At 39.7% G+C, this 72,089-nt stretch overlaps 2 protein-coding genes across 2 annotated transcripts; both read left to right on the top strand.

The window, feature by feature from the left end:
• Nucleotides 1–39,700: 39,700 nt before the first annotated feature.
• On the top strand, nt 39,701–41,218 carry LOC308037827 (transcription factor SOX-17-like; the record flags this gene model as incomplete). Its single annotated transcript, XM_080339858.1, has 2 exons — nt 39,701–40,001; nt 40,287–41,218. 2 exons carry the CDS (start codon nt 39,701–39,703, stop codon nt 41,216–41,218), a joined length of 1,233 nt encoding a protein of 410 aa, XP_080195984.1.
• A 7,472-nt stretch (nt 41,219–48,690) lies between these two features.
• On the top strand, nt 48,691–50,662 carry LOC308037543 (transcription factor SOX-17-like; the record flags this gene model as incomplete). Its single annotated transcript, XM_080339383.1, has 2 exons — nt 48,691–48,991; nt 49,277–50,662. 2 exons carry the CDS (start codon nt 48,691–48,693, stop codon nt 50,191–50,193), a joined length of 1,218 nt encoding a protein of 405 aa, XP_080195509.1. The 3' UTR covers nt 50,194–50,662.
• Nucleotides 50,663–72,089: the final 21,427 nt, after the last annotated feature.

Below are 72,089 nucleotides of genomic sequence, written 5' to 3'. Positions count from 1 at the left end.
TTAAACCTTTTGACCGATATCAGTTTTTACTGGTTTAAGTGACTGTTCTTCAGTTGCCTAATTAAATAAAAGGACTTCCACAGGTCTTGTATAGCTCCATTGACAACCAAAAAAAAAAGTTTCTCTACAGTGGAGCTGTATGACAAGGAACTAGTTTCAGCAATCATTGATTCCAAAATTCTTACGCTGAAGCAAGAAACTCCTCATGGGAGTATATATTCACCAAGTACTATCCCATTTACTTCCACCATTTGACCTGCATCAATATAGAACTTTAGGGTAGGCAGTCTGTACTATTCAGTTTAGCCTGATTGAAATGGGAATAAGCTACAGTGATGAAAAGAAGAACAAATGAAAAAAACATATTTCTTTTCCTGTCAAAACAACAACAAAAAACCTAATGCATTTCTGCTGATAGCTGAAAGCTGCAGCATTAAAACAAAAACAAAACCAAATTGGATTAGGCCTTTATCATTCTAGTGAACATCATCTGATTGATTCATTGAGAGCCCGGCTGGCAGAAACTTGTGGTCATTAGACAAAACTGCCAAAACTTTACTAAAGCAAAGCCTAGAAAGTAAGGAAATTATTTTTGTTAAGTCTGACTAAACATTACAAACTATGGAGCTATTTGTTTAACTGATTTTTGTTGTTGTTTTGTTTTTTGGTTTGTTTGGGTTTTTTAGAGTAATGCTTGTGGTTTCACATAATATAAACTCTAAGTCCCATTGGCTTTCAGTGAGATTTGAATTCTTCAATGCCTAGGACATAGCTGAAAATCAAAGGCAGGTTATGAAGTAACCCAGATAGTTTTGAAAATAAGATCATCCAAGTTTCAAAAGTGAAATTCCAGTATGTTTCCTATTGTCAGTGTTGTCTGGGACTCAATAATTAGATTCTGACATCAGAGTACCAGCCACTGTCATAGCATCTGTAAAGCAATGCAATTATTAGTTGATCATGGAATCACCAAGAACCTTTTTCTTCATGTAACACAGGAAGGTAAAACATGGCTGTGTTGCTCTGTTTTTTGAGTGTGTGTTGCTCATGTTTGTGTGGTTGGTTTTTTGTTTTTTTTTTTTTAATATTGGAAAGAGCTTTGGATGACTTCAGGTTAACTATAAAAAAGAAAATATTGTATCACAAATTAAAAAAAGTGCTGTGCTCTCCTTACTGCTTTATAGTAAACAAGAAACTAAAGTGATATGAATGTCTTCATGCTGGCTGCTCCAAAGTGGAAAACCTTACAATTCCTTTTAGGAAGGGCTGTAGTTAAGATGTTTTACCAAATCGGCAGTAACTAAAAATTTGCTGCATTTTGTTTTTTAAATTGCTATTCTTTTAGCATTTGCCTCAGGACCAAAGGTATTCTAAGTCTTTAGAAAGTCTTTTAGAAGTTCTGCTTAATTTGAGAAGCTTTTTCTTGATCAATATGTAAGATGTTTCTAAGATCCTGGAATGTAACTTTAAGAAATTAAACCATCTACAAATCGTGAGCCAAATCCCTGCCTTACACAAAATGTACCAGTGATAAATGGAGGTCTTACTGACCTAATAAAATGCTACAGATTGATATTCCTTTTGTTGAGCAGCCTGTAATTTCATTAATTTTATTGACAGTAATTATAACAAGTTGAATTTATGGTAGCCATAAAGAAAAGTTAGTCAACCAGATGAAAATGTCAGCATGCTCACTTTGGTATGAGCAGGCTGAAGATTTTCTTTTTGGGAGGGGGGAGGTGGCTACTGCTCTGTTGTCTTCTTCCTGCTGTTGTGTTTGATAGTTTATAAAGGCCAGAGAATGGTGCTTTCACTGTCCCACTCACAGCTCTGTTAGTGAAATTGAAAATAGGTTCCTGTAGCCTTGTGACTTTGGACCTGTGGCATCATTTTTTTCACCAAATTGTTGAGAGAGTAGCTGATAGAACTATATGACACATCAAGCTATCTATTCAGCTGGGTTAAAAAGCTGAGAATGTAAGAATTAAACTTTGAGTGCAGATTGTCAGTTCTTCTTTCTGTAAGTATTAAGGTAAGAATGTAATGAAATCGTGCATTTTTTTAGCCAGGCAAGTTGCCGGTTCACTGATCTGTTGGAGACTTGCCTGTACTGAGAATACAAGACCAGGCCTGCTTATATTAAATATGTGCCAAATTTTCTGTATATACCAGTGCAAAAATAGCACGGCTTGCTACTGTTGGAGGATTTTATGAACAAGTAGGAATAATGCTACTGTAAGTGTCCTTGCTTAGACAGAGCAGCACCTCCTGCAAAGAATACCTGCGAATATGAAAGTAGGATATAGGAGCATGTGTCTGCTTCTTCACAATGAGCATTTTTTCTAAATAAATTTACGACTTTGCTTAGTGTAAACAGAGAGGGGAGTGTGTGTTCTCTAGGCTGAAATTAAGAAATTAGGGTTTGTTCCTCTTAACTAGAAATTAACTGGAGATAATAGATACCAAAAAAAAAAAAAAAATCATAAATGTTCTTGTAGAATCACAAAACCACAGAATGGTTGGGGTTGGAAGGGACCTTTGGAGATCATATAGACCAACCCCTCTGCTGAAGCAGGTACACCTAGAGCAGGTAGCACAGGATCATGTCAGAGTGGATTTTAAATATCTCCAGAGAAGATTGCATTTGTACTAGAGATGCTACTGCATAGTAAAATATTTTCAAATTTCCTCAGACCTCAGAGACAAAACTGTAATGGGCATGTCCTGAAAATAAGTAGGCAGATGCACGGAAGTTTGAAATTAACTCCAGCAGGTCGATGAAGTTAATAAAACTTTTTTTTTTTTTGTGAGAAGATTTAAAAATAAAATTTCTATAATAACAATACTTGTAAGAATAAAACATTTCCAATGTCATAGCTTAAATACAGAAAGAAGGACGGTTACCCGTTACAGATATGTCATGGAGCTGGTTGTGCTAATGCTCAGTTACACTCAGACATGAAAATAATTATGAGTGTATGATAGGATCGCAAATTTGGGGAAACTTGAAAATCACAGCATTGTTCAATGTTTTATCTCCAGTATAAAACAAGTCTTTCTTGCTAATTAGGTTGGATTAATTCAGTCATTTCTTCCATCTCTTTACTGGCAAGTCTTTTCGAATTTGATACAATCTAGCATATTCCACCAGTAAGATATTTGCTTTTCAGAAATACTTTTTAAGAGTTAACAGATACACCATAAAGATACATCAGCCATAAATGAAAATCCAAGGGGGAAATCACCAAAAAAGCACTCTTTCTTAAGATAGTAAAAGCTGTTATAAATCCCAGAGTCCTGGCTTCCATGCTGTTAGTGATTTTGAAGCCTCAGTTGAAATTGCCTGTCCCTGTACTTTTTCTGAATGGAACCTGTCTCTAAAGCTCCCTGATTAGCACCATGGAAGAAGGAGATACTGCTCTTACCTGCCTAATAGACAACAAAGTGAACCTGACAGTGGCTGAGCTTGTTTTTCTCTGCCCCATGCTCTTAGCTTGGAGGACTGTGTTCTAGAGGAAAAATTGGGCAAAACTATAGAAGTTATACTTGCGTATTTCTGAAAATACTTTAAATTTCTCTTTTAACTTCATGAACAGGAAAAAAAAACAAAACAGTGGTTTAAAGTCTCGTTACACTGACTCTTCTCCTCCAGCTTCACCTCTCCAGCTATGTATCCATTAGCAGTTCAGCTGAAACACAGCAGCCTTGCACCTTCCTTGCTGCAGCAGCACAGAGGGTTGCAACAAGGGAAGCAGTAGTACAGGCAAGTGCCAATTTAGGAACTACTGTTTTCTAAGCTTGGTATCATAAAATATTAACAAGACATTCCTAAAGCAGACTTCTTCCTTCTTCCTGACCTATTGTCACTGCTTCCATAGTTTAAAAAAAATAAATGAAATTAATAGTACTGTTATTAAGTAACAGATTATCTTTAATCAGGCAATTTAGTGCTACTATGTAGTTCATTTGGAAACGATGAAGCTACAAGGAGAGAAAATTTGGTTTGTACATGCATTTTAAAGTTTTCTGGGAATCCTGAGACGGCCATATTTATTCAAATATACAGCTGTTACTCCTAATCAAATGCTTATTATTAGCTGAATTTCAAAGCTTCCAGAAGATGAGCGTGTCAACAATCAGGTCCATTCTGCACAAGCCTATCCCTTGAACTCTAAAAAAACATCTTAGGAAGAAAGACTGATTGTTATAACTTGTTTCATAAAATCAAACAAAACATTTACCATAGCCAAAACATTAAATGTGCTGAACATGGTCTCCATGAGGCTTTTGTATCTGGAAAGTTCATTTCTAGGCATGAACTGCAGTAAGCTGTGACATGCTCATATGCTGTGTGAAATGAGCCTTAACTCATATGCATCTGCAATCTATTCGGTTTTTGTTGCCTAAGTGGTTACCTTCAGTGCAACTGAAAACAGACTTAAAGGATAGCATGCAGTTTATACCTCACAAGTTAACTAATGCATATAATTATAAATGTGAATATTGTGAAAAAAAAAAACAAAAACATAGTTACTCCTGGAATCTTGTACATTTAGTCTGTGAGAAGAGTAAATTGGCACTACCACATTGTAGATGCTGTTTAGACCATTAGAAAACTTGGAATAGTGCCTCTAAAAAGATTTCAGTTAATCCTGCATTACTTTATTTCCTTACATTGTAGTGCTGCAATGTCTATCAGCAAGTATGTGAGTCAGCCTCCCCCTCGCCTGATTTCATTATACAGATAAGGTATTTCAAAGCCAATCACTATTCAGTAGGAGGCAAGTGCATGTAGTATGGCTCCTATAGCTAGTTACATAAAGGATATAAAAATATATAGTGCACATAGAATGAAATTATCATATCTTAAAATTTGATATTGTTTATTTCAGTTTACACTGAACAAGGATATGGTCTGTATACAGGGTTGTCTTGAATCATAGCTATAATGCTGAAAAGCCAAAAATATATATCCTCTGACTATCTTTGCCTTGAGACATGCAAATATCTTTTTTCCTCCTCACCTAAACCATCATTCAAATTTGTATTCTTGCCAGTCTGTTCACTTAAAAAGAAAGTTTATTTCCCTTGTTTCACTTAACTTGTTATGCTTTCATGCTATTCTTTTGTTTTTTATTAAATAGGAAAATTTTCCGCTAAAAATATCATCCTCTTCAAAGGTGACAGGGGTGATTTTCTTTTACATATATACTTTAACAAATTTAGTTTGTCCTCTATAGTAGTGGATCATCACAATTGCTTCTTTCATTGTACTGTGAATTCCTTTTTTTCAGGTACAGACTTCCTGGGAAGCATGGTCACCCTGCAAGCCCCACTCCACGCTTTGGCATTCAGAATTCACCTGTTCCTAGAGCAGCATCATCTTCTCTGGGCCTGCTCAGTTCCAGGTATTTGTCACGGGAACTCAAAGATGACCGAGTACCATGCAGAACTGTATGTTTGCCCCTCTGCCATTGTACTACAAACCACCCCTTCTTCAGTTTCTTCCCCTCATCTCTTCTCTTATGTGAGGTCAAAAAGCAGGGAAAAGGCACTGTCTTGGTCTGAGACTCCAGAGTGGGTTTTGCCACTGGTTAGTCACCTCATGGCTATGCCTTTTCTTCAGTATCTTTCATCTTGTGCAGTGTAAGATTGCTAATACTTTGGTTCTATTTCTGATGAACAAGATGTTGAGTTTCAAACAATGATTTTCAAAAACAACCGCATTGTCAATATGCGCTGCACTATTAAGAGAAAAAAAATACCCTGTAGGTCACATATCTGAATGGGCAAAGAAACTGTAATTTTATTTTCCTGCTGGAATTTTCTTCTGGAGTTTTCTTCTTTGATCACATTCTTTGATCACATTGATCACAGTGAGCACACTGGAATTGGTCACACTTCGCAATTTCTCGGGCCCCAGCCCACTTTAAGATCTTCTTAATGTTACCATACTTATATAGTTTGGATGGAAATTTTCCTCTGAGTTTCTGGCTCATGGTGTTTTGTTTGTTTGTTTGTTGTTTGGTTTGGGTTATTTTGTTTGTGTTTAGTTTTGTTTGAGTCTTTTTGTTTGATGGTTTGGTTTTTAATTTAATCATAATATAATAAATCTTCTGGAAATGAGATTTGGAAAAACATGTTTTTAAGTCACGTTGTAGTGTTTTGATGTTTAATTGATACTAAATTGCAATAATCTAGCAGCTCTATTGTTTGACACAGGGACTTGAAGTTTCAGTTGTCTAGAGAGGCAGAGAATTACCATGGCTATATACCTCTTATACTTGTCATGAGAAAGAAATAAGAAATCTAAGATGCTTATAGTTTTCACTAAACTTTAAGTTAACACGTAGCCAGAATCTCTGCCGCTACTGAGTATGCCACAAAACACAGTAGCAGAGGTTAAGGAAGGCCTTCTCTGCAATTAGTCTTGAGCTATATAAGCTGGGCACAGAGAGTTCTCATACTTTTCTTTTCCTGGCATCCTGGAGAAAGGAAGGCAACTTAAAATTCAAAGAGTTGGAAAAAAATGCAATGGCTTAGGAAGAGGAAGACCATAATGTTGGGGAGGGAAAAAGGAGAGTTATGAAAAGAGGAAGACAATAAGAAACGTATGAAATAATTTAGGAGTTGAAAGGAGTTAGTAGAAATTGTATGCTGTGTAGGTGAAAAGTCCACAGAGAGATCAGAAAAGTCTTTAGTTGCTATAACACACCACTTCCCAGAGCCTGGAAAGAAATCCAGTGCTGTCCAGGTTCTGCAGTCTCCCCACATATGGAAGGTCAACCATTTTTCTCTTCATCCTGATTTCCTTGCTCCCATCATAACAATGCACAAGAGGGCTTAATAGCTTGGGCTTTATGCTGGTGTTGCTGAACCTGCTAGTGGGCAGATATGGAAGAAGCAGTAGTATTAGGAACAATATGGGAAAGAGACCACAACTGAAGTGTGTGGTGATGGGTGAGGAGGCAGTAGAAAGACCGAGGGGATTAAGGTGCAGAGAGGAGTGTTGACAGAAGGAGGCAACCCAGGGACACCTTGGGAACATGTAAATGAAGATACAGTTGTGACACTGGTGTCCAGATACAAGTAGTTTGGGAAATATTAAAAAAATAATAATTTGATAAACTGTCTTTTGTTTGTAATCACAACATATACTGAAGGTTTGGCTCTCTAGCTTTACTTTAATCCCATTCTGCCATGTGCTCTGCTGGGTTTTTTTGTTCCTAATGAGGTGTCATGTGATCTTTATTACTTGCAGATCTGAATATTGATTTCTGCTCTGTAGCATGTTACTTCCTGACAGTCTTGTAGTCACCAACCACTGCAAGACATTGATCAAAAAATTCCTTGCCAACCGCTTTGGTCTAAAATTATCACTCAAGCTATTACATCTGAACCCTGTAATGCTTTAACTGAGGCTCATATGGGTAAAAGGGCAGAGATGAAAGAATTCCAGCTATGAATTGTTCTGATGCTTCTTGAGCTCATGATAAACATTTATTTCTACACCTGCTCTCTTACCTGATTATGGCTTCTTTTTATGAAAGAATCTTGTTACTTTCACCGTTTCAGTTCTCATCTGTTGGAAAACTACCAGTTTTGTTGAGGATTTTTGTTTCCTTTCTGCATGTTTTGGCAAGCTGCTCTTAATAAATTCTGTAGGAGACAATAGAACAGAATCTGGATCTCACATTCTTTTGAATTCTATACAAATATCATTTGCATTGTCATCAGGGCTGTGCAATTCCTTGGAATAAAATGGCTTTTTGGAGTTGTTCCAGTAGAGATAAAAAATTTACCAAAAACTATGAAGGTTTCACCAAAGTTTCACAAACTTGGGCTGTCTTTGCATTTAGTCTGGGAAAGGCTGTCTTTTTTATCAAACTATGAAAATCTTCATTTTACATAAGCGGAGTGGGCAAGAAAAAGGACAATACTTTCTGACCTTCCTCTGATAGTTCAGTTTCCTTTAACTTTTTTTCAAATCAAGACTAATGTTTTTAAAAGATTGATGTTAAGTTATTTAGCAGCATGGATCCTTGGTGAAAAGTAGTATATGAGCAGATCAATATTAAACTGCAGCCCCAAGTGCTTTCTGCAGGACACTGCAGAAAAAAGAGGCATTTAATAGTGATAATGCATTAAGTCTTAGTTAAGGAATTCGCAAGACCTGGGCTTAAACTTTTTAATCTCAGATTAGTTAGACTGCTTCTTGACTCTACAGAACCCATATGTTACTTTAAGTTCTTGTACCGGGCTACTTCTCTCCAGCAAAGTATTTCTTACTGTTTAAGTCAGGTATAATTTACTGAAACACAAGTTATTCTGCATTTGTTTAGAATGAGTGGTTGAACTGTAACGCAGACCAGGAGCCTGAGCTCAGTTTAATAAAACATGGCCACTGTTGTTTAAATAGGATTCTTCCTGGACAGAAAAATAGATACACATGGTAAAATGCTATATTCAGACATTTCATTAAATTTGACTGCATTTTTATCTGCTCAGTACCTAAGCTTATAGTGCCCCTTGCTGCCTAATTTCTCAAGCTCCTACCACTAATAGTAGTATGTGTGCAATCCTCATGTTTGCCCTTGGATTGCAGGTTGAATTTTGGAGTTGGCATGTTTTTGAGATCAACAATTACATGGCTATATCTCACCTTCCACCATGTAGTTTCTATTGTGTCTGCATATAGTCACAAAAGGGACCAGGAAGAAGCACAGAGAGGAGGACGAATGAGATTCCTTTAGGGCCAGAGCACCTGCAAGGCTACACTATGGGCAGCCACCACTGCGGTCTCTGCTTTCACAATGCAGATTGAAGTGTGATAAGGTGTGTAGGTCACGGTCATGAGCTGGCTGTTGCAGGAAAGTTGATGTTCTCCGCTAGCAGCCACTGTTTGTTTTTCGCTGTTGACACAGAGCTGAGATGTTGTGTCTTGTTACCAGCTTTACACAGAAAGTGCCACTACCTTACTCTGTGCGTGCAAATATTTACTGGGTCTTTGGACAACCAGTTGGATCAGTCCGAAGGAGAAAATCAGAGAAGTGTAGCATCAGCAGGGTAACTGCAGGGTCATGTCTAGGTTGTTACCAGGTTTTCTATCTTGTCACTGAGTAGAAACAATAGGTGTGACAAGGAAGAGGTTAATGCTTTGGGAATTCATTTCTATGACAACTTTTAGAGGAATCAAAAGGATCCTCTCTACTAGCTTCTTTTTCTCAATTGCTCAAAAATAAGCATTGGCTTTTTTGTGTTAGTTGGTACATTCAAAAAAAATTATTTTAAATTTTACCTCTTGTATAATGAGTCACATTTTCATGCTGGTGCTGGTTTGACCGAGGACCATGAGATAATTTAATTGCTATTATATTCTTCTAGTATATATCTAAACCATTTAAATCAAATCAAGCTTTAAATAAGTTATTTTGTTTTCCTTTGAAACCTTTCCTTTTGAATGTTGTGTGACTTAAAATTTGATGCGATACAGAAGTATTCTTCTCACTTTATTGATTACAGAGCAGTTTGAAAATGAGAATCCCAGTGGTTCAAAATACAAAAGACAAGTAAAACCCCAATTTTTAAAACATTGAAATTAAAGCTAGTGACATTTATTTTTGAGATCTGTCTCAGAATGTGAACTTTCATTAAACTCAGCCATAACAGTTTTAATTTTATGACTTTTGATATTTCACAATATATGAATTATGCTTCTCATAGACGTGGTCTTACTCTACACAGCCCTTCTGTAAATCAAGGTTGAAGGTAATGCCTTAAACATTAGACCACCTTTTATAAAATAAATACAGGAAGGTAATTCACTTGTTGAAACACTTGTTGTCTTATGATAAATTTAAGCTATTTAAAAGTACTGCATACTATTTGATAAATTATTTAATGCTGATATAAGAACGGGAGTAAATTTATTTAATGCTGATATAGAAATCTATTCCTAGTCTTACACAAATTCCCATCAATTTTAATACGTATCTGATGTTTTTGAAAAGGCAAATATCGATATTCTCACTAATTAGCTGTACCCACTGTTGTTCCATTTACTGTCTTTTCAACAGAATGCTTAAGGAGATCCTTAAGCCCAGCATGATGAGCATTTATGTATATGTGTAAAGGTATGTTAGGCAGGCATGTGAAGGGTGCCCTTGGGGGAGCTGCCTGGACTGTGAAATGTTGCTTCTCTGGAAGAAAAGTGGCAGATGCTGGCTGTGCTGCTGTATTCTGTGTGTATGGTATCTATGTGTATGTATTCTATCTACTAATTGGTGGTTTTTTCACGTAGATTTTGTAAAGCAAAAGCTTTTATTCAACTTTGAACATCTTTGATTTAGCGTAACTGAAACATATAATTTAAAAATATACTCGGCACAATACTTGCACTGGGACTTGCAAGTTTTCTTCAGAGAATCCAACACCATCAGAGCAAATGGTGGGTGGGAACACACTGATGCCACATCCTTGAACTCCTTTGTGTGTTAAGAACAATGTCCCTTTAAACAGAACATATATCTTAAATAAACCTGGTCGAATTAAAGGGGATAAAAATTAAAAAAGATTGGAGAAATGAATCTTTTATCCTGTTTGATGGGTGGTGGTGACCATGATTTGCCACTATTTAAAAAGTGAGAAGAATGTAACGTGCATTTTGAGGTAGCAAAGTATGACTTTTCCCAACAATCCTGTCATCGGGTCATTTATTGCTTGTGACTTTAAATAGTTCCCTGAGAGCCCAGCGTGAATACCACTACCAGAGTGAAGTGGAAAAAAAAAAAAAAGAGGGGACTTGTAAAGAAGAAGTCATAAAGTCTGGAGCTCTCGCCAGATTTCCTCTGCAAGGTGAGGTGTGGCCCGGAGGACCAGCCGCCCTCCCTGCAGAGCCCAGGCCCGGGCTGGCCGGGGGCCAGGCAGCCAGACGCCAGGCCCTGGGCTCCCAGCGCTGGGAGAGGCCGCTCAGGCTGCTCATACAATGGGATTATCTCAGACCAACCACCGCTGCAGAAACTCTCGATGCTTCCTGTCCTCAGAGCAGCGGCAGCACAAACTGTCCGCTTTCCAGCCGCTCGCTGACACACTCACGAGCGCTTAGTCGCCAGGCTCGCTGTGTAAATGTCTAAAGCGACTTCTTTCCTGGGATTTACAGATGCTGCCTGCAGGAATGTATTGTATTTTTAGCGTCTTCTGTCATGATCGACAATGTCATGAGTCACATGGGGAAAAAGAATAAGCTTCTATTTCAGGTTCTATGACACCAGCAGAGTCTTATAGTAAAAAGAATACAAATTATTTAATAATCTAATATTTCTTTGCAATAAATGGCAATTTTAATTACACCTACAGGGAACAGGATATTCGAAATAAATTATTCTGTTCTTTAGCCTCATTTTAATTACAGTAAGACTGGAGAAGCTTTGAAGAACAATTCAATGTGAACTATCTCATAGGTAAGAAAGGTAGGAAACCTATTAGAAAAAAAAATGTTTATTTTACACAACATCTTTAAAAAAAAAAAAAGGAAAAATTCTGATTATTGTCTGTAATGCATGTTTCTGACCCCGTTTTGTCTCTTGCTCATGAGGTATGTTATGTGCCCATCAGTAGTGTGGAATAATATGGTCTCAATTTCTGTAAGATGTTAATGAAATATTAACAACAGACTTACGAACATTTAATAAAAATTCCCATTAATTTTAATGTAGAAAATAATTAGTTGTTTAGTATAGATGTACTTTAAAGACACAGTTGATTTAGAATATCTAATTTATGGTGTTGCGGTATGATTGGCCAGATTCTCAGCTTCATTTGAACTACATATGTGTATGGTAGAGTATCTTCCTGGTGGAGTAAGGGAATAAGATCTATTAAGCATAATTAAAAAGCTTAAATTTTTACTCTAATTTCTGTGCAGTAGCCTAATCTCATTGCAGGAAGAAGGAAATATCTTTTGTGCTTACTAGTTCTTAGTCTTAAATATTCCCTTACCTAAGTATGGGAATGTCCATTACGTTTAGTGAAGTGTAGAGGGAGAGGATAATTCAGGCCTTATGAAGTGCAAAATTTTTATTAAGATAGTAGCTGTAGTTTTGTTAAGATCTGTAATGACAATGCTGGGGCCTGTGCAACAGTGAGATGTTAAGAAGATATAAGCCACAAGTTTTAAAATGTTTGCTTTTTTTTCAGAAAAAAAAGTTCATTATAATCATAATTCATATCAGTCAAGCTGGTGCAATCATCATGATGTGACACAGTTTTGTCTACTTAGTTTGACTCAGATGGCATTATTTTGAGGAGGGCAGTTTTGTGTTAGCACAGAAATGTTTGTCAGATGAGACCAGCCAACTCAATTTGACATACCAAAGAAATTTTTCATGCAGATGTTTCTCTATAGCCTGCTTAAGGTCCACTAGATTTTTATAAAATATTCTTCTGTACTTTTCTTTACATTTTTTTAATATTAAATTAATAAATTGCTGATTTGTTTATATCTCAATATATTTTAATAGAATTTCAAGTGTAGGTTTTCTGATTATCAGGAAAACATCAAGTATTTATGATGTAGTTATTTGATCACTGTCTAAATCCATAGATCCCTCTACAGAAAGGAAGGCTGCAGTGCTTTTTCTATGATCCATAGGTATGACAACCCCTTCCAGTGCTGACACTTGTAAATAAAAATATAGGCTGCAGATGATGAAATCAGCTACATAAATGTAGAGTAAAACCAGTGCACACGGAGTTAAAGCAACACCTAGAAAACTGAGGTCCTGCTCATTCTAAATTGACAGTGAAGATCCTATGGTATCAGTTCAGTGTGAACTGCCCTACATTCCTTGCTCATCCCTTTTATGAATGGGTTTTCTACTAATTTCTCTACACAATAGTTTATTAGATGTCAATGAAATTTCTGAGATTTTAAAAAGATAAGTTGCCTTTAATTTTCTGCAATCCCATTGGCTGAATTGCTTAGAAATAATAAAGTATAGAAAAGTCATTTCTTAGCTGGTTACATCCTAGGTTTGCAACTGCCTTGATTTAGAAATGAAGACCCAAGTTTAATAACAAGTGTCTTCACATGCATTACTGATTTACTTAAAACTCATTCCTGCAGCTGGATCTGTACATGTAACCTTCCCATCTGTACAAACCTAACTGTACTTTCAGAATCATGTGCAGGCCAGTAGGATCAGTTCATTCTGCTTGCTTTAAGTTAATTTTACTAATAAAACGGAGAAAAAAACCCAACCATTTTCACACAAAAATTTTATCAGGAAGTTGTTTCACATGTTATTACTGGTGGAAGTGTAGTTTCTGCACTATTATTTCTCCATCAGACTACTTAGGCCTCCATTCTGAAGTGCCAATTTGAATGCTAATTTCTCTGTAAGTTTCATTACAAAATGGGAAGTGTTTATAACTACCTGGATATTGGATATAAGCAAATATTTTTCACAAAGCATTTGTTAATACAAAAGTTCCATGTATTTCTACTTGTTTTCTGTAAAGTGTCTGAAATAAAATTTGAAATCTGACTGGAAAACCATTCATAAAGTCACATCCATGGCTGCTTCCATCTCACCTGATGACACACAACATTTGTATGATTTGTATGTGAGTGTACTTAGCAGTGTTATAAATGCATAACCCCAAATCGTAGTTCTCTAGATATTTCTTGTCTTACTGACTGATTATACACATGACATTCTGTAAGGATAAATACATATATGATTGACATCCCTATTAGGAGGTATGTCAAAATCCAAACCATATTTACAAGGTCTATGGAGGAATACTTGTGTAGCATAAAAGGGAAGTGGTACTTATCATCTGGATAGTTGATCAATTTTGATTAGATTACAGAAACATTACTTAATTTCAGTAAGGATGACAAGTTTCCTTTTATTCCTGCTGCAGAGTCCATTTTAATATATGAATTATATTTGTAGCTACCTCACTTTCTTCTGCCTACATATGCCTTTTGTTATTTCTGAAGATAGCATATTTGTTCTTTTAAATGTACTGAAGCTTATTTCTGTGTTGCCAGTTTGGGACCTGCTTACCTGGAAGCTTTGATAGACTTAGCAGCTGTTGTTTGTGCTATCTGGTTGTACTGATACCTGTCTTAGGCTGTTTTAAACTGACTCTTGTCTGTCAACACAAGCTAGAGTTACATTTGGATTTTAGTGCAGATGTGTGTTTTGACTGTCTCTATCCCTCATATACAATATTTTCTAAGTATCAGTGCATTATTAGCTTTTGGTTTAAACATTTAGCAAGAAAAAAAGGGGAACCAGAAGAAGAATGGAAGAGGTGGAAGCATGGACTGCAGCCACCTATAAAGTTCCTTTTCTGTCTTGCTCACAGCAGCAGATAGCAAAAGAAACAGTAGGTGTTTGATTTTGGAAACCATCTCTTTTGGAATAGGTGACATATTGCAACCCTGCTGCATAGGCAGCACAAAGTTGTCCCTGTTTCAGACAGTGGCTTCTGTTGTAGCGGTATTTACAAGTTCCCCATTTCTACCTTCAATAGATTGAGGTCACATCATTCAGAAATGAGGATTTCTTTTACTTATACAAGTCCAAGTTCATTGTGGTTCCAAGCTGCTGTACAAATATTTTTAATTACTTTTATCTGCATAGCACACACTTTAATAACTATTCTAAAAGTGATCAGACTTTGTATCCCACCATCACATTGTCCTTGCTAAAACTGCATACAGCATCATGCTGTACATTTTCACAAGGACTTCCACAAGGACTTCAAGGCTGTGTTGAAATTGTTGCTAATTAGGATCATAAGTTCTGGTTTTAAAGGAAAAGCTTATGTTATGCTACTCGAGTTAGACATCTTCTCCTGGAATAGAATATTTTTCCAGGGTGGGAATAGTAATTTCTACCAACTTTGTGTGATTGTCAAAATCTTTAGAGACCTGAGTATTACTCACCTCTAAAGTCAAGTCAGGAAGGGAAGTGGTCAGACTCATGACATTACTATTTTCAGTCAGGTAAGATCTGAAATATTTTAAGAGAAAATTCCAGGATTTTTTTAAAAAAATTTTGAGTTAGATTCTTTTTTTCTTTTTAAGTATAATAGTAAAGCAAAAGAATGGTTATACATTTCTTGAGAGATTTTGTAATTACAGACAATTTAGGCTGTCGATTTCACGGATAGTTTGATATTAATTAGTGAGACCTCCTGCTCCGGTATTACCTTCCATATCGAGGCTAAGGTCAAGTGCAAAAGACAGTCTTCAGATGGTTCCTGCTGCTTAACTAGTGCCCGTATCACTAAGTTACTATAAAAACATCACTATAAATGATAAGAAAGAATGAGGGAATAAAAGGAAGAGGAAATGACTGAGATCTCAACTTTCTAAAAAGGTTCCAATTAAACAATTTTCTATGTGTGATGATGGAATACTTGAAACCACTTGAAAATCCCTACTCCAAATTTATCTCTAATGAAAATTTGAAGTCAGTAGTGCTTCACTGCATGAGAATTTGACCACTATCTTTGAAGAAACAAATCCTATAGCTCCACCCTTTCTACTTAAATGCCCCTTCTTAAAATACCCTTCTTGCATAATGTCTGCTTGCCATGAATAGATTTGCTTGCCAACTTAATAGTTGATCACCTAAATGTAGCACATAAGTTTAAAAATAAACTAATATAGCACTTGGACATCTACTATAATATTTAGTCATTCACTGTTAACTTCCCAGTAAACACATGTTGATTTTATGCCTTTCTTCTTTGCCTGTGCATGTAAATACAAAGTGTATGGCAAAATTATTCATAGGTAAATACTCATGGATACTTAGATAGTAAGTTTTTGGGGCCAGCAATCTTGCTTTCATACAGTACAGCATTATGAAGCACTGAATTGAAATTAATTGAAATTATTTGAAGGAATGGTAAAAAGTTGTTTAAAAAATTGCCCAAAAACTTTAACTACAGATTTATTTTTTTTTTCCTCACAGGTTCTGGAATTTTTATTTGCTTGTTGAAGCCTCAGAGTTTTCTTCATAACATCCCAAATGAGAGTGAAGGAGCAGCTTGAAATCCCAGGCATCTCAAGAGATTCAGCTAAATGTGATACAATGTGTGTATCAACTGTCCTACGCCCATGCGGAAGACAGAATTGAGGTCCTTTAGTGAAGGAACAGAGAACTGTCTTACCTGTCTAATGCTGATCAGATAACATTAAAGCAAGGCTAGCTGGGTTATATTGCTGAAATTCAGCATGCCGGGAATTATTCGTGTTCAAGGTAGGTATGTAGTTTTGGATATCTGAAGGTCTGGGAGAAGCTGTGGATGTCACATCCCTGGAAGTGTTCAAGGCCAGGTTGTATGAGGCTTTGAGCAACCTGGTCTAGTCTGCCCATAGTAGGGGAATTGGACTAGAAGATCACTCTATGATTCTATGACAGATATGACATACATGATGTACATAAACTTCCTAGTATTTCCTAAATATGACTCCAAGCTGTTAGATCCATGGTCTAGATGGTTGACAAACATGTTATTTAGCCAGCTACTAAGTGAAAATTAATATATTTCACTCTGAATGCATTCTATCATTTTAAAAATAACCTTACATTGTAATTGTTAAGCACAGATTTTGAGCTATTAAATTTAGATTTTGTCTGTCTAGGTCTGTAAACATGTAGAAGCTCAAGCTACTAGCTGTTGTGACTGCCAGTTGATACAGTTGTGTCCATATTATAGTGACTGCTATTTTTAAAGTGATTGCTTTAGATACTCTTTGCTTTGTGACTGAAAACATGTAACACAAATCACAGAAAGTCAAAAGATAACTCAAAGCATGACTACATATTTAGATAGAAAAATATGTATTTGGGACTATGATGTATAAGACTATTTTTGAATCAGTATCAGTAAGTGTTTCACTTCGGTAGTAATTTTAATGGAAGTAAACTACAAATGTTTACATTAAAATACAGTCTGTTGGGTACCTTAAGAGTTTTAAAAGAACAAAGCCTTATTAACATGTTCAAATGCAACTTTAAATTAATAACAGCATTTGTATGTTTAACCAGATACATTTTCAAGTTTGTTGTGTAGGTTGTAGCAGAAACCCAAAAGCCCATGTTTGGATAATATCTATTATGTAATTGGTATCATAGACTTTATTTTTTAAAATCTATAAAATAATCAGAACTTCAAAAGAATGAATGTAAAACAGAACAACCTGGTAGAATTAAATGTATTAATCTTTTTTAGAGACGTAGATGGGAAAGTAACATTTATACAGTAATGGGCAATGTCTCTTATTTCATGTACTATATTATTCACACTTAAAATCCGGAGGGAAAACAACATTTTAATAAAGGTTTTGCTATTAATAGTAAGTTATCTCTTCTTACATTTCAGCTTTAAATAAGAATGTAGTAATAGGAAGTAATGAAAAATCTAACCAGCCTCTTTGAAGAGTATGTAGAATTGAGGTGATGATGAGGCTCAGACAGATAAGAGAATTTAGCACAAGAGCAAGACAGAGGTGGACAAATGCCAACATAAATAAAACAGTAACATTATACAGAGATAATATATCATTTTTTTTTTTTTTTCATAGACCTACACTTATTCACCTTGGGATACTCCCAATTATTTTTAGGGACCTTACTCATTTCCTAGATGACAGATTAGAGATGTTACATTGTCAAATCCTTCTGATTAGTGAAAGAAAGTTATGGAAAACCCCTGTGTCCTTCTGCTTTCTTTTATTTCCTAAAATATAACTGTAATGTTTCCAGACTTCTAGTCTAAGGCCAAGAATTGTCCAGCATTTGGAATTGGATTAAATATGTTTGTCCATCAGAGCAGTCATCACTAAAGCATTAAAGATCCTGCAGTAAGATATAATTTGGAAAAGATTGTGCAGATACTGTTTGTCATTCTCAGTAAGCAAGGTGAAGCTTTCAGCTTTAAACCAGAAATTGCAACAGTCAATCTCAAGCAAAATAATATCATCACTAAGAACATGCTACTGTAACTGCACTTTTATCTTTCAAATCTAAGTTGTTTGCAACTTAGATTAAAGGGTGGAGTTTCACTTTGTAGTCAGATTACATCATCTGCACCTCGATTTCTTCACTGGAGTTAAGTGAAGTTTAACAAAGGAGTTGAAATCTCTTTGTAATTGGAAAGCAGATTTCTGTAAAAATATGAATAAGAATCCAAAAGTGAAGTATTTTATCTTATTGAACAGATATTCAGTTTGATACAATGATTTTGGAAGGACAATAGTGCTAATTAAGGAATGTCTACTGAAAACTTCGATATGTTCTTGAAGCAAAATCTCAGTCTGAATATAAAGTTTGCAGCTTAGACTTTTCATATGGAAACTCAGATGCCTGCAGCATAGAACTATCTGGCTTATTTTCAGTAGCATTCATACAAGGAACTTCATCAGCTTTTCAGAAGGATTTTTCTCTATGTCCAAAGGCAGCCTTCAGCACAGCTGTCCTGCATAGGACAGATGCTGTTACTTTATGTGGTTTGTAAAGTGCTAGGCATTTTACAGAACCGTACAGAGCTGGCAGTCTCACTCACTTGACATGCAACAAAAAAAGAAAGCGGTAAACAAAAGATGTTACAGGGAAGGAAAGACAGAGGATATGATTATAAGCTGCAGTAATGCCGGAAAGCTTGATCTTGGCACTGGAGTAATCAAAATGCAAATCAAAACTCATATCTTCATGAAGATAAACTTATTTTTAAATTAAAAACATCTTAAGGGTTATTTCAAGTCATAGTGAGTGTTCAGGTTTTTTTAGATAAAAATCCTCATTTTGACTTTTTTAATTGATTACTCTCCTATATGCAAAATGGCAGTTAAAAAAAAAAATCAAAAAGCTGCTTCACAAATGGAAGTTACATATGTTCTTTGTGAAAGAACAGTCTGTTAAGGGGAATGATGAACAAAAACATGTCATACAAGCAGGTAAAAGGAGCTACTTCTATTTCATCACTCCAGTAGCCTGCTGTAACCTATCACATATGAAGCAGATGTTACAAGAGCTTTCTGCTCAGGAGTCACCTTGCCATTGTGAGGGTAGTTTTTAATTCCTGGTGGAATTTCTTGTAAGGGCTCTTCCCTAAGGAAGACTTTAGTTTCCTCCTGTGAAGAAATAGGTAAAACAGAAGTTTGCCCACTCACTATTCAAAACAAACAAACAAACAATCTTACCTGCATAAAAAATGATGCAGATAAAAGATATTAACATTTTATTTTTTTAATGTTTACAGATGGCCTTTCTTTCATATGAGACAGTGAAAACTGACAAATTAGTTTGTATTTTTTTGTTCCATGTTCCTGTCAAGATATTGAATACTGTCAGAATGCTGCAGGCACTGCAGAGAAATGATGTGTTTTTACTTAATCAGAAAGAGTTTGCCTTGGTTTTGTGAAAACTCACATTAAAGCATGGGCATTTTAGACTAGACATGTGGTCTGTTAAAGGTTAAGAAAAATACAGTTCCTAAAAGTATTATTTTTCCCTTTTATGGATGAGCACCAGGCTTTAAGACATCAGTGTAAATAGAGTTTCCTGTTCCAGGGAAGTTTGGCTACTGCAGAAGCCCAAAGGTCCTTTGGGAAAAGCTTAATAGGAACTATGAGTTGAATGTGACCTGAGGCTCCAGGAACCAAAGAGCCAGAACTGAGGGAAACACATTTCACAGCCCTTTTGTGCAATCTGAAGTCCCATAAGCACTTCTGGGAAAGTAAACCCTTCATCATACACACAGTATTTATTGCTAAAGGAGAAGTCATGCTAACGACTTTCAGAAATCATTCTGTTGTCTGTAGATCGGTGACTTCTTTCTTCAAAGATTGTTGTAACTTTAAAAAAATCTGCAGATTTGCAGAAATGCTGAGCAGGAATAGGAATGCTAAACACTTCTCCCTGGCTGGTAGGCATCATGTGGGATCCAGTCCAAAATGCAGTTTTGCATTCAACATATTTAGGAATTTTCTGAAGAAAACATACTTGAATTACTGTATGAATTCTGTTTCATTAGCAATGTTAATTTATCAGAACTGTGCATTTATTTATCCAGAAATCAGTGTTGATTCTTTTCTCCTTTGTTCACCTTCTCTCATTCGCAGCTGGGCAAAATTTGTGCATGTGAAGAGGAAGGAGGAAAGCAAACTGGGTGGGTGATGTGACTTACTGTGATGCAGAGCAATCACCACACACTTATGTCCATGAGGTTGTTTATGTGAATATCACTTGACTGTATTTTTTTCTTAATCTGACCAAGCTTTAACTCGACCTCTGCCACAGATTTTCCAACGTGACATGAAGAGAATCATCTAATCTTTAGCTCTATTCTGCATGATTTTAAAAGGAGTAATAACAGTGGTGTTGTGTTGTGTTGTGTTGTGTTGTGTTGTGTTGTGTTGTATTTTGACTGGATGTATTTTGCTAAAGAAAGACATTACGCCCTCTCTCTGAAAGTATTGCTGTAATGCAAATAATTAAAGAGCAACATTTAATTTTTTATTTAATTTGCTTTCATATTTCAAGTTGCTTTTCACTTAACATTATCAAAAATGACAATTGAAAAAATAATTTTAAAAAAATGTTGTTGAAAACTCAAAAGAAGAATATTTGGAAAAAAAATAAAGCAGATAAGTTACATTAATTGTAGAGATTGGAATGAAATGATGCATTCCTCCTTTTCTTCATAACTGTTCTCTCTTTATGTTGCAAGAAATTGTCCACTGGAAGTCAGGAAAATAGCTTTCATAACCAGAAATTAATTGTTAGATTACCTGAATTGATAATGCTGTAATCAAACAAGTAACCATTTTAATGACTTAAACTTTTAAAAGTAATGTTCTCTCTCATTCTCCAAATTTTGCGTATGCTGGGCAGTCTGTCTCTCTGTCTATACAGGTTATTAGTGTGAAGCAAAATGTTGGGCGTGTGCTTTCTAAAGACCTCTGTAAATCAACAAAGCTATACATAGCACAGTCTGATGTAGTTACCAGCTGATATTTCTGCAAAGACACTCCAGATGAGAGAGGAAATTCCAAACTTCCTTATTATTCCAACATGCTGAGCTTGCTAGTCAATAAAAGTTTTCCAAGTTTTATTTAATATATTGGTGGCATTTAGCTGATTCCAGCAGCATGTATCCTTTTTTTTCCTACTTTTCATAAGCTATGAACTTCTTGTTAGTGTTGCATTTCTGAAACACCCAATTTATATTATATGAGGTATAGCAACCAAGCTGCTTCCATTTCAGTATCCCTACTACATCCCCTTTTGACTAACCAGTAGTAAAAAGCAGTATTACAATGAATAGTTTCACAGAGACTGTGCTACTTTTATGTATGGAATTTGGAAAGCTCAGTTTCCAGGATCTTGCTTTATAAAAAAAATACTGCTTGTAGAAGAGGGAATTGAGTCTAAATATCGCACAGCTTCGGATTTCTCTTTTCAAGCTTTGGTACCTTCCATGTCATCATGAGTCAGTCAGCTTCTGCAAACCTGGACAATGCAAGCTGAAGAATAATGAAAAGCAAACAAAAAAACCAAACCAACCAACCAACCAAACAAACAAGCACAAACAAAAAAACCCACACCAGATTGATAGGAAAGATGTGGTTAGTAAACAAACATATTTCACACCATAGAGGAAAAACTGTGGTGTTGGAATAAAAGTGAATAAAACAAAAGCAAAATCAGAATATTCATGTTAGTGACTAGAATGGACGTATGTTTAAATATATGCCCATTGGCTAGAATGGGCATGTATTTAAACAAAACCAGAAATGCATCACCCTATTTCTAATATACAAGAAGAATAGAATTGTGGAAAAATGCTGAATAGTCCACATAGACATGATCAGGATGCCATAGGAAAGCGTCAGCCAAAGAGCAATTAATAGATAATGAAACAGACACCCAAAGAGATGTACCTAGTGAAAGGCTGTCCCTTACCTGGAAAGAAGATGTTTATTCTGATTTTGGCATTTGGGTCCCATTTCTGCCCTCTAGAGTGCAATTTTCAGCTCTGTGCTGGGGCAGTTGTTTGGTTTCTTTTCCTGCTTGGTAGATGTGTCTTAATTTTCAAAAGTAACTTGCTTTATTTAGTGCACAAAGATGTTAGCCTCACATTGAAGTCAAATTAAGAAGTTGAGATGATAGAGTTAGGATGTATGAGAAGACATGGAATGGTATTGACATAATTTTTCTTCCAAAAGCGCAGAGGCAGTTTAATTTTTCAAATATGAAAACATCCTAGAATTGTTGTGATCTTAAAAATTAAAGGTTCTGAGAGCTAGCTGTTAGATTATTTTTCCTAACTTATCATGAGGATCTATATATGACAGTTCATTTTAATTTCCTTTTATTCCTTCTCAGATTTACAAGCAAAACATTCCTTTTCAATTTTGTAAGGCAGGTGAGCAGTTAGTACCTTCATAGCATGTTCTGCTGTTATTGATATAGGTGCTCCAAAATAAACAGCCAGTTTCTGAAGTTGGAAGTTTTTCGGGATTCTTTGTATGCATTGCAATCCCGGATAAAGGCATGTTTGGATAAATCTGCTTATCTTTTACACAGATACTCTGGTTGGAATTGCTGTACAACATTGCTGCCAAGTATTTCTCAAACAAGAGTGTACATATATTGTTCATAAAGTTTTTGGATTAAAATTCAGGGATCTCTCTCCGAAAGAGTCTTGGAACGAGTTTTTTATCAGAAAATCATACCAAACAATAAAGCTTGTCAAACTTCAGGGCAGCTTTCGAACATGGGGGTCCAATTTAGAGGTTGTTTTTCATAACAATATATGAGTTAGAGTATAGTATTTATTGAAGCTGGGCTGAAAGATTTCTGCAAAGAGTCTTGTCAAGTTTCATCTTCCTTCGGAAAATATATGCTGTTTGCACAACTGTACAAATTCCACTACTTAAAAGGAATTTTCAAGGAACTTCTCCTCTATTAACACCCATGAGAAAATAAACCCTGTTTCATTTTCACACTAAGTCTGTCACCAAATATTCTACATTGTCCTTGGTCATAAATACAGCTTCTCCAGGGAAAGAGTGTCTGAGTTTGACAGATTACAGAATAAAACTCTCTATCTGTACCTCCTCCAGGCCACCATGTTACTCCAAGTCCTACAGCTTGAGAGAAATCAGTTTTAAGAACTGTTACTGTCTATTTATCTCCTACATTTCATAATGTGGGATACTGATCCCCCCTCACTCCTTCTAAAGACGCAGTATGTGTTTCCTTATTCCGATACTGATAGAAAATACACAAAATTCCAGAAATGTACTGTTTCAATGTCAATTCCATGTCTATGTTTTGAAAATAACTGTTGTGCATTTTACATATTCTTCCCAGGTAAACTCATTGCTGACTTGATTCCAAACACATGAGGGCAATGGGATGAAATACAATTACAAACATAAAGTCATAGGATTCTGATGAAGTCACATTTATATGTGAGATTTGGCATGTCTCTTTAACAAGTGGAAAAAGCAGTGGTTGATGCTGTGGATGTGCATGCCTAAGCTAACAATGAGTTATTAAAACTGTGACCGATACCAGAACTTTTTTAAAAAAACTACTCTATTCACTAGTTCTTAAGATCATTCTTGGTGTTTCCTAGGAGAGAAAAAAAAACCACAAATTGTTGTTTATTTTTTTAGGAGAACAAAAAATTCTCTAGAAATTTCAATACAGCAAATCACATTGGTACCATTTCTAAATAGTCAACAACATCCTGAATACCAATATGTTCTTCCTTTGTATTTATGCTTATGCATCCATCTTCTGAAAAATGTATAACTTTTGCTAATTTACAGTTACATCTTCATAGTCCACTTTTTTTCTTTTCCTTTTCTAATTATGGGAAGCATGAGAAAGCCGACCTTTCCTTTCCTCACCCTCTTCATTGTACATCAGAAGCCAGTATTCTTGGCTGCTGGAGTTCAGACAATGTCAAAGTGGAGGGAAAAAAATAAAAACAATAACTGGGGCTGTCTGCCCATCCTTCCACTGTGTGAACAGGGAGGGTTTGAGACTTAGCATTTTTCATAGGATAGGATTGCAGAAAGATTTAACAAACCGAAAAATAGTAGTGAGAAACCTCAGTAAAGGGAATGACTTTGTGGGGAGGCTTTTAGAAATACATCTCAGTTATAGATTACTGTACATGCCATTAAAGAAATCTGCCATTACTGTACATACCAATTAAAGAAATCTACTTTTAAGAAAAGTATAGATATGAATGCAAACCAGGTTTTAGCTACTAATACTTAGATTCACAAGCACAGTTTTATTAAAAGACTGGCCGATAGATTTTCTCATGAACTGAGTTTCTGCAATGTAATTTACTTTGTTAGGTAAAGTTCTATATTTAATGTCTGTTGCTGTTCATCTTGGAAGAACAGATGCAGTACTTGAGTAGAAAACTGGTATATATTTCCCAAAATTGTTAATAAAATGAAAAACAGTTTTACTATTATTCTGCCATTTGATGACAATTGGGATATTTTTGGGGGGAAGGTGTGTCTATGACTCAATATGATTGCATTTTTTCATTACTTTGCTGGGAATTTTTTTTAAATGTTTCAGAATGTGTGTTTAAAATGGTAGTTATACATTAAGGTATAAAGTAACTTCAAAGATAGCTTTAAGAAAGAGATACAGGTTTAAATTTTCTTTATCTTTGCCACAAAGTTTATTTGTTGATTCTGAATGAATTAAATTGATAAATGCAGTGCTCAGGTAGCACCCTGTGACATTTTAACCTGGGTTCAAAGCTTCTCTTGTAGTGCAGCTCCCTCAGAGAACCTTTGATGTTCTTACATTCATTCACCCATCATTTGCTATTGTCTTAAGTATTTACCTTCTGGAGTTTATTTAGGAAAGGTATTCTAGGACATAGCAGAATATCTTAAAACAGAACCATGGTAGGGTAGAGATGCTTTCACAGATATTAATCACCTGACATCTGTCATGTACTTAGATATAAATTGCAAGGTCAATATTAAATGTATATGATTCTGGATTATTAAAAGGTAAGGAAGAATCTGTATGCTGCCTTGAAAGATATCTCTGTCATTGTCTTTTTGTGATGGTTTTCAGACTTGAGCATTTATTTTAATTTTTTTATCTCCAACATTTCTGTTAGAAAAAAAAATCCTTGAAACTTGCTCGAAAAATAAGCATTTCAACATATAGTTACTTTTTGTATCCCTTATAATTTTCAGTATTTGTTTTTCACAGTTTTGTGTGAGTAATTAGTAATATGTATATGCAGGAGATTTGTTTTGCCCTCTTCACTGGAAATATTAAATAACTTGTGAGGCATTTGATATCTGAAATGACTAGAACACCTGCCTTCTCTTCATTGCAAGGTTGACCAATGAGACTGAGGTACTTTATACATGAGCTTGACAATTAATGTGTGAAGAAATATCATAATGTGAGTGTTCAGTATGACATCAGAATTGCATAGTTATAAGTTTTTCTTGTGGGGAAAAAAGCTGAGAGATTAGTTGTTTCCATACTTCCCGGGTGTAAGATGTATTTATTGGATTTTATTTTAGAAACAATTTTTTTTAGTTCTGTGCAAGAAAAATTAAGGTCAGCCTAGTGTATTCACCATTTGATTTTAGGCATCTACAGCACGGGATTATTAAATATTGTTGATGGTTGAGTGTAATACAGGACATGATTTTTCTTCTCTGCAGGTTCTGAATAGCAATTCCTAAATGAACAAACTTGTACTGTGAAAATGAAATTGTATAAGTATGGCATGAAGAAAAATTAGCAAGTTAGTTTTAAAGTCAAAGCTACATATTAGAATAATTTTTAATTAAAGCTTAGAAAAACTAAACACAGAAGGAACTGCCCCCTCACAGGTTGCCTGGAGAGGCTGTGGAATCTCAAAGCATAGAGATGCATGGTCCTGAGCAACTGGCTCTAGTTGTTGCTGCTTGATTAGAGGGGTTGGTCCAGGTGCTTTCCAGAGGTCTTGTCCAGCCTCAAACCTTTTGTGATTCTGTGACCTGATGCAAAATCAACTGTAGATGTGCCACTCTTTACAGGTGTTTGTCAGCCTGGTTTTAAAACCTATTTGTTCTCTTATGAAAACTGGAGGCTTTTGTATTCTCCATAGGCAACATATTCCAACACTTTGTTGTCTTCACCTTCTTTAGACTATTTTTCTTACCATTAAAGATAAATTTGCCTTAATGCAGTTCACGTATGTCATTATTTTCTGTCCTATCTTTTGTGGATATTAATCTGTACTGCACGACCATCCAGGAACGTGAACATATTTTGTCTCCTCTTCCCTGAGGAGAAATAAAAGGTTGCTTCATAGACTGCAGAATACATACATATCTACCATATCTACACAGCCCAGTGGGATGGGTTTTTTTAATCTTTCTCTCAGCAGTATGACATTGTTGACTGGTGTTTAAACTGTCATAGAATCACAGAGTCATAAAATCATAGAATCATTTTGGTTGAAGAGACCCTCAAGATCATTATGTCCAACCATAATCTAGCTCTAGCACTAAACCATGTCACTAAGAAGCTCATCTATACGTTTTGTAAACACCTCAGGGATGGTGACTCAACCACTTCCCTGGGCAGCCTGTTCCAATGCTTCAAAACCCTTTCTGTGAATAAATTTTTCCTAATATCTAATCTAAACCTCCCCTGGTAACTTGAGGCCATTTCCTCTTGTCTTATCATCTGCCATTACTTCCCAAATCTTTTTCTTCAGGACTACTTCTTGGTTTCAAGTTCTTCATCTTTAACACAGATTATTCCTTCCTGACTAAAATACCTTGCCAACATTTGACCATGTTGGATTTTATCGTACTATATTTAGGCCATTTGCATAATTTTCAAGACAAATTTAATTGCAGTCCTGTTCTTGAAACTTATTGATGCCTCTCCTTGCTTGCTGGAAGTTTGCAAGTTTAATAAATATATGCCCTCTTCTATCAGTCAGCTTGGTAAAAGATTTATTTTTACTACTAGTTGATCCATATAAAAGTCCAGTCTATTTGTCCTTCCATTTCATAGTGAACCATTGATAAACAATCTCTGATTTTTGTTTTACAAAGAAAATACTTATGAAAAAATTACTGTGCAAATTATTCTCCAAGTTTTATTACAAGAAAAAAGATATCTGTGTAAACATAAATGTTAAAGAAATTATCCAAATTGAAATTTTACCTGTACTTAGTCATCAGTATCAATGCCTTTATTTTTATAAAAAGGTAAAAATGTTTTCTTGTCAAATGGCTAAGATTTTTTGGTACTAGCTGAATGTGAGTGTTTAGATGTATAAATTATTTTTTCAATATTTCTTAATTTGTTTTTCCTAAGAATTTTTTATTTTGTGTATTTTGGCATCAAATACAATTTACAAAAGGAATAATTATGTCTGAGTTATAAACTTATTTATTAGTCTAGTAACTATAAAATGTCATCTGACTATTCATTATTTTCTATTTTGCTTTTCTTGTAGCCAGAGGTGTTGGTACTTATTTAAAAACAAACTACATATTGCCATTGCACTCTTTGTAGTGAAAATAAGGAAAAAAATCATGTACACTAGTATTGGTTATATAGTCTTATAGTATAGTATAGTATACAATACTATATAGTATACAATATAGTATTGTATAGTATATACTATACAATAAGTGCCAATTAAACATAGCCATTTTTGTTATATCTGTATGATTTATCACTTTACAGTTTTCTAGGATCAAGATGGAAAAAGTAATTAAGCTTAGAAGAGAGGAGAACTAAGTTGCAGTCCCAGAACAGCTCACAGAATGCGTAGCAGTGAGGGTTTAAATTTGTCTTGGGTTTCTCGCTACTAATTTTCTTTTGTACCATTGATTTACCCTTTTCCCAGTTTACTGTAATTGGTGTGTTATTGCTGATCCTGACCAGTCATCCTACCAAAGGTGAATCTGCTGTAGTCCTAATGATGCACTGATTCCCCCAGAATTTTAGCAGAAACATGGGAGAAAGGGAGTCTGAGACCGGTATCATTCTGTTCAGCATGAAACTGCACCTAAAACTGGATAGGCAAAAGAAAGAGACACGTGATCCATTGCCCTTTTCTGCTCTGATGCAACTTTGGACCAGTTAGTTAGAGTATCTGTTTGTCCTGAGTTCCCAAAGGTCCAGAACAGTGTTAGTAACATTAACATACCTTTTCAAAGCATTTGCTGGGTGAAAAATAGCATATAAATGTCCTTTGTAGTGAGCTGGCATAAAATAGCTGGGTTTGGGAAAAGTATAAATTATCTTTTTTCAGAACATCCTCAATTACAAGGTAAGAGCAGTAGGCAGAGGCCTGATAAACACAACCTTCAGTAGATCATCTAGCGTTGCAGTCACATAGGAACTCTCAACGAGTGCTATATCCCCTTAAGGTCTTGCTTTAGTTCTTGATACAATGGCTGTTCAAAATAACATCCAGTTTAGCTTGTGACAAAGAACTGAAGCTGCAGCTGCTTCTGTGGCCTCGGTGTGCTCAGCTGTAAAACCCTTAAGAATCTTCTGAAATGGCAGCTCTCAGTTTCTTCCTTCCTGGGCCACACTTCTGCTTAGACATGCAGTTATTCCATAGAACTGGGGTCTGGTCAGAGCTCCTCCTCTTAGATGTACTGAAAAAAGTAGTTAAAACCTGGGATTGAAAACTTTGTGGTTTTTATAATTTGTTTCTGTGGTATTTATACAACTGATTTTGAATTATTTACTTTCTGGAAAACAGTCTCAATCCTAACAACCTTGTATCCAATCCTTCTTCTAAGATTCAAGCTGGTTAGCCATCTTTAACTTTTTTTTTAACAGCGCAGTGGGTGATAATTCGTTCTTGAAATAAAGCTTTCCCTAGTGAACGTATCATGCTTGTAAAGTAACTAGGATAGATTTATTGATTCTGGCTAGAAATTTAAAACAGAACCTTGAATGCTTTGTGATCTTCACAGTGTCAGAATTATATCTGGTGCCATGCATGGTATTTAATTCATTCACATAATTATTTAAATTCTATGTGTAAAAATATGTTTAATTAAGTTATTTGCTAAGATACATCACTGAAATTTACAGAGCTGAAAAAGTAATTTAATCACATTCATATGAATATGGCTTTCTACTCACCTCTTATTTCATTATTGCAGGATAGATTTTGACCTACATCTATATATACAATGACCTTAACATATAGCTGTTCTGTGGACAAAATCACATTAAGTATATGTGAATGTATAAACTCTTCTTATGTGAGTGAAAATGAATAATAATCCGTGCTTTGTAAAAGCAGCCAATAATCACCAGTCTGTGTCCCTAACCTTTACAAGAATAGTTTCTCAATCTTAATTAAGTATACATCTTATGAAACTATATACTTCAGTATTACGTATTATTTTAAGTTTTCATAAGCAGTGCCATTGCAGCTGTCTAATCACTCACTGCTGCAAGACCATCGTTTTTTTGCCATAATACTGTAAGAAATGTGTCATATACTTCTCATCACTACAGTTTTAATCCAATAAACTCAATGCGTGCAGGTACACGTAGTAAATTGGGAAAGTATTTCTGCAAGGGCTGTGCAAGTAGTCTTCTGCTTCTGTTTGGGACAGTGTCTGAAAGAATATTCCAATCAACTAGCTTTCAAATACAGATTTCTTAAATCTCTATTTTATTGAAAATCTCTAGCAAAAGAAAAAGTAGCTTTAAGTATTTTTTTTCTTTGAATAAGAAAATGATAATGCATGTTTACTAACGACTTGCAGGTAACTATGAGCAGCAGTGGTTGCTTATGTTTAAGGAAATTTTGAGACATAAAGTTTGAAATTTCAGGCTGAGTCAATGACATAAAAGGCTGTGGTTTATAAACACATACATAAAATGAATAAGCATACTATAAAATGTTCTGTAGCTTAACTGTTTAGTGGAAAAAATACCTATTTAATATGGAGGGAAAAAAAACCCAACTATTTAATATGTTAGCATTTTGTATGCTAAGCAGTAAGAACTCTCTTGAGATATAAACATAAACCCTGTATGCTTCTGTCAAAGGGATTCTCCAGATTCCATACTCATGCCTGTCTGTAATTGAGTAACTGAATAACTTTATCTTATCTTCTTGTTTCAATTTCCGGTGAATTTGGTGCTCCTGTAAAGTGAAATTCTATTACGCTTGTGTCTAGCCAGTTCTGCGGTAAGGTTCACTCTCTAGTTAGGGAAAGTTGATGGACCAGTGAGTCCCCACTAATATGGAACCCTCCCAAAGACAGGTGATATATCCAGTCTTAGTTCTGTAATCACATATTTATATAAAAAATAGTTGACTGTATTTCAGAATGTTCCTGAAGCTACAGGTTGAAATGAAAATCCTAAGAACTACTTTGAAATAATTTGTACAACCATTAATTAGCATCTTATGTACAACTATTAGTTACACAGATCAAATTTTTTTTCTTGGATTTTGCTGATGAATTAGCTTGACAAGTGGCAAAAAATGTGTGGCTGCACTGCTGCAAACCTGAAAGGAAGAATTAAAGATCCACTCCTCCTTGCTCAAAAAAACCCTGATTGCACCAGTAGATTGGCTTTTTATGGAAACAAGATAATGAATGTGGCTTCATTTTTACTTATCAGTAGTTCAGGTCTGTGCTGTGGCATCTACTGACTGCTGGCTAGGAGTATCTGCAAAAAGAAAGATGCTGAGGAAATGTATTAATCAGTATTTAAGAAACAAATATGTGAAGAACAAAGCCACTAAAAGCAAAAGTAGTAACTTAATAATGTTTCATGATACTGAAGGAAAAAAAGGACAGATACCAGGAGGTATGCAGCTGTAGGTAATCTTTCAGAGCCAGAAACACATGCTGGCTGGTAGAACTATATCTTCACTAGCAAGGTTTTCCTGTTTAGATAGGCAGCAGAGTAGTTTCACTGCTAAACAAATCTTGTGTTTGGCGGTCCTAAGATTAAAACAAACAAACAAACAAAGAAACAAACAAACAAAAGAACAAACCACATCACTTTTGCAGCTCTGTAGGTTTCTGAAAGCTGTCAAGAAACCTCTATATTATGCCCTGTTCCGAACACTGAGTGTGCACACACAATCTAGCCCTGGAAGGAGCTGCAGGTCCTTCTTGAACAGGACATATTCTAGTGTGAGCTATGAGCTCAGGCTTTCTTCTGTGATTAGCTGCAACACTAATTCACTTACTAAAGTTTTGCAGTTGGACTTGAAAGAATATATCAGAATTACAAATGAATTAGAAGGCTGGTTCTTCCCCCTGACGAAAGCTGAAGATGTATTTCACTTTGAAAAGTTTAAATTTTTCTATTGAAAAGTAACCCCTCTCTTGCAAGAACCTAGCTTAAAGAATTCAATGGCAATATATCACAAATATAGTCTGATAAACCATAACGAGAGGGCTACCTAGGACAATATAAAATATTTACATCTGTCAGTTTTACATGCTGGTTTCCCTTAGAAAAGTTCCATTTGAAAGATAAATGTAGCATCTTCTTCCTTAAAGTACCTTTTGTGCTGCAGAAAGTATTAATGAACCAGGTACAAAATCCTTTTCAGCTCTGTACTTTCCTGTCCACATTAGGTCTGTGTGGCTCCCTGAGCTGGCAGCTACTGCTCCTGCCAGCTGTAGAGGTTTTTAGAGGCCCCATCAGGTAGCAGGTTGACTGCACTACAGATGTTGGCTTTTGGGGAAAATGGGCTCCCTCTGGTGAGTAGTTGAGTGGTTGTTAACTGAACTACCTAGGTGTTTGAGGTTGTCTTAGTTCAGATTTTATTTTTAAAATGGACTACCACAGTACTTGAGGACCCACATGCACTGGCATATAAAATGTTGCTAGCAGCTGTCAGCACTTGTCCTTCTTTCCTGAAAAGGTATAGGGCTTGCAATAGTAAATCTTGCAATTTTTCTCTAGCTGGCAGGGAAGGCTAGGAGATTGATTGCTGGAAACAGATGTCTACAGGAAATTAGGTATCACAGGTGAGTAAGATAATTTTGCTATGCTTCAGTTTCAACCCTGGCCTTAGTAAATCACCAATGTAGTTGGTTAATATTTCTTAGGCATTTTTCAGTTTCTCCTGTGCTGAGTGACTTATTACCTTTACTTTTTGCAAGATGCTCGTCTGAACCAAAAAAGCACAAATATGCATTGCTGCTGTAGCAAGTATATTTATACACATGTAAACTCAGAAACTGAAGCTGCTTCATTAATTCAGACCTCTCCAGGCTTTAATGGTAGAGGGCTGTCAATACGGTACATCTAGGTCCTACATAAACTGTTTGCTAAGGAAAATTTAGCTGAATTTTTAAAAGCTTGAAAGGTCATTAAATTGGTCATTGAAGCAAGGTTTCTAAATTGAATGTTCTTGCGACATTTACATCTAGAGCCTCATTAAACAGGCATCCTATCTTAATGGAACTGGTAATCTGGAGATAACTGGCTAGAAATCGTCTTAGATCTTGCAGGTTGTTTGCAGTAGGAGTGAGGATCTCTAGTTCTTGATCTATCTACAGAGTAAGTTTATTGAAGTTCCTGGGACTTTTTTTTTTTTTAAGTTTTCAGTTCTTTGTGATAACTGCTCTCTCATCCTTTCAGCAAATACCCTTCAAAGGGTGTTGTGAAGATAAAAAGGCAATGTTAAGGGGACAAAGCAGAAGGAAAGGGACTTTCAGTCTTAAATATTTTTCAAACAGAAATAGGCCACGCAAGTAAAATATGTGTGACTGCTGAACTGCAGCTAGATAATTCTAAACATACCTAAACAGCCCTAGTAATAATGACTGGATTAACAAACAAAACAAAACAAAAACACGCACACCAAAAAAACCCACAAAACCCAAAACCAATTATGACTGTATTGTTCAACTTTGCTTGGATATTTCTGCAGCCTAGTTGTCTTTTTATATTTATTTGTTAGCTTTGTCAGGCATGATCCCATGAGGGGCCGTTCTCTTCTCTCTCACAGATCAGTGGTAGTCAGAGGTATTCAGAACATTGAATATTAATGTATTCTAGGCAGAGACATTGCAGACTTCATTGTGCCCTGTAAAGCAAGCAGATGTCTGCCACTGAAACTGTTGCAAGTTGGGTAAATAGTGTTAGAAACATGATGAGATTGACTGCTTTGGATTTGGAAGCTGTGCAGGTGTCTTATAAACCACAACTTTATATGGTGTTTCAATGAAATATCATCGGAATGTTAATTAATATTAAAATACTAAATTAGTATTAAATTTATATTAAAGTAATTAACATGAAGATTAAAATTCCTTTTATGCATTAAGAGTACTCAAGGAAAATAAATATCAGAAAACTGAACATCTGTAACTATCAAGAAATGAAACCAAATTCATTCCTTGAACCTTCCAACTGCCTAATTATTTTCTTTTTGTAGTTTATTTATCTAGATAAACGTCAGATATCGAAAGTTGTAGTGCACTTAATGACTGAATATAATTGCAAAGATACAATGAAAATCCAGAGAATTTCCCCTGGGTAAAGTTTAAAACTAAAATTTTAAATATTTTGATATTTCAATATGCAAAACCAGCATCAAATTTTGTATTCATATATCTTGGTTATAAAGAATGCTCTTTTTGATCATGTAATCAAACAGGTATTTTTAAACAACATTACTGTTGCTTCTAATTTCAGGGATTAGGAATTTATTTTAAAATAAATGTTGTCATATTGTCCATCTTGGAAAAAAGGTTTTATTCATCTTTAGTGATGTTGAGGGTTTAAATCCATTCTTAATTTCTCTCTGATCTTACTTGTTCATCACTACTGATTCATCAGAACTACAGATGGCAAGCCATTGACATTTGGATTTAGTCATAATTTAATAATTTTCTTAGTGTCACTAACATATTAGTACTGATGCTAAACTTCTATCATAGGATTATTTCCATATGCTAAAACTTCAGATCATCTCTTCTGTCACCATAAGTAATTGACATGATGGAACTGTAACTGCCCAGCTCCAGGCAGCTACTTTTGCATTTGTGTAATATAAGAATTTCATTCTGGCTAAAGGCAAAGAACTTTACACTTCACAATTACTGTGAAATATTGCTACTTACTTTAAAAAAAAGACCACTATATAGATATACACTACAAGACTGCAGTAGCATTATATATAGTATCATAGCCTACCTTCTAGAGAATATCTTATGACATTCATCCTTCTGACCTTGTTAATGATACTCTGGGAGCTGAGTCATGCCAATGAAGAAATTTATTTCATTCCAGTGGAACTGCAATCAACTTTTTAGTTGTACGGCTATATGACTTGTCCTTCACTACACCATTACTATAGAATCTAGAATGTCTGAATAAATCTTACATTAGTACAAATTTGCAATAGCTCCACTGACATAAAACCAGCATAAATACAAACAGAGGTTAAGCCACATTGTTTAGTTCAGTTCAGTTCAGATCCCTGATCTTTTGGAATGGCTCCAGCATTGTATAAAGCACCTTTTTTTTTTTTTTTTTTTTTTTTTTTTTAAATGACTTGTATGTTCTTAAGTATGAAAACTAACAGGATTTCTGTTCTTGGAAATTCAAGTGTAGGGGGGTTCTATCTGGCACCAGTTATTGCACTGCTTTGCGGTCCTGTGCAACTCATTCTCAAGCTGAAGGGCATCAAACCTGTAATGAAACTCCTGATGTATTCAAACTGTAGAAATTTTATTTTACAGAAAAAAATGCAAGAGATCTGTGATCTTAGTCTCATGAATTAATCTTTAATATTTTATATTACAAGAGTAGATAAATTTATTCATATAATGGGTGATAAGCCTTGGATCTAGATTATGATAACTTATGCTACGCCATCAGCAATTTAAGGAAAGTGCCATTCCTAGGCTTCCTTTCGATGTCAGTTAAACTAAGAAACATTTGCCATTGACTTTACAGGAATTCATTTGAGTCCACCTACTATATATCTGGAATAGATATTACAGAAGTACCCAGCACTCGTGTCAGTTAAACGTCATGTCCCGTTGACTCCTGTAACTTTGATTTATGTCTTCAGAAGGGGGTAGGGAAAGCCACGTTAAAGCCAAGCCCAAGCAGTCCTGTCGGCGGCAGAGTTAACTCCTTCCTAGGAGAGGGCACAGTGGGTGCTCTCCCCCGCACCTCAGCTCCTCCAGAACGTACACCGCCGGAATTCAGCAGTAGGGAAAGCATTCAATAACTTCGTAGAAAAGACATTTCCTTGAGAAAATCATTTTTTCTGCCTGTCCTTCAGTGCAGTAACACGTGCATCGTACATGTCACTCTGTGGGCAGAAGAACAACAGATGGCAAGATGTATATATTTGTATATGTATAAAATACGTGTTTCTTAGCATCGAGAAGAAAGGATGAGCGAAATGCAAAGGTTATCCAGGACTTTCCCTCCTCCCATACACTCGTCAGATCCAGAGTTGAGCCTGGGGAAAGGGACAGCACCTCAGTCCCTGCATTGGCCACAGGCTGTTTGATTGAGGCTGAACCCGGAGCCTCTTTGCAGCCGAATGAACAGCACCTTCGGAGGCTCCTTCCGCACTCCGAGTCTGATCGGTGCCAGGGGTCGCCCGGCCCGTCACCGGCTTCGGCTTCGACTCGCATAGGGAGGACTGCGGGAAAGCGGGCCACCCCCTGGGGAAGCGAGCTGGAGTGCCGAGGCCAGGGGCCGAGCGGGGCAGGTTGAGGGGCAGGCGCGGGGAGATGGCGGGAGCCGAGCTCCCTTCTGCCCGGCTGTGCCCTGCGTCCAGTCCCCCGGCCGCCCTGCAGGGAGGCACCTCGTCCCCAGCCTGCTGGCCGGGGCGGGTGGCTCGGCAGGGGGACCCCACTCCTGACCGCGGGGAGGCCAAAGCGCTCTTACCTCTTACCGTGCGAGTCGCGCACGTCCCCGATGCCCTTCAGTCCTAAAATGTGGGGATACCGTTGCTTAACACACCCAAAGCAGCCGCGCACAGATGCGGGCAGCTCACTGTGCGGGACCGCGCTGCTCCCCCAACCCCCGCAGCTGCCAAACCCAAGGCGGTGGTACGTGTTTCCACTGAAGCAGCTCCGCTGTGGTTGCTGCGGGCAGTTACGGACAGCAGCTTGCGGGTTTGGGTGTTTGTGTGCGTTTGCCAGAAAGCAATTTGCAGATTAAAGTGAGGCAGGCGAAACAGTAACTTTTTAAATGTTGGGGACTATTACTTCCCTGTAAAGTAGTTCAGGCTGTTTCAATAGTTATACTTCGATTTTCTGAAAGGGATATTTCATTTTTTATTTTAATTTTGATTGTTTTTCCATTCCATAGTGGGTCACCCCTGACCAAGGCCTCTGCGATCTGCACACTTTCCTAACGCGAAGTCCCACATGTCTTCATTCGGGGAGATTTCTTGCACTACGCAGCGTCGTTGGGCTGGGCTGCTTTAATTTAGTGGTTTTTAACTGCTTTGAAGGGGCAAAGCGTGTTGCCTTTAAATACACGTTGGAAAAAAAAAAAAAAAAAAAAAAGACTCTTGTCTTGAGAAACTGCTCGATTTGCAGGAAACCCTCCGGATGTTTGCTGCTTTTCATGTGGCATTTGTGGTCGGCTCTGATAACGCTGGGAGCACCACTTCCAACACCGCATTCTGTAATGGACCTGAAATAGAAACACATCTCTCGCCGGAGGATCCCCGCTCCGCGCCCCCGCGCTGTGTACTGGCGGGTTTAAAAGGTCAATAAATCAGAAGGATGAACTCTCGGCGGCATTGTTAGGTTGGGAAAGTTAACGAATGACCCCAGGAGTCGTGCGACCACGAAGGTTTCAGGAGCGTCAGAAGAAGCTCTTTACTGAACGCTTCATGGAAGTGAGGCATAAGCAGAGAGCGCAACTTGAGTCAGAGTCAACGCTGTGCAGTGTGTTTTAAAGTTACAATTCAAAAATACATAAACAGTCAATATAGAAAGCGAGAAAAGAGGTGAGATAATCTATTTATGACGCCGGGGGCACTGAAAGAGTCACAAACTGCCAACATTTTTTGTACGATCCAGGGAGCTTTTACTTTCTCGGCTTAGATTCAAAACACACCTTTCTTTCTTTGATCCCAGATCAATGAGCTGTAGAAACAGTTTGCACAAACCTCCCGAACAAAGTCAGCGGCAGTTTGCTTAGTTTATTACCTCATGTTCATTATATAGAAAAACGTTTCTGCTAGAAGTGACAGCTCCAAAATTGTTGTAAAGTTTATTTGTAAGAAGTCCCTCTACTCGCTGCACTTTTTCAGTGCAAGCTCTTGCAGGAGCTGTTCCCTTGGCTCAAGAAAATGTTTCTGCCAAATGGAGTAAAAAAGGGCAATTTGGCGTTTTAACAAGATCAGCTCGTAGAAAAAGGTAATACTTTCTTCTGCGCATTAAACTCCGAGGAGGTCAGTTTTGTCCGAGCCAGTAATACGGAGTGAGCTGGGAACCTATCTGTGAGGCAATGGAAGTCGACCGACTTCGTTAGGGCAACGCATTGTTGCCTTCTTGGGTTTTGTTTCGCTTGGAAATCATCTTGCTTTCCCCCTCTGCTGAGTGTTCTGTTCTCTGCCAAGAAAACTATGCACATTTTCATCCTGCGTGACTTTGCTTCAGACACGATTCGAATTTTGTTTAATTCAAAATTTTCTCTGGGTATCGGTCATGATTCTGTACGTGACCTGTCGTCGGGCAGCTGGCCTGGGACTGAGGGGTCTGAGTCCTAGCACGTCGGGTGGGGAAATGTCACAACCTCCGCCATAAAAATTAAGTCACTGGCCCACACCAGCCTTTAAAAGGTGTGCCCTAAGGTAGTGTCCCAAAGGCGTTGGACGAAAAAACGACTGAAAAAGCACTTAATTCCTAACGAAAGTTCCTGTTATTATTGCCAGTCCTGTGGTGACGGTCGGCTTTGCAAGTGGAATATGTTCCGACGAACTTCTTTTACAATCAATTTTAAATGCATTATGCTTTTCCAGGAATGGTGTTATTATATACTAATATGCAATCAATTTACACATACATATGTGTAGCAATACAGTTTTCACCTCCGCTGATAAAAGACAAGAAAGTAGAGATGTTGGAATCGCTGCCTCTCGTTGAGTTGCACAAGTGCGTGTGTTTGAACGGGGGAAAAAAACCCAACAAACCTTCTCGTTGCTTGGTTTGAGGCAGACACTGGTCTTTTGGCCATAGTTTTGACTCCTCTCAACAGGGATAAATACAGAATACCATTAGTCTGGAAATATATCACTTGTTTATAATATCGAACAAACAGAGGGAAGCAGAAAGCACGAATGCAGAAGTACCTGGAGAATTACACACCCTGCTGTTAGTCTGGGCACCTACCGTTCACCATGGTATTTTTCTTCTTTTTATAATATCTACGGGTTGTCAAGTGTAAAGGTACAGATTTTACGTTGCATGAAACAGGAAATTCAATGTTAGAATAAGTTAATGGTGATGCTGCCTTCATTCATGTAGTTTCAACCAGAATTTTTATAATATTGGTTTATTTGATCGAAGTGGCTACCCAAACAAAAGTGTTGTTAACCAAATAAACTTCTCTGATCTTCAGCTTAAAGCTCAGCGGCTTCTCAAATAAGCATTGGTGCATTTAATAGCACCACATAACAGTGCAAATATTAATCAGAACTCCCGTGAAAACTCCGTAGTTTACATTATTTATTATGTACATTATTATACATAAATGGTAGCAGGAAAGAATTTGTGTTTATTCTGAAGTGACAGACTTTTTACAAACATCTGTTTGTATTTAGAGTTTATTTATTCAGGCAAATCGCAGAAATACTGACCAAGGCAAAGCAACAAGCAATAAGTACTGAAAAGATCAATTTAAATAATACTAAGGCAAATTACGCTACATACAATAAATATTCGTGCCTTTGGTAAATACTGAATAACTTTATTACGACGTATGAAAAAGTGGGATGGAATATTTAGGCTTTACTGTGGATTCAGTATCCTACTGCTCCACGCGATTGACACTTTGCATGGGTTTACGAGGTAACGCTAAGGTAGTACTGGAAGTCAGGAAGCTGAAGTGTGACATACAGATGCCCCCAGTGTCTCTCCAGGTGTTACGTGGTACCTAAGTATGGTGAGATATAGTCTAACCATTCCAACCCTTTCGTGTCTCCTCTGCCCAGAGTTGTCCCTTTTTAGCCGGGAGATGACGAGTGGGTATTTGTCGGATGACAGAACTACAACGCACGACCTCGGTGAGACGGTCCCTGCTGTCACTGCGCGGAGCGGGGCTGAAGTCCCTCGGCCGCTCAGTGTTGCGCTCTCAGTTCCACCGAAGGACCACCCCGCCGGTCCCAAGGGGGAGGTGGCAGCGCTGCCTGCACCGGGCCCCGCGACCTGCTCAGGTGCCCGGCCGGGCCGGGAGGAGCCCCGGGGGCCGCCCCGCGCCTCAGCGGGGGCCGCCACCACCGTCCGCGCCGCGCCCGCCCCCGCGGCCCCATTGGCCGCGTCGCAGCTCAAATAGGACCGGGCGCCGGCGGCCGCCAGCAGCGAGCGGGGCCCGAGCGCCGAGTCCGTCCCACGGCCACGCCGGCCCTCTCGGCCTTGGAGGCGGCGGCGCGTCCCGAGATGAGCAGCCCCGATGCGGGCTACGCCAGCAGCGACGACCAGGTTGCGCAGGGGCAGTGCTCGCTGCCCATCATGATGCCGGCCATGGGCCCCTGCCCGTGGGCAGAGTCGCTGAGCCCGCTGGGCGAGGCGAAGGCGAAAGGCGAGGCGACGCCGTCGAGGGCGGCGAGCGGTCGGAGCAAGAGCGAGGCGCGGATCCGGCGGCCCATGAACGCCTTCATGGTGTGGGCGAAGGACGAGCGCAAGCGGCTGGCGCAGCAGAACCCGGACCTGCACAACGCGGAGCTCAGCAAGATGCTGGGTGAGCGCGGGGTGTCCCGGGGTGTCCCGGCGGGAGGGTCGGCGAGGGTGAAGATCCCGGGGCGAATCGCGGGGTCTGGGCTGCGGGCGGAGATCGGAGACACCTGTGGGCTGGCGGCCCACGGTGTGCCGGGGGTCCGGGCGGGAGGGTGCGAGGGCGAAGAGCCCGCGCCCAGGCGAGCCACAGGGGCCGGGCTGCGGTCGGGGGCGGCGGGGCGGGTGCAGTTGGGGCCGGGCGTCGGTGCGCGCCGGTGTGCGGCCGGTCTGACGGTGCTTGTGGGCGCAGGTAAATCGTGGAAGGCGCTGTCGCTGGTGGAGAAGCGTCCGTTCGTGGAAGAGGCGGAGCGGCTGCGGGTGCAGCACATGCAGGACCACCCCAACTACAAGTACCGGCCGCGGCGGCGGAAGCAGGTGAAGCGCCCGAAGCGGGTGGAGAGCGGCTTCCTGCAGCACGGCCTGGCGGAGGCGGCGGGGCCCGGGCTGGGCAGCGAGGCCGGCGGCGGCGGCAGGATGTGCGTGGAGGGTCTGGGCCTGGCCTACGGCGAGCAGGGCTACGCGGTGGCGGCGGGCGCGGGCCACTACCGAGACTGTCCGATGCCGGGCGCCGCCTTCGACGGCTACAGCCTGCCGACACCGGACCCGTCGCCGCTGGACGCGGCGGAGAGCGAGGCGCCGTTCTTCGCGGCGGGGCTGCAGGAGGAGTGCGCGCTGGGGCCCTACGGCTACGTGCCGCACCCGGCGGCCGAGTACCCGGCGGCGGCGGCCGAGAGCCCGGCGGGCGCGGCGCTGCGCCGGCACCTGCCGCCCGGCGAGGCGCTGGGGCCGGGCGGGTCGCTGCAGGGCTTGCTGGGCTGCCCGGCGCCGCTGCACGCCTACTACGGGCAGGGCTGCCAGCCGCCGGGGCCGGGGCGCGTCCCGCCGCTGCCGCCGCCGCCGCCGCCGCTGCCGCCGGGGCCGGTCGGGCAGCCGTCGCCGCCGCCCGAGGCGACGCCGTGCCGGGAGCAGCTGGAGCACTTGCCGCAGGAGGAGCTGCTGGGCGAGGTGGACCGCACGGAGTTCGAGCAGTACCTGCGCTTCGCCTGCAAGCCCGAGCTGGGGCTGCCCTTCGCGGGTCACGACGCCGTCGGGCTGCCGGCACCCGAGGGCGCGGGGCCCATCTCCTCGGCCGTGTCAGACGCCAGCAGCGCCGTCTACTACTGCGGCTACTCCGACCTGTGAGGGACTGACTGGGGGCACGGCACGGACTGACAGGAAGACGCCCGGCCCCGCTCCTATTTATGTAATTTATTTCAGTCTTGAGAACTGACACGGCATCCGTGACCTACTCGTGGTTTAAAAGGCGAAGTGCTGTCTTGCTGTCCAGGTGTTGCAGCTCTCACCATCACTGTCTGACAGTGATATGGAAAACTGTTCCTTCTGTGGAATCGTGATGCTAATTACACACATGGATTACAATTTGTAAGATCTTGTTAGAGATCCACATGTTTTTGTAGTGTTGTACAGAGTGCTGGTTTTTTATATGTTGGATTTGTACAGAATAATTTTGCACTTTTACAAATAAAGGGAAAATAATAAACTGGTCGTTGATATCTCCTCAAAGAAATGTTGTTGTCCTTTCTAATCGTTATTATTGCTTTTTAAACTACCTCTACTAATGTCCCTTGCACTAAGCATTAGATCTCATCACACTTTCTTTAGTCTTCTGGTTCTCTTGCTTAAATTATAAACAAAACTTTAAGTGTTCAGAAAGTATTTGCTCCATGCTGTTCTTGATAATATTTTGTTTGTTTTATTTCATTAGTGCTTTCTTAGACTAACAATTAATATGAGTGAATAATAATAATTAAAAAAAAAAAAAGTTAGGTTCTGCTTTCAATGTAATCGTGGACACATTGGATACCATTAAGAGTAGCGCTTTGCTTAAATGACCCGATAAGTGTTAAAGGACCTCCCCGGAGAGAACGTCTTTCGTGTCGCGGTAGCTGCCGTTGCTGCGCCGAGGAGGGTGGTGTCAGTGGGAGACACCAGATCTCCGCTGGGGAGAATGAGAGCAGCAATTCGGGGTTGAAAGTAGGTGACAAATTTTGACACAAGCCTCTAGAGGGGGAGGCCGCCCAGAAACAGCACCAGACCACGTCGGCACCTTCAACCGTACGTCACCTAATCTTACCTTTTCTTTCCTAAAAAAAAATCCTTATGCTACGTCATAGCGATTATAGATAGAAATATCTTTGTGATTCACAAATACGCAGCCTGAAGTTGAAGTTCCATGGGAAAAAAAAAAAAAAAAGTGTTTTCATTTAGATGTTAGGGCTACGTCCAGCTGTGGGGTGGGACTGATAAATTCATTGTGTTTATTACTTAACTTGGGGGGAGGGAGTAATAGTCATCTGGGTCGTTTTCGTCCTAAGATAAAGCTGTGGAACTAAGCCCTGGGGAGGAGGAACAGAGGCCGAAGTGACAGACTTGCCCACTGATTAACCTGTCTTCCTTGAGGACGGGAAATTAAACTGGGTGCATTTTCAAACTACTTTTAAAGAGGCTTATGTTTGTACTGGGTAAAGATAAAACAGCGTGCACAAATCTGGATGCAAATTGCCTCGGTCAGTGAGTTCGGAGCATAGACTTGTTGGCAAAAATATGCTATGTAATTGCATAATATTAGTGAGACTTTCGAACCTTAATATTCCGTGAAACAGTCTAGCCTCTAGTTTCTTAATCTTCCCATTTTACTTTTCAAGCAGTCTTCAATTCTCAGAGATATATCTAAAATACGCACTTGGCCTCTCTCTTCATTCCTCTCCCATGTATACACGAGAAAAATGATGTATTCCTGGATGAGGTGGTATCTCAGACAAGGACATTAAATGTCTTCTTGATAATTTAATTTGGAAAAAAATATTACGTGTTCCCAAGCATATATACATAAACCCAGTAAAGAAATAAGCCTAGGAAAAATAGTTTTGTTTTGGTTGAGTTCTCTTTTTATTATACAGTTTTGACCCGCAGGATTCGATTAAATTCGTTTTGCCCTTTTTGCACACGTTCATGGCTTTCTGGAGGAAAAGCACTTCGGTTTGCTTTAGAAATAAATCATTGTTAGGCTTTTTACAGGTTCAGTCACAATTTCTTGTCATTTTTTTATTTAGGTAAAGGTTTTGCTCCCCTACTCTCTCCTTTACCCAAACTTGTTGCACAGCTGAAAGCTGAAGCGAACTCGCAACTGTAAGCAGGTTCATGACGAGGGTTGAAAACCTTCTACTTATTTTTTATAATAATATCGGAAGTGATTGACAATAAATTGTATTAAATAAACAGACAGGATTTGGAAAAAAGTTCACCAGCATAGCGGTCCTGGGTGCCATACAGTGTGTACAGGCAGATTTTAGAACAACCTTTCGTACAGAGCTTTTGCAGTCTCAAACGTAAGGAGCATTATTTTCCTGTATGTATACAGACGTGTAGGGTTTTTTTTTTCACCGTGAGAGGAACTGGCTGAACCCCCTTTAGACACTACCAATATTCCTGGAGCAAGATTTTCCGAAGCCCTATTCAAGCCCTGTTTTCCGTAGAGCGTGTCCTGACTTTCTGATTCTAAATGACACGCACCCAAATCTGTCCTGTAGCCCTTTTGAAAGGATTAAATGTTCCTCTTGTCCCATGAGTGCCTGTGGCAATCGGGTACTAATAGAAGGATCCCAACCTGACTAATTAGCTTTCACAAGCATTTTCCATGGCTGGGTTTTGGCCGTCAGACGCTGGAAGTTTTTGCTACCTGCCTCGGGAGGTTATGAGAAGCTGCAAGTATATGCCACAGATCTCGGCCCCTTCCCCCTGCCGGCCCCTTCCCTCTGCCGTCCACTTCACGCAGAATCGGGGTCTGCCACCGCCACCCCGTTCTCGACACTGCATTCAGGGCAATTCTCTTCCTTGAAACAGCATCTGCTCTTCTCTTAGCGGTTCTGGTTTACTCCAAAAAGGAAAACAAAAAGCAGGGTGACAATTTCAGAAGTCTCTCCATCCTTGCCAAAACAGCCACTCTCCAGTAACACGGCGGCATTAGCAGGGCAGAGCCTTCAGGCCCCTTCCCACAGGGATGTCGAGTGCTCTCTGCAGCTCATGCAGGCCACTTGTGTCCCACTCCTACCGATTTGGCTTGTTACAAGAGGTCTGTAGTAGGATCTCGATTTTTTCTAACATAACTAAGCTCTATATGTGGACACTGCACAGAAATCAGAGGAGGTTGTTTTTTTTTCCTATCTGTATGTGTTTGTGCTCTCTTTTAGGTACAGCGGTAGAAAATTAAGTAGGCCTAATCCGAGAGAAAGAGATTTCAGACAAAAGTGCTGAATTAAAACCAGTTCAAGGTTCGTCTATATAGGGCTTGTGGCAGGTAAAAGTCAGGAGGCGACAATAAAAACATGCTCTCTAATGGAGAGTAGCTGAGACTGGAAATGTCAGGAAGTAGTGGTCCTGTGCTCTGAAAAAAACCCCACAAGATTAACTTAGAGAAATTGTGTCCTTATCTGGTAGCTGTATGCTTTTCAAACTAGAAAGAGAGTAATCCGTAGAAGATATTACCGACAATACTGCTGCAGAATTTCTATTTGTAGACAAGTTTGATTTATTTACGTGGCTGCCCTAACCGTGTTTTGGAATAAATACCTATTCCATCTCCCTCGCTGTTTACATTTACTGCGAAACACATTAAAAAGTCCTGCTTTTAGCATCCCCACGGGAGAAGGTATACTGAAAACTACAGCCGGCCACGCCGGAGTGAGTGATAACACCGGTGCAAGCAGCGCGGGGACACCAGGCACGGGCGACAGCGACAGATCCTTTGCAACCTTGTGACAAACCCAAATAAAAGCAACACGGTGCCGAAACGACTGGGGCGGAGGGGAGACGAGAGGACTGAGTAGGGTCCCCGTGTTACAACAACAGAAGGATTACCGTCCTGCCCCTCCCGGGACTCCCCGCCCGTGTCCCTTGTGGCTCTGCCTGCAGCCCACGGTGAGAGTCGGCTACGTGGCTGGGGCCTGACCGCTCTGAGCCTCCCGCAGCCCTTAGGGCTTCGCTCTCCCTTGAGACCCGCTGCAAAATTCGGTTGGGGTTGCCAAACGATTCAAGTGGGACAGAAAAGCTTTGCAAACATCCCCTCGGGTTCCTTGCCTAGATGTCAGTCCAGCTTCTCGCAGACTGTTACTTTTTGATACTTTATGAATTTCACTCGGAATGATTCATTCAGGAGCTCACAGGAGATCCGTGGCATCAAGAAATTTCAACTAGGAGGTGAACCCTAGCCCCAGGCAACAAGAGCTATGTAATTTTCCTTGCTCCTGTTGTGTCAGCTGACTTCTGTCTAGTTTGGATGCTGCTAAATCTACCCCCGATTTTATTCATTGGGCTGAGAAACAAACAAACTACAAAGTCCACACCTTCTGAAGGAAAAAAAAAAAAATAAAAAAAGATTGTCAGTGGGAGTAAAGAGTTTCTATCTCGTAAATCTACAGGTTATAAAGATGTTGGCACTCGTGTAGGAAAAGGGTAAGTTATTTGCTTCCCCTGCCTGCTCAAAGAGCGGTGCGGAGCTGCCCGGCCCCCGCTGCTGTCGACATTACCTGATGATCTGTTCTCACTCCGGATCGCGGTGTCCCACAGGCGCTCATGGCGTCCTGAGACTGTAGACCGGGTGGAATTACACACTTACAACGTATTACTTCTGAAACTCGTTTCAAAACCATACTTATCTTGAGCAATATTCGATTTATTTGCTGCCCCTCTTAGAGTCCTTACTTTATGCTGCTGAATCTCTATTTTTGGTGCTCGGAGATCATCAGTACTCAGGGGAACTGCTGATGGTGATCTGCAGAGCCGCTTTATGCGATAAACCCTATAAACCCATGCTGTCAAGTTTTTACGTGCTGTGAATGAATCGCATGATGTGACGCCAGGATGCCGGACGTTGCTTTGACCCGATCAACTGTGATTTGACTCGGTTGACCCACATCGTGTCTGCCGAAGAAAAACTGCAGCATGCTTGGGAGATTGCAGGTCTCCTTGCTCGAAAGAGGTGATTGTCCCTCTCTGCTCTGCACTCGTGCGGCCTCACCTGGAACACTGTGTGCAGTTCTGGGCGCCACAGTACAAAAAAATATATTAAGCTTCTAGAAAGTATCCAGAGAGAGACACGAAGTTGGTGAAGGGTTTGGAGTGGAAGCCGTATGAGAAACGGCTAGTCACTTGGTTTGTTCAGCCTGGAGAAGAGGACACTAAGAGGAGACCTCATGGAGGTCTACAGGTTTCTTACAAGGGGAGGAAGAAGGGTAGGAGCCGAACTCTTCTCTTTAGTGACCAACGACAGAATCTGGGGGAATGGCAGGAAGATGTGCCAGTGGAGGTTTAGGTTGGACAGTAGGAAAAGGTTCTTCACCCAGAGGATGGTGGAGCACTGGAAGAGGCTCCCCAGGGAGGCAGTCATGGCCTCAAGCCTCACAGTGTTCAAGAAGAGACTGGACAATGCCTTTAGACACATGGTGTGAACTGCGGGGTTGCCATATGCAGGAACAGGAGTTGGACTCGATGATCCTTGTGTATTCCTTACAACTCAGGACATCCTATGATTCCTGCCCAAATATTCGGCACCTATCCCTCCAGCATGTTCCAGACAGAGACAGCGGGAGCCAGTTCCCAGGCCTACCGGGCTGGTACGGAAGGGGAAGCCTGCGGGTGGAGGATCCACCGGCTGATCCGCCGCCGCCACTGTTCGCCCGGCGGCAAAGCCCCGCGATAGCCACTTTGCCCCGCTGTCAAACAGCGTGAACGGAGGGTGTCCTGGAGGGCACAAAGGGGCGAAATAAGAGGACGGAGCCGCCCCGCAGGCGTCCGAGAACAGCGGTGCGGCTCCAGGCTTGAAGACTGCCCACTAAACGCAAGGCGGAGTCGTAAAACAGGTCCAGTCCCCTGCCGTCACCACCTTGTCCTTGAGGACGCCAAATTTTTCTCTAAAAATTGACTCCCAGTTACAGAAAGGAACGCGGCGGCTGCCTGTTTTTATACTGGTGAAATTTAAAGTGCATATCTAAACAATACAACTGATAATTTGTATGTACGTGTGTGTGAGTGTCGAAAACTAGAGCGGAGAAGGAACTCTTTCCTAGAGTTTAATGGCTTTAAGTATGTTTATATGCAGCTAATTTATGCATAGACAGATTTCTGTGTAATTTAGGTTGACATCATTATAATTATTATCTTTAAATGGCCGCTTGATGGTTCATCGAGTATGTATTCTACCCCCACGACTCCTTATACCCTTCCCAGCCTGCAGGCATCTGTATTCGCTTTGCCGGGTTCCCCATTCCACACCTCACGTGAAAGACGAAGGACTAAGCAACTCACGTCAGCTCTGATCTCTGCTAAGAACTAACACAAAATAATTTAATCTCGGCTTCGATCGAAACGTGAACACAGAGGTATCGAGCAAGAAATTGTAAGATGCCTTAAATAGTTTCTCTGTCGGTCGCTGGAGAGAAGACGCGAGTTTCCCTGAGGGTAGGGAGCCGTCGGGGGCGGGGGTCTCTTGCCCCAGCTCCCGCCCGGGAATCACCGCACCGCCTCGGCGGGAGCACCGCCCGACCGGCCCCGCCGCACACGGGGCGGAGACGCGGACACAGAACAGAGCGCCTTATTGGAGGAATAAAAGACGTTGTTTTTAACGGCCAGCAAAAATAATTAAAGAGGACATCATTTATTCAGGGATTGCCCCCCCGTCTCTCTGTCCGCTCCGTAAGCGCGGACGCTTTTTATTTAACTAAGAAGCTGTAATTTCATGTAGAACGGAACGGGTGTTTTTAACTTGCACAGTTATGCTGCATAACCAAATACATTGCAGTTCATGCCAAGGTTGCAGATCGCTTGGCTGCTCATTTAGGGGAAATCTTCCTATGCATTTTTCCTGCACCAAAACCGGCACTTTCAGAGGTACTCCATGAAAAATAGGGTATCGGTATGATTGAAAATACCTTCAAATACTAGAAAGCTTTAAATAGGAGAATTATTACAGCTGATGAGACTGTTCCATTCGCAGGATCAGGCTCACAATGACGGCAGCCGGTAATAAAAATAATTCGCAAACAAAAGAGAAATATTTTAATAGGAAAAGAAACAGAAGTGTATTCACAGCCTTTCCAAACATTCCCATGAACTGAGAGTCGGCCTAATTTTGAACACACCGTGATTTAATAAAACTAATTTGCCAGTGAGGCAAAGCGCAGAGGCGGGTGAAACGGAAGACAGGATCCCTCGGAGCAGTGACGGCGACAGCCCTATGGGAAGAAATATCGCCCTGTGCGCGGTGCTTATGCCGCTGCAGTTGGGAGCGCGGATGCACGGAAACATCTCCGCGCCGTCACGACGGGGAAGACGGTTGTGAGGTGGCAGCGGGGGCCGCGAGGGCGGCTGCGACCTGCTCAGGTGCCGGGCCGGGAGGAGCCCCGGGGGCCGCCCCGCGCCTCAGCGGGGGCCGCCACCATCGTCCACGCCGCGCCCGCCCCCGCGGCCCCATTGGCCGCGCCGCAGCTCAAATAGGACCGGGCGCCGGCGGCCGCCAGTTGCGAGCGGGGCCCGAGCGCCGAGTCCGTCCCACGGCCACGCCGGCGCTCTCGGCCTTGGAGGCGGCGGCGCGTCCCGAGATGAGCAGCCCCGATGCGGGCTACGCCAGCAGCGACGACCAGGTTGCGCAGGGGCGGTGCTCGCTGCCCATCATGATGCCGGCCATGGGCCCCTGCCCGTGGGCAGAGTCGCTGAGCCCGCTGGGCGAGGCGAAGGCGAAAGGCGAGGCGACGCCGTCGAGGGCGGCGAGCGGTCGGAGCAAGAGCGAGGCGCGGATCCGGCGGCCCATGAACGCCTTCATGGTGTGGGCGAAGGACGAGCGCAAGCGGCTGGCGCAGCAGAACCCGGACCTGCACAACGCGGAGCTCAGCAAGATGCTGGGTGAGCGCGGGGTGTCCCGGGGTGTCCCGGCGGGAGGGTCGGCGAGGGTGAAGATCCCGGGGCGAATCGCGGGGTCTGGGCTGCGGGCGGAGATCGGAGACACCTGTGGGCTGGCGGCCCGCGGTGTGCCGGGGGTCCGGGCGGGAGGGTGCGAGGGCGAAGAGCCCGCGCCCGGGCGAGCCACAGGGGCCGGGCTGCGGTCGGGGGCGGCGGGGCGGGTGCAGTCGGGGCCGGGCGTCGGTGCGCGCCGGTGTGCGGCCGATCTGACGGTGCTTGTGGGCGCAGGTAAATCGTGGAAGGCGCTGTCGCTGGTGGAGAAGCGTCCGTTCGTGGAAGAGGCGGAGCGGCTGCGGGTGCAGCACATGCAGGACCACCCCAACTACAAGTACCGGCCGCGGCGGCGGAAGCAGGTGAAGCGCCCGAAGCGGGTGGAGAGCGGCTTCCTGCAGCACGGCCTGGCGGAGGCGGCGGGGCCCGGGCTGGGCAGCGAGGCCGGCGGCGGCGGCAGGATGTGCGTGGAGGGTCTGGGCCTGGCCTACGGCGAGCAGGGCTACGCGGTGGCGGCGGGCGCGGGCCACTACCGAGACTGTCCGATGCCGGGCGCCGCCTTCGACGGCTACAGCCTGCCGACACCGGACCCGTCGCCGCTGGACGCGGCGGAGAGCGAGGCGCCGTTCTTCGCGGCGGGGCTGCAGGAGGAGTGCGCGCTGGGGCCCTACGGCTACGTGCCGCACCCGGCGGCCGAGTACCCGGCGGCGGCGGCCGAGAGCCCGGCGGGCGCGGCGCTGCGCCGGCACCTGCCGCCGGGCGAGGCGCTGGGGCCGGGCGGGTCGCTGCAGGGCTTGCTGGGCTGCCCGGCGCCGCTGCACGCCTACTACGGGCAGGGCTGCCAGCCGCCGGAGCCGGGGCGCGTCCCGCCGCCGCCGCTGCCGCCGGGGCCGGTCGGGCAGCCGTCGCCGCCGCCCGAGGCGACGCCGTGCCGGGAGCAGCTGGAGCACTTGCCGCAGGAGGAGCTGCTGGGCGAGGTGGACCGCACGGAGTTCGAGCAGTACCTGCGCTTCGCCTGCAAGCCCGAGCTGGGGCTGCCCTTCGCGGGTCACGACGCCGTCGGGCTGCCGGCACCCGAGGGCGCGGGGCCCATCTCCTCGGCCGTGTCAGATGCCAGCAGCGCCGTCTACTACTGCGGCTACTCCGACCTGTGAGGGACTGACTGGGGGCACGGCACGGACTGACAGGGAGACGCCCGGCCCCGCTCCTATTTATGTAATTTATTTCAGTCTTTTCGGGAGAGTTTCTCAAATCCTCGCTGGGCGGAAATATGCTACTATCGTGCAGATTAAAAGCATGGGTCAAACTGTTTTTCAACTGTTTTGCCAGCATGTTTACATCTTTCGAGCATGGACATTAAAAAAGTATTGGTATTCTTGCAACATGAGCACCATTGCTTGTTTGCCCAAAACACGTTTTTTAATTAGCTGTTTTAAGCTTTTTTTTTTTTTTTTGTACTGTAGGAAAATAAATTTATGTACAGATGCGTCTGTCATTCTTCTTGGCCATATGGGCCTTTATGGAGTCTAATCTGAAGTTAAATCAGGCATGCCCTACGGTGGAGTAAAGCGAATGCAAATACTATGTGGCACTTTCGTTCACCATGACAATGGCTCTAAAATGGTCTCCAGGGCCAAAGAATTTTGTTCCCAGGTGTGGCTGTATTCTTGTTGCATAGCTGAATGGTTAGACCTGTGCTGCTCTCTGTCTCTTGGATTGCAGAACATGTGACTGTACTCAACTGCGTTTCTTGTAGGGTGGTTTTTGGGTTTGTAAGTGCCCACTGGAATTTGCAATTGTCACTAGTACATCGGAAAATACCTCCTCCTCAAAAGTATAGTCCCTGAAACAAAAGAAGCTAGGCGAGTTTGAGATATTGCTGGTGTATTGGTGTGACTGGAAGCCCATTGGATTTTGATACTTGCAGATGTGAAGGTGAGTTTGCTTTACATAGTGATTTCTGTTTGAACCAAGTGACTCAAAAATAGCACTGGTATTTATAAATTGTTTTACTTTCTGCCACCTACCTTCAAGTAATTGTATGGCATTTTGTCTTATGGGTTCAGGTTTGTGTTAGTAAGGAGAAAAACCAATGCAGCCCAAATGCTCTTCTCAATTGCTGTCAATCAACTGCCAGTATCAATTAACCATTACACCGATTTTTTTTTAGCATGTTCAGCTGTACTGCTCTCTGACATTTCTGCCAGTGCAAGAGTACAACTGCATCTCCTTTTCCTCATAGCACTGGCAGGTAAGCATAAAGCTAACTGCACTTGTGATGTCTCTTTTCCATTTGGAAGACGCTGACTGGGGTCAACCTGCAATAATTGTAGAGAACTTAAAATATTTTAATTTGGAAATGACAGTTCAAAAGTGATATCAGTGACATTCATAATATAAGTATTTTTAGGTGAGTGTACTTCATTTTGCATGGAAGTCTTACACTGCTGAGTTGTGGATGAAGAAGTCCTGCCAAAATTCCATTTGTGCAATTCGTGCTTGGTTTTATAGAAATCGTGTGATAATGACCATTTTCTGAACACATGTTATGTACACAGACAGCTGTGTTACTTTCAAACAAATTAGTAGAAACATATTTGAGCAGATAATTTTTTATTTCTTAATTCAGGAAGTGTAATTTTATTTGGGTCAGAAGAAGCCCTAATTATGTCCACTGTCTTCAGTGACATTTTTAAACTACATGTAAGTGCAATATTGAAAAAGTTTGCTTGAAATTGTGTTTGCCTCTGATTGCTGTAACATTTTTTCCCCCCTCACCTTTACAATGAGGAAAGTGTGAAAACCAGTGTCAGGTTTCTAATATTAGGGGGCTGGGTGCAAAGTGGGAAATAAAACTGCAAAGAGGTCATTGTTTTAAGAACAACAGAAACATTCTTATTATAATATAATACATTTATCTGGAAAGAAACACTGAACATATTACAATTATAGGCTAATGTAAGTTTAACAACAGTGAAAACTGTAGTTCCTCATGTTGGATTAGTCCATTTGTGGTTTCTAGATTGCCAGCTCTCGTGATGGCCCTCATGGTAGTCCTACTCCTTCGGTTACAGACTGGTAAAACCATGGGACGTGCTTTTCTTGCCCATGCCATTGCACAAATGTTGTTGTTCTATTATAAAAAACAAAACAAAAGAATAGCAAAGATACACACTAGATATTTACACTCTGAATAGATGTTTAGGTATATTGAAATAATATTAATTTTGTTTGTATTGCTTTTATTTCCCCTTACATTGTTTCATTATGTATGTCCTAAGACTCATTTATTCTATAACACAGTAGCAGTGTAGTCACAGTACCTAGCTGAATTACGTTATAAAATTTAAAAAAAAAATCATCCAGTAAAATAAGAGTAAGTAAGGAAAGTAAGCTTAATTTAGGAAATTCCAAATAAGGTTAAACAAACAACTTCCAGAATTAAGGTGACTAGTGCAGCTCTAATTAACTTTTAGTGAGTAATGTTATGATGTAGGCATTAACTGTAAATGATACACATATTTTCTATGGAACTCCAACCCATTTAATCCATATTTTACCAGAAATGATACATGAATATTGAAACAAAAATGCTACGTGATTATAACACTTACAGCACCTTTTCCTTCCCGAGTTGAATTGCCCTTGCCTTCAGTTGCAGTTATGAGAGGTCAGTGCTTCTGCACATCATCCCAAACTGATTGCTTGGTGAAATGAGAGATACTGGTGCAATGCAATCAATCTCAAAAGAAATCTTATTACATACAACTTTGTGACCGTAGTATTTACAGGGTGCAGCTCTCCCAAATATGGTAAATTGCCTTAACCTTGAGGTGACTGTTTTTCAGTTTCATTTGACTTTTCCTCTTGCTGGTCCCTTCTTTGTTTGCTGTCTGCCTTCTAATATTGAATTCTTCCTGCAACTTTGTCCGTCATCTGCATGAAATGAAGCAGCAACTGAGGAATGCCTCATCAAATAACAATGCTTATCTTCTCCTGCTGTATGAGCTTGTGTTTTCATCTGCCACAAAGTGAAGACTGGGAAACATTGTCAGTGGGTTTTTGAGATAATAGTGCAGGACATCAAAACAGTGCTGGGGCTGTGGAATAATTGGTTCCATTACCATTTCTGGAATGACAAACTGTTACTTTGCTTCTCTCTTTTCTGTACCTTTTCTTTTGCTACGGTCTCTTCCTACAGTAAGTGCTCTTTGCCTAGTGCTCCTTTTTGTTGCTCACATGAGCACTATTCCTTTCCATAACAGCCTAAACACTTCTGCCAGGTTTATATCATCTCATTTCATTTTCAAGATACCAAGCTTTTTCTTTTTGTCTGAAGTCTACCCGTATTCTGTCCCTTAATTGCTTGGCTTTTCTTCTTAGACCCTTTTCCTTTCCTGTTCATAGTTCCCCACTCCCTTTATCCTCACCCCTGCTCCCGAGTATCTCCAGATTCTGTTCCTGTTCCAACTGTGCTCTTTCCCACCTCATTGCAACTCCTCATCTTTTATCTTCTTTTCCCTTTTCTCCCACTGTTGGTGCCTGCTGTTAGTCCATGAAGTAGCTCCATCTTTAGGAGCTGTTTATCCTGCCTTCCTGCTTCACATTTCGTGGTCCAGTGCTCCTCATCATGCTGTTTTGAGCTTATAGTTTCTATTTGAGAGCTTCAAATGTAGAACTTGGGCAGCTTTTCAGAGAGGACAATGGTAGTCGCACCACTGACACTGAGGCAATGCCTGTCCTAGGCTAAATATTAAAACTGTCCTGCAAAGAGTCCTAAGATTGATTTAATATGGTTGAAAGAACATATTTTCTTTAGCCTTATTTTCAGGAATATCTGACCAGTTTCAGCTGAAGTTTCTGTACTCTGCTAGAGCTAGCTTTTTGGGATGTAAAATTTGTCATGCAAATGTGTCACTAAAACACTAGAAAACTGACTTAATGTTCTTGAAATGGAAAGTCTGTGATGACTTTAGTTGCAGGCATTTGTACCATGTTCAAAAACATCTGAATAAAATACTCAGGCCTTTGGGCCTGAGATGTGGGCACTAATTTAGGAACTGGAACATAATTTAACCGCTGTATTGGTTCAAGCATAAGACAACTATTTTTCAAAAAATCCTGCGCAGGGATGATCCAATTTGTCCTATTCTCACGGGCTCTACTGAGTACTTTCTCAGTTATGAGAGTGCTCTGGGTTCCCAGCTGCTTTGTGCTCCTTGTTGGGTGGCTGGGGCTTGTTGGTGCAGCTCCTGCTTTGACACTGATGGTGAAGTGTGGGCGGTGTGGACCAAAACATAATTCCTCATCCTGATTCATTGTTGGTTTCCTGGAGCTGCTGCATGAGGAGTTGATGAGCTGGTAAGTGTTGCACATGTCAGTCTCTGGTGGTTCTGGCCATCCCAAACAACTCAGGTTATCGGAGCACGTTTCTTCAGCTCTTAAAGGGAATGTGTTTTCTTCTGTCATGATAAATCAAGGATCATTATGCATCCAAGGTCAACAGTGTGGTAAGCTGGAAATCAGGGTGCGGATGTTCTTAAATATTTATTTAAATATTTATTTTATTTTATTTTATTTTATTTATTCTATTCTATTTTATTCTGTAGTGCTGTTCTACAGAGGCCACATTGCTTGATTAGTTTCCATATTAATATAGTGACAGTGATATTGTTCCCTTTTTCAGATATTCTTAAAACTATTGATTTACTTACTGGAAATCTTAGTCTTTTTTAAATGAATATAGATTTTCAGACAAGGGAAATACATTGTGTGTTTTAGCAACCAATGCGCTGATAGCTACACGTGGAATGATTACTACATTAATGTAAACTTGAATATAGATTTTTAAATTCTGGGTTACAGATTGCAGTATAAACTGGAGAAGCCTAGGATAGCCAGAAGAGCAAAAATAATTTAGCTATGGCAACATAGTCTTAAATAATGGCTAATTTATACTTCTTGTCATGTAAATTATGAACAAGCACCTTGGCTTACCCCAATGATTTAAAAATGTATTTCATTACATGGATACATGTTTGTGTAGAGAAAGGGGATTTCTCAATGAGTGTCTAACTGCCCATGGAAGACCTTGCAACTGAAGAGCAGGTAGTACACTGTAGCATGCTCTCATTAATTTTTTTTAAAGATTAATTTTAAGGTGTCTGTCTTAGATTTAATTAAACCATGAATACAACTTATATGTATCTCTACAATTTGAAAGTGCCACAAATCTTAGAATATTAATGACATAAGTTTCAAACTTTCGAGAAAAAGAACCTGAAACACCCAAAGGTTATGGTATATGTCACCTGACACAGATAAAAGTGATACACTAACAATGATCTCATGAGTCCTTTAGTAAAGATAATCCCAAAATAAAGAGCACCAGGAAAAATACAGAACATTTTGATGCACACTAAGAAGTGCTATCTGAGATACTAATAAATTTAAAATGCCAATTGTTCTGAAACTCGATGCAGTCTCCAGGAAATTCACAATGAAATAAATTTTAAGTGTCTGTTTGGAGCTGTTTTCAGACCATTTCAGAACATTTGTTATAGGGATGTATTTCACCTATAGTGAAATAATAATGAACAAAGTAAAAACGTTTGAGCTGCAGAGGCTCTTTTGTTATGGATATTTCCTCTCATTATTACATAATTCATTTATATATCATAGCTGTACTGTGATACAAAATAATTCCATGTACTTGACATTGAAAAATGCTAAAACAAGGTTTTAGAAAAAAAGTTCATAATTAAAATCAAATTTTACCAAGTAGTTGTTTAAAGTAGAATTCTAGCATCTTCTGCATTTTTAGGAAGCAGCAGTTCAGATAAGATCAACTTCCATCCTTTTCCTTATCAGGGAGAATACTCATTTCATGGAGTATTCCATGGAGTTATCAGGGGAATATAGTTATTGTTCACATTGAGGGTGGCTGCTCCATTTACCCATAGAGAATATATTTAGGTACCAGCAAGTCTTGGGTTCTTTCCAAGGCATTGTGGAATTACTTTACGGTGTCTGATTTACTTTAAAGCTTCTTGTTATTACCATTTAGAAACAAAATTTATCCTGCACACATCCTGTTTGAAACAAAAATTTGTCCCCTGTTGAACAAAGATAAAGAATATTAGAATATGTTTTTGTAGCTAAAGGTTGTGTTCAAGTTAACTGGAAAGGTAAACCAATATTTGTCAATTAATGGACTTGGATTAGTTGATACAATATAAATTCTGGTTTCAAATGCACAGATTGGTATTACTTACTGGAGAACAGCTGAGATATAGTCAGGTTATGTAGTCTTCATTTTAGTTTACACTTCGATTATTTTAGTGAAAAGTATCACTTCTGTAAGTTACCGTGAGCTGGACTACATATATTTCCTTGATTTCATGCATAGTCTTTCAATATGTCAATGCATGATAATTTTGCTTGTGTAAGATCAACAGTGAAAACAATGAGTGGTTTCCCTGAGCAAGGTGAAGCATATTTGGCACCAGAGGAATCCAATAGATTTAATTTTTTCATACCTTTGAATTGCGTATGATGTCTGAAAGTTGAATATTACAAAAGTATTCACTAGTAGTGATGTAAGAAGCTCAATTGACAATGTCCTGGTCTTACTTTAAAAATAATGGACTTAATTCACCATTGATTTGGAACTACAGGTTGAGCCTGTAGAGAGCTATTTAATGCATGGAAAACTTGCTAGAATTTGTCAATATACAAGTGCTATTGCTTCTGTTATATTTCCTGTGTTATTTATCTACAAGTATTCTTAGAAAGCAGAATGAGAAACCCACCTGCAAAGCTGATGCAAAAAAGAGAAGATCTATTCTACTGTTCCTGAAGAGGTCAGGATAATGTCTCAGGGAATAACCTGGTGTTTTATACCTACCCATATATAGTCTGAAATTGCCACAGGAGATGTGAAAAATAACAAGGCTTTTATTTTGTTGCCATGAATCAAAGTGCCTGAAAAAAGATCTACTACTCCTTCAGCCTTTTCTTAGCATCCTGCAAGGAATCTCAGAGAGAATAGTTGTGTTTCATCCACGTGAGAAGAGGCTGATTTCCAATTACAGCACCTAAAACATTCCTTACGAACTTGCCAGCAAGAGTAGCATCACCTGTACTCTGTGTCATTAGTGTTGGAGGATAGCTGCCTCAACCCAGAGGGGTTCATTGTGCCAAGTGGGCTGGCTTATTTATGTAGTCACTGAGAGTCTGCTCAGTATAGCCTGTTCTTGTTGGAAGAGTTAAAGAAATGGGCTTTGTATTTCAAAACTCCTGAAAATTTCATCCAGATGGATTTGATCTCAGGACAGACAATTTCCCAAACATCCTGTCACTCAGCCAAATATTTTCTTTTGAAATTTGAGACCCTTGACAAGACAGAAAGTAAAAGAGCTAACAAAAATTTACATCAAGGAGATCAAGCTCAGAGCACCACTGCTAATAGAAGAAAACACTCAGGTTGAGAATCCTGTGTCAGAACTTTGTCTTGAGTGACAAATTCGAGGTTGTAGTTCTACAAACATTTTTCATGGTGATGAAACCAATAACACTGATCCAAGTTAAATTCTTAGTTTTTGGGTTTAGTCTAGTTTTGCTCTGAGAATAGTGTTTGTGGAACCGTAGCTGGAGCAACTTGTCTGTGTTGAGTGCATATCAATACTGGGAGCTTTCTGGCTTATGGTAGAAATGCAAGTCTTCAGGTGGCATCTGCGTGGTAGCTTTCAGCACATCATTGTTGACTGAACAGCCAGAAAAGCAGCTAAATGATGTTGAGGGTCTGGGTCTATACAGCACTTCCTTCTGCTTCTAATCCCAGAATTACAGAATCACAGAATGATTGGGATTGGAAGGGACCCCTGGAGATCATCTAGTCTAACTCATCTGCTAAAGCAGGTTCACCTAGAGCAGATCACACAGGAATGTGTCCAGATGAGTCTTGAAAGTCTCCAGAGAAGAAGACTCCAAACCTCTCTAGGCAGCCTGTTCCAGTGCTCTGTCACTCTGTCAAATAAGTTCCTCCTCATATTCAGATGGAACCTCCCATGCTTTACTCTGTGCCTGTTGCCCCTCATCCTATCGTTGGGCACCACTGAAAGGAGTCTGGTCCCATTTTCTTGACATCCATGCTTGAAATATTTATAAGCATTGATGAGATCCCCTCTCAGCCTTCTCTTCTCTGGGCTGAATAGACCCAGCTCTCTCAGTCTCTATTCATAGAAAAGGTTCTCTAGGCCTCCAATTATCTTTTTAGCCCACCACAGGAATTACAAAACTGCAGCACTTTATAGCTTTCTCTAGAGTGACAATTACTGTTACTAATCTGGCTTTAAAGTTTGATCCTCTTAAAAAGGCAGAATAGAGTTCACGACTCACCTATTGTATCATTTTCCTGTTGATGTGAGTGGCCATGCTGCTTGCCTTCGGGGGGGAGTCTCTCCAGGGAACGTGACCACTAGGTGGCTGAGAAAAGATAAACAAACACTTGGTAACAATTTGTAGTAGCATAATCTTCATCTCTATACTTCATGAAAAAAAGTTGCAATGTCTTGTATGTAATCTGTGTTTAGAAACAGAGGGCAAAATCACTTGCTAGTATTTATAGATAATTCTCTAGTTTTAGCAGAATCTGAGAAATCTGATGTGGCAGAAAACCAAAACTCTTTAGGGGTAACTTGCATGTGAATATTCTTGCATTCCTAAAAACCTTAATGCTTCTGCCAGTCAGGATGGGCTATTTGTATGTGTATGTGAAGTAACTCAGAATGGCTACTTATTGCTATCAAAATATGTGTTCTGTTAATGGCTTAGTCAGTAGAGGTTTACTGCTGCAGAGAAGCTGCCTACTGTAATAATACAATAGAGCATGTTCAGGCTTGTTCTGTTGCCTGACAACCTTGGCATAATTGTGCTATTTCCTCTATTTGTGTAACATTCCCTGGCTACAACACACATCCTCAGGCAAGAATTTTCATTTTACAGTTTCCAAATGGCCTTCGTATAATTTGTTGTTTGTGCACGACCTGAATATTGCAGAAATAACTACACAAATCCTAAACTTCAACAGGACAGCTAGCTGCCCTTCATAATCTGGAATCAATTTGTTTATTGTGCTTTAGCTTGGATTTGTGTAATACTATAGCTTTTCACTTTACACAACACTATAATACTACTGCTAAGAATTTATTTTACATAGGAAGAGCATTGGCTGCTTTTAGTCCTCTTTGGTTATGATCTGCTGATGGCAAATGTGGCTGGCAGTGTATCTGAGATCAGAAATTTCCCTTAAGTGAAGTATTAGAAATTCCCAGGATTCTTCCTGCAGTGTAACCTACACTGTTCCACACCTCTGCAGCCTGGCAACTGAGCAATCTCCTCTTCCTCAGGGAAAGGCTGCTGGTTCCTTCACTGCTCTCTGCTTCCTGCATCATTTGCTTTGCCATTCAATACCTTCAGAAAATGTTGGTAGTGACAAGCAACTTGCCTTTCATTTTAGTTTTCAACTTGCACAACAAGATTATTGCTCATCTCTGTAACAGGGATGCTGCCATTAATGACACTCCTTTTTTGGTTTGGAGTCTGAAACGTGGTGTTGATGATCTGTAACCATAACAAGTTATGAAGTTATTAGAGAATTTTTCTAATTTACCAAATTTTTTTTCTTGTAAATATGAACATTTTTGTATTTTATTGAGGTTAGAGATCTCAATGAAAACCCAACAGCTTTGTCATTATGATCTTGTATCACTTGTGAAATTGTATTCCTGTTTCACAGATAGAAGCTTAACAAACTGACTTTATAGGCAAATATATATTGTGATACATACTAAACTTTTCACATGCTTTTTCAAGAATATGAAAACATTCTATTCCTTTTACTTCATGGTTTAGAGAATCTTCACCTTTATGTTCCTATCTGCAGCCTGAGAAATATTGTCTCAAGGTTTTCAACATATTCTTCATCAATGGATTTTATGACCTTCCAAATAATATTATGCTTGCCTAAACTTAAGGGTCTGATACCATTAGAGAAGACCTAGGGGTGTTCAACACAGTAACACAACACTGGCAGATATGATGTAGGATCTGTTAAAGACCTGCATCCTTGTGGAGCAGCACTTTGGTTGAGAGCTGGGTCTTGGCTGAAGAATGCAATTGTTCATGCAGCATAAGCACTATTATGATGATGATTATTATTAATTTATTACAAACCTGAAGGGTTCTTAAGTTAACACCTGGGAGTGTATCTCGGTGTCTAAGCTAAACAAAATCCCATTTCTGATGTTACCTCTTCACCTGTCTCAAGTATTATGTGAAATTACTCCAGTTTGTAGATCGTCTGGAAATACTCCAAGCTTCCTTTTGTGCCAAGTGATGAATAACAATAAGAATGTTGTGACGTCCCATATAAACAAACCACCTTAACTTGACTCTTCATACTTCCTAAATGAGAACTACAGTAATATCCAGGAATTACAGATATTTTCCAATATTTGTGGCTTCTGTGAGTTCTCATGGTTTACTTTAAAGCAAGAGAAACTGATTTCCAAAATTGACCTCCGTTATCCTTGATGACAGGAAGGCAAACAGTGTCAGTTTTAACTGAGTGTCACAGCTTGGAAAGCTCATTTGTCAAACATATTTTCCCTACTCTTGCAGCAAAAGCAAGGAGACTATCCTCAGCATGGCACTGTATTTATAGCATATTAAATACAAAGCACTGAGGAAGGACAACTAATGGAAAAAATAACAGTAGTCAAGAACTGAGGGGAAAAATTATTCAAGTGGGAAGGCAATTAGCTTTTGTCTGTATTAGACCTTTAAACCAATAGTTTTATACTGATAGGTATAGTAAATTTTCCAAAAGTGACGGTTATGCAATCTCCATTTTTCTAAAAATGATGTTGGAACTGGTGGAGGCTGACGGTGGAAAACCTAAAAATCGAAGGTAACTTAGTGAAAGCAATCATGACATTTTGTTTCACAATCATGAGGAAGATTCCCTGGAATGCAAAAGACAAACATAGTATTTTTCTTAAGTAAAGCCTAATCTGGAGGATTGCAAATAATTTCGCCTAACTTTGATAAACAGAAAGATACTTAAACAAACAATATTACATTACAAGTAGTGAGAGGATAGAGAAATTAAAGAAAGCAAACAGATTGTTCAGGAAGAAATTTTGTCAATTCAACATGATTTCCTGCATTAGCAGAATAAGTGTTTGAGTGTATCAGGGAAAAGTAATAGATATAGCTTGACAATAGTAGAACTTTCGATGTTGTTATATGTTACTTTCTCTTAAATTGAGGAGATATGGTCCAGATTAAATCACAGTTAAGAATAGTTATCAGTGCCTTCACTTATAAATTGAAAAGTTATTTTAGGTGGAATCTTTAGACAGGCCCATTTCTTTATTTTAATAATGAATCTGGTGAATCTAGACTATACTTAAAATTTCTGGATTTTATCATCCTGGGAAGGGCTGCAAGCATTATAAAGGATAAAAATAAATGTTAAAATTCCTGTGGTAATTTGGAGAAGTAGCTCAAGATCAACAAGGAGAAATTAAATTAAGAAAAGCACAATTAATAAATGTGCAAATATATAGAAAAGAATCACTGACCATATTAATACTGTTAAAATAGAGAAGGGGGAGAATCTTAAGGCAGGAGTGTTACATGAACCAAGCCACTTAGCTAACAGTACTGTGGGTTATAAAGTATTCAGTCAGAATAGTTTAAGCAGTTGCTATTCCTTAGCAGGGAGTTACTGCACCTCAGCTAAGACATGATAACAGGCTACAGTTACATTCCTAGTCCCCTGCAGTGTAAAATAAAATACACTACCTTAATCTCTTTCTTTTCTGAACACAATCTTAATGATCTGGGTCGACAAAGATGCTGTGAAAAAAAACAGAGATCATCTTGACAAGCATGAAGAAGAACATGTGTGACACCTGAGAATTAATTATTTCACTATATGAAGTAGCTATGAGACCTCAGGTGAGTACTGCATCCATGTCTGCACACCACAGTTGAAGAAAGATAGAGATAAGGTAGGAGTGGGGACGGAGATTTCAAAACATGTTTTGTGAGTAGAGACTGAAGACTCACAAATGAAAGGATGATGATCAGCTGTTCTCCTTGGCCACAAGGCAAAATTATTTATCTCAATGTATTTCCCCCCAACATAAATGAAGTACCATAAAAAGCATTTTAGTAGTGTTTTCAATGCAAATGGAATTGTACTAAATATAGACATTTGCTTTCATTACATAAAATATGAAAAATGTGGACAAACTGTTTCAGAGACTATCATAACATGCATTTTGATATTTTTCTTTTTCAACAAAACAGTATATAGTCCTCAAAATATGTTAACAGGGTATGACAGTAGAGCCGCTCTCTCTCGTTTCTTGAGTTGGATCCCAGCAGTGAGGGGACAGTTTGCAACAGACTGTGCAGGACAGGTATGGAACTTGGTGCAGCACCTGAGCACCACAGGGAGTTCCTCTCCATTGGCTTCTCACAGGCATTCCCCTCACTCAGCTCTACAGCAGGTGACTGCACTGCCTCCCTTTTCAATTCTTCCTCTAAATTAGTCGGAGCTACTCAGCCCCCTCAGACATCTTCTATATTTCATCCATCACTAAGCTCACACATTCTTCTCCATACTGAGAATACCTGTTCAGGAGCAGGCACCTTCATTTGCCAGTGGTAGAGAATCTATTGTGTTGTTCATGAGCTGATGTGTAATTTTATGGAAATTAGTTTATTAAATAGTTCACAAAGTATTTCACAGGGATAGCCACATGCTGCTGAATCACTATCATCTGTTCCTGCAACATACACTCCATGTGACTCCATTTTATAGCAGTATTTTCATTTTTATTATTATTTTTATATCAAGATTTAATCAGTTTGAGGAATCATGCATTCGGGGCCACACCTTGTCCTTAGAGTGTGCCTAAACTCACCAATCTCTGTAAAGTGTGGTCAGAAACCTAGGGTCATCTACTGCATGGCTGTTTCTGCAAATTTGAAGTGAAAGTTTTTCTAAAGCAAAGATAAAACTCTGAATTTTTATTTGATCTTGTACAGAAAGTGGAAAATTGTCTGAAGAAAATTGGCTTGGATTTTATACTTTACTCATATAATGTGGCTAATTGGGGTAAAGGACAACCGAATGACAGCCTCACACTAGATACTGTGCAATCAAACATGATATAAAGGTCCTCCCACTTCAGAAAGATTGCAATTAAGAGACCAGCCATAACAGGTGACTGCAATAAGCATGTAGAGAAGTCAGAGATTTAAGTGAAGGGATAATAATATTCAGTTCTCACCTAGTTAGGATGAGTTATGGTATTTGGAAACTTCAGGGAGCAAAATGAAGTATCACAAGACTGCAGTTTTCTGCCAGCATTACAGTGGAAGGAGTGTATATATATATGCGTATAAAAATATTAAAAAAATCACCTTTCATATTTTTTTCCACTGCAGCCTACCTGGAATTTTTTTAATAATTATTTTTTAGGATTTGGTTCCTGTTAAATGAAGTACATGGTACTTCCACTGTCAAACTCTTGAGGAGATTTCCTTAATAGCAAAGTGCTAGCTGTTGAACAGAGAAGGGCATGTCCTTAGAGTCACAGAATCATAGAATTATTTAGGTTGGAAAAGGCCTTTAAGATCATTGAGTCCAACTGTAAACCTAACACTTCCAAGCCCACCACCAAACCATGTCCTTAAGAACCTCATCTACAAGTCTTTTGTCTTTTAAAAACCTCCAGGGATGGTGACTCAACCACTTCCCTGGGCAGCCTGTTCCAGTGTCTGACAACACTGCCTGTGAAGAAATTTTTCCTAATATCCAATCTAAACCTCCCCTGGCACAAGTTGAGGTCATTTCCTCTTGTCCTGTCACTTGTTACTTGAGAGAAGAGCTCTCAAGTGCTACAACCTTACTACAACCTCCTTTCAGGTAGTTGTAGACAGCTATAAGGTCTCCCCTCAGGCTCCTTTTCTCCAGGCTAAATAGCCCCAGTTCCCTCAGCTGCTCCTCATCAGACTTGTGCTCCAGACACCTCACCAGCTTTGTTGCCCTTCTCCGAACTCTCTGCAGCACCTCAATGTCTTTCCTGTAGTGAAGGGCCCAAAACAGAACACAGGATTCAAGGTGTGGCTTCACCAGCACTGAGGACACGGGGACGATCACTTGCCTAATCCTGCTGGTCACACTATTTCTTGTGGTTATAGAATCATTGCAGTAACAGACCTTTATAAAGAAAAGTAATTATTGAATTACAGGAAAAAAATACGATGGTCCTGGAACGGTTTTCCACTGCTGATACAGCTTGCACATTGTGGATGTTTGTCTTGACTCTACCCCGCCGTGTCTATGAATTTTTCCATAGTCATGCCTAGTGAATAGACTGAGAAACAGACATGACTTCTGGTAAGTCATTCAATTTATATATATTAGAGCCAGAGACACTGACCTTGTCTGATACACTCTAGCCATGAATCATAATTATTGCTGTAGTTGAATGTTCAGCCAGCAGTCAGTGGAAATCAAATGGCTCTGTAGTATCTTGTGACAGGAGAAATGGAACATGGAAAAGCTGGACTCGAACTGTGCAAAACTCTTCCCAGTTCCCCAAGGTGATTGTATTGCCATGAACACAGCTAATCCTAAAAGCACACACACATCTGATAACCTACATGCACCTCAGAGTAGGAAAGAAGATCTTACTTAATTGGTGAGAAAATAGAAGAAAATGTTATTGGCTTGCCTCAGATTTACTGGTTCTTTTCACAACTAAAAGCTTTGTAATTGTTGATTTTAACCTTTCACGTAGCTGGGTTATGTTATGTTCCTATTTGCCCACTTTACTAAAATACATTACAGTAGGGAGCAAATCTCTAAATCAAACATGGTAATTGTTTCATATTAGGAAAAACAACAGTATAATCAAGTATCTGACATAGTCAGTCACAATGGAATATTTAAGTTTGCAGGAAATGTACGTCAGGATTACATTTTCTTTAGAGTAATCAAAACATCTTAGGTTGGATTAATGTAGTTGTTTCCATGATAAATGCTTTGCATGAGAGGTGATGATATGATGAAAGGTTTTACTTAATGCAGATTTCTTTAGTTGGAAATCTGACTTTATGATATTTGACTCCTTCTTTCATTTCCAAAACAAAGCTATTTTCTGATTTTTTTTTCCTTGATTGTTTTATTGTTTTAAAGACAGCATTAAGGTTTTATTTTGTTTTTCCATAATTCATGAACAATGTACTTTTTGAATCTTCCTACTAGAAAGATTCACTGAAAACTAACCTTCAAGTTAAAACTTATTAATAAGAAACCTGAAAATAAAGTTCCTATTAATTTTAAGAGCATTGATGCCATATATATGTGGAAATTATTTTGTCTGATTTGTTTCCTGAAAGTAAGGCATTAAATTGATACAAATAGGCTAACAACTGCTAGTCAGTTTTGAAAGATTTGGTCTATGTACAGCTGTTCTCACATAGACACACATGTCACTACAATGTTTTAAAGAGCTTTATAATGCTTATGGGAGCTTAACACTGAATTTAACAAAATTAGTTTTGTATTGTTTGAAATACAGTAAATGCAAATACTTGTAGTGTGCCTTCATTTATTTTCTTTTATCTGTACAGCCAACTTTCTGTAACGTTTTTCATTTGGAGAGTGGCCACCTATGGTGGCTGTTTATCCTGACCTGTATGCCCATGGGTAGGAAGCTTCAGTCTACAGTCCAAACAGAAATTTTCGTTTAAACAAGCCCAAGTCTGCTGATCCTATCTCAGTAGGTGTAAATTAAGAAACTTGTGGAGCTGATGATAGCTTAGGGGCTTACAAGCTCCAGAGCTGAAATACTTGGCAAGATTGTATTAGAGGACTATTTAATTAACAAAGGACATGCTAATCCAAAATAAGGGTGTAATTGCTGACAAATTATATTTAATTAGTTTAAAAACATATTTCTAGATAACATATATAACACATAAAATAGGACACCCCCAATACAGCAAACAGAAAATCTGGAATCCCTGCAGAATCTTTTAATTAGTATAACTATTACTTTTACCTTAAAGAAGAGATGAGGAAGTTTGTGCAGAAAATGATTATGGGGCCACTTGGAAGAGGGACAGTGGAAAAGGCTATTAGTTCAGCATTTATGGATCAAGAATCATGGTTCTTAAGTTGATAAAGTTTGTCTTCCATCTCTGCCAGACGTTGTATTTGGTGTTATTAGGGGAAGTCTAAAATGAGAAATAAAATAGTGTAATCCTTCCATGATTAAAAGACACTCCTGTGAGAAACTGCTGAGAGGTAGCATAGTGTAAAAAAATGCGGTAAGTAAAAATGCTTTTGTTTGTCTGTTTCGTTCTTGGTATCTGTTCTCCATACACGCAATTTTGGGACTGTAGTCTATAAACCATGGAATGCTGAAGTCAGTCTAGCTATGTTTATCTTATATGTCTAGGAAGACAGAGGAATTGCCAGGAACAAAACCCCAGGAATTTTCTAAAAAGATACATATTGTCTTATTTCTCTATTATTTGTCTGCAGTGTGTACGCTTTTTAGTAAAGTAGTCTATATATTGAAGGTAATAAATAGAAACACTGTGATTCAGATGAACAGTTATTTTGTGTAGTAGCAATTGTTTTCCTGACATCTCGGATATATCCATCACATTTGCAGACCTACACGTAGACACAGACATTTGTACTTTCTTTCTGTGCTTTACAAGCCCTTTCCCCAAATACTAGGTTGGTGTTTGCTTTTAGTATGATAACAGTAGAAAACAGCAGAACTGTGTTCAAAATGGGAAATTTTTCAGGAAGTTAACTATTCTGGGTTGTATCTTTAGCAGCATCTCTTCCTTCAGATTGGAGGTCAGCACAGCTGTTAAGCAAGTTAGAAGGTGCTGCTTGTCTGTAAAGCACTGCCTTCAGGAGGAATTTTTCTGTGAAGACTTGCTAACTGGTGCCTTCAAAGTCAAATTTGGCACTCAAGTAAAGACCTTTTAATATAATGGAAGGCTGATGTGAAAGAGAAGGAGCAAATGTGCTGCTGGAGCATATTTGGGTGTTCTATGCTATTCTAATGGGTTGTGGGGAAACCCTCAAATGCTTCATTGAACTGGTGTTTGAGGCTATGGATGCAGTAGATTTGCAAGTGTTGAACTGACTGGCTCGTGTGTTATTTTAAATCTGAAGTAGGATTTGCTGCTGCTTTACATCTTTTTGTTCAAGTTGGGAGCAAGAGAAGGTTTCCACTGCTTAATTTGTGTGATATGTACATTGAACATTGTGGGGCTCAGCAGAAATCCTGTTCCTGACTGCTGCCTAAGTGAACTGTCTCGGGGAGTTAGGTACAATCTCAGCACAGTCACTCCATGTGGACTGATATAACCCATTTCTCTCTGCTGCTGCTCTCAGCTCAAGATCACTCCTGCAGACTTAGGTCCCATATCTCCAAGCTATCTTGTCCGCACAAGGACAAACTATGTTTTGTTTTCTGTCTGTCACGATGTAAGGAGGTGCTACTACATAGGGTGTGTCTAATGGAGATGTGCTATGGAAAGGAAGGAATCAAAGACCTTCAGTTTATGGCTGCTTTGGTGATGATGCTGCCAGGTTATATTGTGAAAAGATTTGTAAGAAATGGGGAATTTGCTGCCCATCTTTATCTGGGGGGAAGAACTGTTCTGCAAGAAAGTTTTTCTCATCAATGTTTGCCTATCCTGTTACTGACTTTTTTTTTTTTTTTTTTAATTGTGTTAATAAAACAAAATATGGTGAGAAAATGCTCAGATTCCTTGAAATTTCATTTAGCACAAAATACTGAAAGAGTTTAGGTTTCAGGCTCCTGCTAGGCCACCTGTCTTGGTTTCCTAGCCTTCTGGCCTCTGCCTGCCCTGTAGATGACAGATTAGCTGTGAACATCCTCTATAAAAGGAAACAGTGTTCTATAAAATTCACACCAGGGTTTCCAATTTAGTATCAGAGTCAGGACATCCTAAAATAAAATTTGTTTCAAAAATAGGTCGGGGGGGTGTCAGGGTTAAAAGAAAACAATCTACTGATGTCAGTTTATTCTGTGAGAAAACACGCATGGAAAAAGGGTTTAGTGTCTTGTTCAGGTGCAGTAGTTTTTTTGCTGATGAGGAGTAAAGCAAAGCAAAACAATAATAGCATGTTCTGCGAATCGAGTGTGATAAAGAAGAGTTCCTATATAGCAAAACAGGAAGTTTAAAAAAGGCCAAACAATTGATCTTTGAGGACAGGAACGATATTTTAATTTTAACCTTTTTGTTTGGACTTTAATTTGGAATTTACAAATTGATGCAAATCATTGCCAGTAAATAGCATTTCAATGCATCCAATGCACGTATGTTGATACATTAAGAAATATGAAAATATTTTAGATATTTAATTTTCTTTCTGCAAATGAAGTACTGAGAGTTTTATCTGTGTAAATCAGGATGTATATCTAATTACATTACTTGTTATCTTCCCAATATGTTTTTTTTTTTTCTATGAGTAGTACAGCAAAAGTTTTATGTAAGCTTTCTCAATAATTTTATTCTAAGGATTTTGGAAGTATTGTTTTCTAGATCTTGTCTATGATTGAGGATGGTTTATTCTGCAAGTCTAAGCAAAAACAATCAACTGTCTGACACTGTTATTAGTCTTTGGTCAAAAATTGAACTGTACCTTGACAGAGACCTTATCTAGGCATTTGCATCTCCAATCCATTTATTTTATTACAAATACTATTACTGTTTGTCTATTTTAATAAAATAGGCCAACTTTCTGTATTTGATAATTAAGTATAATACCTTGTGGTACCATTAATCTAATAGTAGTTTTAAAACTGTCCTGTAGTGAAAATTATATTAACATAGAATTGAATAATACATGATACAATGTATTAATGTTTTATATAAGTGCATCAATTTTTTGCATATATTACTTCAATATTCAGAATAAGTTTTATATATTTACTCTTCAATACTAGAAAAAATAGTTTTAACTAATGGGTAAGTGATGTCATTATTAACATTTATGTCCTATTTATTCTGAATATTTGGCTTCAAGTGAATATTTGCTTAAACTTCCAGCCATTGGGCCTTGCTGTATCTAGCTACTAGCCTGAAAAAAATGTTGTAGTGCCAGTGTTTTCCATCTGGGTACTTAAAGAATGTGATCAAATCATTGCTTCAGCTTTTCTCTGTTAAGCTGAAAAGACCTGGAATTCTGCATGATCAAACCTCTGAATAATTCTTCTACTCGTCTTTGATGTCATTGTAGTAGGTCAATGTTCTTTTTAACATATTAGCTTGAAAATGGGTTATGCTTTTCTAAAAAAAGATGCAACACTGCCAAATACAGAGATAATGGAACTCCTGTGCTCCTGTTTTCTGCTCCGGCTTCATATTCTTCTTTTTAAACGTCCCAGAATCACAGTAGCCCCTCTGAACACAGAATTCTCTAAAAATCCATGTTTATTTGATAATGCTTTTCAGTGTTTCTGATTACCAGAGCAGAAGTCAGTGTCTTTGTTCCTATGCATAACTTTACATTTGCTTATCTTAAAATGTATTGGGATTGCTTGTGTCCACATTACCACTGATCCTGATTGGTCTGTATCAGTGAACTCTACACTTTCTGGTATTTGCCTTTTCCCGAGCCTTCACGTCTTCTGTAATGACTTTGTTTTCTTTCAGAAGTGTTAAGTTGGAGGAGATAAGAACTGATCCTATGGAATCCCATTAAAAACGCAGCTTATGTCCAGATACTATTTGGCTGTGTTAGTCCAGCACTGAGCAGTATCCTGCTTATAAGAATGTGCTTATAAGATGGGAATTACTTTCAGATGGGAATTACATGGGCAGTCCGGCTTTTGGCATGAGTGGAGCAGGTATGAAAGTGCCTTTGTTTGATGATCTGAATCTGTTGCACTGACACTATTTGTTATTATCAGCTGGACTTCTAACACCCTTAAAAAAATCTATCAAACCAGTTGCTATGTTCTAATGTAAACACAGATAAATTAGCACGTAATTACCATTCTTGGCATTTTTATTGACTGAGTCTTGTTGCAGGCACTGCTTAATTTTATCCAGGATTTTTAAGACGTTGACAGGACCTATAGTATTGAAGTTGTCCCAATTATATTTGTTAATAGTAGCACAGACTGACTTTCATTCAGTGTCCTGAATCTTTCACAGCATTCTTTGACCTGAAAATTGTGAAACATTCTTCAGAGTTCCTCTGCCACTTGTTTTTCTGACTCATGGTCCCAACCTGTTGATCAAAAAATATCTGACTTCAGCAACCTTTTTACAGAAGCCTCCTTTGTTACCACTGAAATAAAATAGAATTTCATCAACCTTATGGTATGACTGCATCTGGTTATCTGTGCATAAAACAAGTTAGCAAACTGTTCATGGCCCATTTCTGCTATGATGACATTATCACTGAGAATTTATAGTAATAGCCTTTATTCTTAGATTTACTTAAAATGAATTATCAGTCTTTTCTTATCACAATTCTTTTATTGCTGTGTTTTATGACTGTCATTAGTTTTCTTCTATGTAATTTTACTTACTTTAAAAAATATTTGTCTCTCAGACAGTAGCTTTTTGAGCAACTGGCTCATTTACAAATCATTACACTTTAAAAAACCCTATTTTCTTGCAACTAGTTTCACTAAGCTATGTTTAGTTTTACCCTTTAAAGTAGCTGATACATATATGCATCTCTATATGCATGTGTGTGCATGTGTATGTATACATATTTATGCAGATGACTATTTTGTGGTGCCTTTGGCAACGTAAAATATGAGGCTTCCAACCAGCTTCATCTGCACCTTTTGATTGGTCTTTAATTTCTGAACATAAATTTCATAGCACTGAGCCCTGTTTGTTAAATATGAGTATAATTTTTCTGTGCTAAAAATTCTCTATCGTTTGTTATCAAGACCTAGAAACTATACAGCCCATATTAAGCCTCAGGCCATTATTGGTAATACTTGCTAATCCCACTTAAGATTTTGAATACTCCCACAAGATTTTGTAATCTATCTTTTCTTAACTTTAGTTGCGATTTCACAACCTTCCCCCTCTTGATGATGTGCAGCTTTTAGAGGGGAGTGGATAACACCAAAGGATACCTGCAGCCTCTCTGTCTGCATCCTTGATTTGCTCAAGGCGTAGGCAATACCTGAGGGAAGAAAGCTGCTGGGAGCCTCATAGGAAGCTACAGGATAAAAAAACCCAGTTGGGCTTTGAAAGAGATGAATCTGCTTGAGGACGTGGGGATCTGACAATTGCTCAGCTGCTTTAGGATCACAGAATATGTGGTATTCCGATGTAGCCAACCACCTGAGCTAGACAAAGAAGACAAAGAGGGAAATCTCTCTACTTGCATTATTAAAGCAGTTATCAATCCAGAACAGCCCCAAAAGCAGAAGATCTGTAGTGTTTCCATTTCAAGTAATGCAAGTCCTTTGTAAAAGTACAAATAAAGAGACCTTGTAGGAACAGTTTATTAAAAGAGGAATATTGGGAAAGCAGAACAGCTCCTCCTGGCAATAAATGCTTGACCTCTTTGTATCCCTTCTATCAGATGGCTGCATTTTCCCGTTTATTTATTTACTTCATGCATTTAGACAAGAACAAGGGAACCTTGATGTTGGATTTTTTTTTTTTTGGTCATTGTGTGGCTCACAGATCTGTTGCATCTGTTTCCTGCTGAGGAAGCTGAGTACTGCCTTTGTCCAGCAGGTGGAAGACTTGCTGCAGTACGTAGGGCTCTGCAGCCAGCCTTTATATATAAACAAATGTAAAAGAATCCAGGGTTTTTAAGCCATCATGGCAAGCAGATGTTATTAAACAGGCAGTTTAAAATTAATATGTTGTTTGCGATGACTTTGTCAGTCAAGGAAATACAATGGTCCAGTAAAAAGAAAGTCAA

The sequence above is a fragment of the Nesoenas mayeri genome (genome assembly GCF_963082525.1).
Source record: "Nesoenas mayeri genome assembly, chromosome: 2".
Classification (NCBI taxonomy): Eukaryota; Metazoa; Chordata; class Aves; order Columbiformes; family Columbidae; genus Nesoenas; species Nesoenas mayeri.
This window is presented reverse-complemented; position numbering and strand designations above follow the sequence as displayed.